Below are 72,089 nucleotides of genomic sequence, written 5' to 3'. Positions count from 1 at the left end.
TGATATATGACTTATAATTCAGATTCAAATGATATGTCGTATTGGAAACAATAAATTTCACCTTCACTGGACATGATATACTGATATGCGAACTGATCAATTTCCTAATTCTAAACCAAGTTGTAAACCATTAGAACATTGATGTAAAACAAAATAATTTGCACGATCCGATTTACAAATTATTATGGTGATCGATATATTAATAATTTTTTTTTTAACTGAATGACTTTTGACTTAAACAACAATGACCCCAACTAAACTTAATTCAATGTTCTATTTACAATCACTAATAAGTACAACCGTACTAAGAATATATATACTAATTAGTGGTTCAAAATAAAGATCCAATTGTCCATATAATCTTAATAAATGTTGTGTCCCTCTAAAATAGAACATTTAAGAGAAGATATCCGTCTCATACTAATTACAATATTTAGACTTTTAAACTATTTCATATACTATTTTTTACCATTTATATCTATACAAATATATTAAAAGGCGTGTGTGACAATGTATACACGTCATGTGTCACCTCTGGAACTCCACTAGAATTGTCCAATGTGTACATAAGTCATGTTGATTAACAAAAGTAAAATTAGCTTGCAACAAGATTTGAACCCGTGACCTCTTGCTATTATAACATGACACAATCAGCATCTCAACCAAATTTTAATCATGCTTTGAGTGTCCACAAGAAAAAGTTAAATTACCATCTAGGAAAAGACATAATACAATAAGAAGCTACCAGAGAATCAATCCTCTTGGTAAAAATAAACCCGGAGGCCATTGCTTTGCATTATGAAAAAAAGAAAACCTCACTTACAGAACTACAGAAGTAGAAGTAAGGATGTGTAAATCAATAAACATTAAAAGAAAAATCTAAAAATCTATTTAGCATGGAAACTCTCATGAAGATCCTGTTTCCCATTTTTGAAACTCGAGAGGACAATTTTTTTTTTGAAAGACCAACGAGTTTCCTGCCTCAATGATCTTCAGTCACAAAATGATATTTTCCCAACTAAAAATCTCTTAGCTAACTCTATAATCTATCCTTATTATATACATCTTTGTCGTATTAACAAAAACTACAACAGATTTCTATGCAACAATAGTTATTTAATCCTAAATTTTGGATTTCACGAGAAATGAACAAATGGGGTGTTCAAAGACTTTTTTGAGGCAACACAAATGTGCCAAGCACCCGAGCAATGTTACAAATCACATCAGATTTCCTAGGAATGTTTCGGGAGAAAATATGACCAGACCCGGAGAAGTCATAAAATGTCGCAAAAATAGCCAAAATTGAAAATTATATAATACACGCTTTCGGACTTTTCTGGGTTTTAAGCGCCGAACGCCGCAGGATGCCTCCTAGGGACCTGGGAAAGCATAGGAACGAAGTCATATGGCTTGTAACGAATATGTGGATGTCTTTATCTTCCTTTCGAGGTAATTTTGGGTTTCACGAGAAATGAACAAATGGGGTGTTCAGAGGCTTTTCGAGGCAATGCAAATAGTGCCAAGAACCCGCGCAACGTTACAAGTCACGTCGACACTCCTGGGAATGTTTCGGGAGAAAATATGACCAGGCCCGGAGTAGTAAAAAAATGTCCCGAAAACAGCCAAAAATTGAAGATAATTATACACGCTTTCGAACTTTTCCGAGGCTCGATATTCGAACGCCACAGGATGCCTCCCAGAGGCATGCTGAAAGGTCATTGGAAAGGAGTAATGTGGCTTGGATCGGATATGTGGATGCCTTTACATTCATTTCGAGGCAGTTTTAGGCTTCACGAGAAAAAAAAGAAATGGGGTGTTTAGAGGCTTTTCGAGACAACAAAAATGGTGTCAAGCACCTGTGCAACGTTACAAGTCACGTCGGCTTTCCTAGGAACGTTTCGGGACAAAAATATGACCAGACCCGGAGAAGTCCAAAAATGTTCCAAAAACAGCCAAAATTGAAGGTTATACTACACGCTTTCTGACTTTTTCGGGGTCCGAGCTCTTAACACCACATGATGCTTCCTAGGAACATGGTAGGTCATTGGAAAGGAGTCATGTGGCTTGGAACGAATATGTGGATGCCTTTACATTCATTTCGAGGCAATTTGGGTTTCACGAGAAATGAGCAAATGGGGTGTTAGAGGCTTTTCGAGGCAATGAAAATTGTTCCAATGACCCGTGCAATGTTACAAGTCACGTCTACGTACACTCCTAGGAATGTTTCGGGAGTAAATATGACCAGGTTCGGAGAAGTAAAAAAGTCCCAAAAACAGCCAATTAAATTGAAGGTTAATACACGCTTTCGAACTTTCTCGGGGAACGAGCTCCGAACGCCACAGGATGCCTCCTAGGGCCATGGGGGGTCATTGGAAGAGAGTCATGTGGCTTGGAACGAATTTATTGATGCCTTTACATTCATTTCGAAGCAATTTTAGGTTTCACGAGAAATAAACAAATGGGGTGTTTAGAGGCTTTTCGAGGCAACACAAATGGTGTCAAGAACCCGCGCAACATTACAAGTCACGTCGGCCATCTTAGGAACATTTTTGGAGACAATATGACCAGAACCGAAAAAGTCCAAAAATGTCCCAAAAAAGCAAAAATTGAAAGTTATAATACACGCTTTCGGACTTTCTCGGGGTCCGAGCTCCAAACACCACGGGATTTCTCCTAGGGATATGGTAGGCCATTGGAAAGGAGTCATGTGGATTGGAACGAATATGTGGATTCTTTTACGTTCATATCGAGGCAATTTGGGTTTCACGAGAAACGAACAAATGGGGTGTTAGAGGCTTTTTGAGGCAATGCAAATTGTGCCAAGGACCCAGCACAACGTTACAAGTCACGTCGACACTCCTAGGAATGTTTCAGGAGAAAATATGACCAGGCCTGGAGAAGTCAAAGAATTTTCCAGAAACAGCCAAAAATGAAGGTTATAAATACACGCTTTTGGAATTTCCTAGGGCCCGAGCTACGAACGCCACGGAATACCTCCTATTGCCATGGGAGGTCATTGGAAATGAGTTATGTAGCTTGGAACGAATATATGGATGCCTTTACGTTCATTTCGATGCAATTTTGGATTTCACGAGAAATGAACAAATAGGGTGTTCAGTGGCTTTTTGAGGCAATACAAATGGTGCCAAGCACAAGCACTCACTTCGGCACTCATAGGAGTTTCGGAAAAAAATATGACCAGGCCCGAAAAAGTTAAAAAATGTCGCAAAAACAGCCAAAATTGAAGGTTGTAATACACGATTTCGGACTTTTTCGGGGCCCGATCTCCGAACGTCACGGGATGACTCCTAGGGACATGGCCACATGGCCACATGGGAGGTCATTGAAAAGGAGTCATGTGGCTTGGAACAAATATATGGATGTCTTTACGTTCATTGCGTTGTAATTTTGAGTTTCACGAGAAATGAACAAATAGGGTGTTCAGAGGCTTTTCGGTGCAAAATAAATGGTGCCAAGCCTTCGCGCAACGTCACCAGTGAAATCGACTTTCCTAGGAAGGTTTCAGGAGAAAATATGACCAGGCAGATTCCCCAAAAAACAACCAAAATTGAAGGTTATATAAGTAGTAAAAATAAAAGGTGACCCAATCCGATTAAAACTTAGGCGAACTAATACTACCTCCGTTCTTTTTCTATTACAACAATGTGTTTGGACACAATTTTTAAGGATTTGGAACAAGTGAGTAGTTTTAGCATAAAAGTAACTCTTTAATTAACTAGAATAGGAGAGAAATCATCCTTAGAAAATAAAAGCAATTTTATAAGGCAAATTAAGTAATCAATGATGGTTTTAATAAGATAAAATAATGAAGAAAATAGATTATTTGAAATGGAGTGGCATTACCATAGGTAATTGACATGAAAATTATTTTACAAATTTACAATAAAATGTATTACCATTATCGCCATTTATGATCATCAACCAAACATGCCATATATGTTACAAAAACACTATCTTAGGTGTTTATAGGAGTTTTTAATCAGGCATTTCTCATCAAAATATCCAACCACACATGTTTAGGGGGTGGAGGGTTTTGATAATCTATATGCATCTTCATCCTCGTCCAGTCGTCATGTGCATGCATGCATATCAAAAATAAAGTTTCCAATGACTAAAATAGGAATATATTTCACCTCTATTAATGAACAATATACTAAACCTAATCAAAGTTCTCATTTTATCTCTTGAGAGAATCAGGTACCTTGACTAGGCCACAATTTTCCTATAAAAGGGTAGAATTAGGTCATGCGTAAAACCCAAGCCTCTCAAAGTCTCAAACTAACAACAAATAAAAGTTCAAACAGAACTCCCAAATTTGCAAGCATGCAGTGCCCTCCTCAGCAATGTTATCCTCCTCAGCATGCTGCTGCCCCATTTTTGCCAAGCCCCGGCTACGGAGGTCAGGTATACAATTCCGGCGGTAACGTAAATCATTCCGGCATGCAGACGAACGGCAGCATCGAAGTCGGAAACAGCCACGCAAAATCCGGTGGTGTTGACATTGGTACAATTGGTGGCAATCTTGGCAATCAAGGTGGCCAGCAAGTCACTGGAGATGTTACCTTAGGCAATATTGGTTGTGGACGTGGTCCATGCTAAAATTAATCAAAGCCAAGGCCTAATATATATAAGCATTAAATAAAACTTCTGCGAGTTTAATTTGCAGACATTTTTTTTTGGGTGCTACTTACTTGATTTGCAGATGTTATAAAAAAAAATCTGCTCACTTTTTAGTTTATTAACTATGTTGATGTGCTACAACTAGTTCGATGGTCAGCCATTGATTGTACTCACTACTCATAATGGGTTATTGGTTAATATATGACTGAATTGTTGACATAAATTCAAATGACATCTTATGTACGTCTTTTATGTGACAGCTGGTTCATAAGAATAATGATGGAAATCCCGTCAAAAAAAAATTATGGAAATTTGAGAATATATTAGTACATTTTTCGTTTTCACTAAACGTGATACGTGAAATGATCAAAATCCTAATTCTAATTCAACTTGTAAACCATTAGATCTTGATGTAAACAAAAAATTAGCTTGATCCAATTCACAAACTGTTATATAGTCAATATCTTGACAAAAACCTTACTCGAATTTTTTTTATAGAAACCAGAAGATGAAAATGATATATATAACCCTAAAAAAAACTAAATATGGAAATTTTAAGTAATAAATAAGTATTATTTACATTAATGGCAGATTTGACTCGTAACTATGTCATAAGTTCCTAAATAAATTAAATACTATTTTAGACAATATATTTAATGTTTATTTATAATACTAAGGACTACATTTATCAAAAATCCAAAGGTAAAACCAAAGACTTTTAATTTTAAATGTCAGGAACCCACCTCTAATTGGAATGTTCTATTTATAATCAATGATATCTAAGAATATATATTATTATTGGTTTCAATGATCCAATGGTCCCATATAATTAATCTCCACCAATGTTGTGCCCCTCAAAAATAAAAAAAAGGATATTTAGAAACTGTTCATGAGCATATACATTTAAGAACTTACTTCCTCGTTCATATTAAAGGTGATCAACTTGGGATGGGTTCGTCCCGAAAATTAGCGGGTTTTGGAAATATATTTCAACCGTGATTCTGGGCAAATTTCAGCTTAATTTCGGCCAGACCCAAAATTGGCATGAAAGCCCACTCGGCCTGGCCCGAATTAGCAGGCTTTGAGCAAATTTTCAGCTCGAGGCTTGGTCCGGCCCGGCTTGAAACATACCACTTTTTATCGGCCAAAGCCCGTCCCGATCCATAATCACCTCTATTTCGTATTAATCACAATATTTGGACTTTTACTCTATTCACATAATTTCCTTTGACCATCTATTACAATCTATACATAAGGATAAACATGGTCGTGTGGGATTTTTTAAGATTCAACTTAACATACATTTTTAAAATATCATCTTATTATAAGTTTACTTATTGTTGAGATGGAGAAATACTTGTTCTGATTATATTATCAACTCGATCACATGAATGATACCCCTAGATAACTTGATTATATCACGGGTTTATATAGGAAGCCATAATCTAAATATAAGTAAATAGGTCACTATAACATACTAGAACCCTAAACATACCCATAACTTTAACTTAATTCTGATACTTATTGATAATTTAAAATATTAATGGATAAAGGTAGGTGTCGGGAGAAATAAAACTTTACATATATACTATGTTGTCTATGTACAATTAATATAGAACGTAGGTACCCCTCAAAAAAAAAAAAAAATATAGAACGTAGGTATGTTGCAATTTTACCGAGACTCGGCTACCTTCGACTCTTTTAGTCCTCTAAGAAAAGGATAAAATCAACTCATTATCAATCAGGATCCCAACTCTATTGAATTAAGAATATATACTAGTATCGATCTTATGGTGATAATTATTTGTAAGTTCTATTGACTATCAATCGTAGAATAATAGCAAACAAATATAGAATGTCAAATAAGAAAGCAGGAAAATCACACCAGAAACTTTTTACGTGGAAACCCAAGAACTGGGAGAAAAACCACGAATCTGCACTAGGAATCAATGAATGTTTTTGATAGAGATTACAAAAGCACTCAAGAGCTCTCTCTAAAGCTTTCTCTCTCTCAAAATATGTGTTAAAGATGAAGAATTACATTAATCGCAATTAGGGCACCTATTTATACCCTCATTAATCGAAAACGGGAAAAACGCGTATTGCCCGATAGGTGCGGGCGCACCTACTATTGGTGCGGGCGCACCAGCTCGATGTGCGGGCGCACATCACTTTGGTGCGGGCGGACAGAAGCCTTCTGCCTCAACTGCAGGAATTCGACGATTCTGAAGTGCGGGCGCACACCAGTCCTGTGCGGGCGCACCTGGACTTGTGCGGGCGCACCACCAACTTGTGCGGGCGCACCACTCGTGCCGAGCCCCGATTTCAATTCCTTCTTCGTTTTCCATCTACGCAACCTTTCTCCACACCCCATACACCCCATTGAGCCTCATATGAACCCATATACCCAACAATCTCCCACTTGGAGATAGGTGTAAGTGAAGACAATTTCCATACCTTCATCATCTTCTCATTCATCTCAACTCCTAGTTCACCATCTTCGCCATCAATCAACGAAGACCAACTAAGGTCCTGCACAACCTTAGTTTATCACAACTCACACTCTTAGTGAGCATATCTGCTGGATTCTTAGCACCCAACACTTTCTCCAGACTCAACTCATTCTCTCCACTAAACTCCTGATATAGTGAAAACGCCTACGAATGTGTTTAGTCCTACAATGATACATGAGATTCTTAGCCAAATGCACTGCACTTTGACTATCACTATTGATAAGTCATATTTATATATAGTTTTTAGGTTCATTTAGGTTGCATTTTAGAGCATTTAGTTTCATATTTAGTTTCATTATTGCATTATATTCTTAAGTTATGTTTTCTATTTCTATTCGGTATGTTTTCTTGTTTTTGATGAATTTCAGGCATTGAGAACGTATTTGGATTATGATTAATTAAGCTTGAGGATTAGGAGCACTTGGAAGGAAGCTACAATGCATAAGGATCGTCATAGATATTTTATAGTACGAATTTGAGCGAAAACGAAGCGGAAAATCATTAGAAGAAATTTAAAAAAGGAGTCATGTCTACTCTTCTGATCATAACTTTTGATGTGATTCTTAGAATCGAGTAATTCCAGCATATTTGAAAACTAGACTTGAAGAGCTTTCCAACGATAGGTGGCGCGCCCCGAGGAGACTTTTAGTCAAGGAGTTATGGCTTTCGGAAGATTGCACTGATTCTGCTGGAATATGCCACGCGTACGCGCGGATCACTAATCCGCGTATTAATGATTTATTTAAGATTTTCCTTATCTTGTAAATTACTTTCCAAGTCATATTAGGTTATTGAATATTTATTTAGATAGGTTTTCATTCTTTCTCTCTCCTCCCTCCCTCTCACGTTATTTTCTAGGTTTAGGTTTTAGTTTTCTCCTTCTCTTTCTCTCTAGTTTTTAGTGTAAACCCTAGTTTTCATTCTTTTTCATTAATTCATGAATTTATTAGTTTCTTTCTTGATTTCTTTATTATGTTTTCTTTATAGTTTTAGATTTCATTATTTATTTCATGATAGAGTAGTTTCTTTTATCTATGGTTAAGTTAAACCCTAGTATGATTTAATTCATGATTGTTTCTTTAAATTCTCATATTAATTGTTAATTGTTCTTGCTTAATTGATTGTGCATATTCCAATACTAGATTAGGGATAACTAGTATTGTTATGATTCCATTGTCTTGATCACAACGGGAGTTGGATTTTGACGGATTTGAGTATTTCAATTAAGGCATGAAGTTCTCCACGGGAGTAGGTAGAATGGATTGTTAGGAAGTTAAAGTGCCGTGTTTAATGTCTTTAATTTGCATGATTCCACGGGAGTAGGCTTGAATGCATATTAGAGAAGCCATAGATACTCGGGAGAGGTTTATGGTACTTTATAGGGTGTACTTTTCCTTGTGAACATTTAATTTATTAGTTTGGGGTAGAAATTATTTTGTATTATTTCGTGCTAGTGGGGATACTTAACTGTAGAGTCTTTTATTTATATATTGATTAGTATACCATTATTCTTGATATTAACATCCTTTAGTCTTACCATTATTTAAGGGCTAATCATAGAACAACTTTCTCTCTGTGGGATCGACTCTGACTTACCCTACTACATAGTTAGGAGGATTAGTTAGGTTATTTATTTTTGTTAGGTGCGCGACACGCCTACAAATTTTGGCGCCGTTGCCGGGGAGACGGTTTTGTTTTAGTTAGTTTTTATTGTTGGTGAGACTAAATTATATATTTTTTTTTCCTTTTTGTGAATATTTTTTTATTTATTTATTTATTTTTTTTTTGTATCATGGAGTCATGCTATTTTGATGATGGGATAATTATTTTGCTAGGCAACATAGTAATAATTTTTGGAATTCTCATGTTTACAGTTTTGATGCATCATATCAAAATCCTCCCAATTTTTGCATGAGTTCTCTGAATTACCTCATATGTTATGTAATCCCATGTATATGCTAGTAATTCTAGAGCAATTTTTTTTTTCCTCAATATGAGAATGAATTGTTTTGGAAATACTATCACAGACTTGGTGATTTTATAGGTCCTAATCATGGAATTGAATTATGGGATATGTGCCTAGTGATTTATGAGGGGTTAAATGAAGAAACTAGGATGGTGGTAGAATCTATGTGTGATGGAGGATTTCTATTCCAATCGCCTGATTATTGTTGGGATTTAATTGAGTGGTTGGCTAGAGATACTTATGAGTGGGGAGATGTCTTCATCTGCTCTTTCACCCCAAACTTACATGTCACCACCCCTTATTGTTCTAATTGTCAGTTTACTTCTCATGATTTTTCTTCTTGTGATGTGACATTAATAGATGGTTTCGACCCCTCTTCCCAATTTGAATGTCAATCTGCTCAGAATTCTAGCCCCATCCGTTTATTTATGATGATAATGAGGGGTGGATAATAAATGAGAGCTATTGGATGATGAAAAGATTGAAAGAACGACTAATGTGATGGATGTTTTGCAGGAGGAAGAAGCATGGTTGAAATTTCCTCTTTGGAGGAAAGTCAAGTTGAGCGTGAGGTGATTTATGAGTCTTTATCGGTACCACTTACTGTTTTTGAGTCTCATGTTCCATTCTCTGAGAAACTTGATATTATATCTTCTTCCCCTATATTATATCCTCCATCGTTCTTTCTTTCTCCCCTTTTGAATGACTTTCATGATAATGTAAAAATGTACAATTCGTTTCTTTTCCTTCTTTTGAGTCATGTAAAAAGACTAACGATTTTTCTTTTTCTTCTTGTAAATATAACTTTTCGTTTGATTATTCTTTTTGTAGTTTTAATAATTTTTTAGGACTAATATTTTTCATTTTTCCTTTTCACTGTTATATAATATGCTCTGAGATGTTTGCAGGAACATATGATAAGCTTCTTCGAGCATTGAACTATTACGAGTGGTCTACTAATCTTAAACGGTCAAGCAAGACCTTAAAGTTGCGCTTCTCGGGAGGCAACCCGAGTTTTGACTTATTTTCTCTTCTCTTTTCTTTATTTTTTTTATTTTGATTTTTGACTTTGTTCCATCTTTGTTTCTAGTGTTTTTAACCACTTTGATGTGTTTTTTTTTAGGTGGAGCGAGTTTAAAAAAAAAAAAAAACAAATCAGAAAAACAAAAAAAAAAATCTGCCCCCACCACCACTGTCACCTTTTCCGTTCACCGGCGCCTACCATCACCATCGGCACCGAACTCCTTCGCCGGCCACCGCTGACCTGCACCCAGCACCACACTGCATCTCCTCTGCCTCGCTTACAGCGCCACCCGTTCTCCGCGTTTCTCGTCCAACCCGCTGCCAATCGCCACACCCCTGAACCCGACACCAACCTCACCACCTTCCCCACCATCAACCACTGCCGTTCATCATCTTCGCACAACCCGCGCCCTACCACCGGAATTATCGCCGGCGTCCACACCGCACACTACCTCCGCAGCATCGCCGGTAATCTCCATCCGTCCACCTGCGCACCACCTGCTCCGACGGCCTACCACCCTCCATACGGCCTACCTTCTCATGGCACTACCGCCCCTCCTTTCTTCCTTCTTTCTTTCATCGTCTTTTTCTGTTCTTCTGTATTCATCATTTAATCTGATTCTTTTTTTTCTTTTTTTCTTCTTTTCTTTTTCTTTTCAATTTTCTTTCATTTTTATTTTTATTTTTATTTTTCCCCCATGAGTTTCTAATTTATTTATTTTTTATCAATGATTGTTATAGGATTCTATTCAGAAGGCCCCAAATTGATTCAAGTTCACCTTCGTGAAGCATTACGACATAATTTTTGAGAATATTTGAGTCTTCCCCCAATTAATTGGGTCGTACGCATCTTTTCTCACCTATAATTGTTGTTAATGTTCATCTCAGATTTTTGCTTGGATTTTTTGTAGCCATCTTATTGAGAATCTTGTACATTAATTGATTATTAGTTTGCCATTTTCGAGTGTGTTGTGCTTTTGGTGGACGATTTCGGTGTTGGATGAGTGTCGGGGTTGGTTTTGGTTCCTTCTCTGAACTGGTTTATGCAGTGAGGACACTGCAAATTCTAGCTTGGGGGAGGAATATTCTATCTTTTATTGCTTTTTAGTGTAGATTTCATTGTTTTCGTAGGCTGTTGCACGGTTTGTACTACTTATTAGGAGTGGGAGTTTACGTGTAACCAAAAAAATTGTACTGCTTTCTTAGTTGCATTAGCATATTTCATCTCATATTAGATTTCATCTCATTTTAGTTGCATCTATGGGACTACTGTTAAGACTTTTTGAGAACTCTGTTGATATTTTACTACATCTGTTAAGTGTCACTTAACTTGTTCATGATACTTCATAGCACGATTGTTTCGCAACTGATTGTTTGTGGTAAGATTGATGGATCTCTCTCTGACTCGATTTAACATTACTATGCAGACACCACAGCCTAAGTGAGCTTTTGTGCCTATAAACTGACGTATCTGTGTCAGTTATGTTCTTTCATGTGTGATTAGTTCCTCGTTGTTGCATTGATCTTGACTTTGACTTGGTACTCCTTGATATTTGATAGTGCATATATTTTGATATGATTGAGGCGTTTCATTTGATGATCTTAGCTCCAGAGTTATTCTTGTTTTCATATTATCCTTCCTTTTACCCCTGCTGAGCCTTTTCTGACTTTGTTCGATTGTTACCTACATTACAAGCCTTGACCTCATTTGATTCTTGTCCCAAGCCTAGCTTGGGGGAGCGAGTATTAGTTTTGGTTTAGTTTGTATTGAATTAAAGTGCTCTATTTGTGGTTTAGAAGGATGGAAAAGTATGTTTGGTGAGCTTGGAAATTGAAATGAAAGTTTGAAAAAAAAAAAGAAACACAAAAAAAAGGTGAAAATGAAATGAAAAAGAAGTGAAAAAAAAGTTGTGAATAAAGTGAAATAAAAAGGGTTATGATTGAGTTTCTTAAGTGAGCAAGGTTGTTGATTAGATTTGGAGATCGTTGGTTGTTGCATGGAGTTGTTATGACCTTTTATGGTCATGTTTTCAGTTATATGATGCTCCCCCTTCTTGGTTTTTCCACCACAATTCCCAAATTATTCTCCATACCTTTAACCTCAGCCCCATTACAATCCTTAAAAGTCCTCTTGATCATTGTGTATTATATTGTTAAGTATTAAGTGAGTCAAAAAGTCAAAGTTAAAGAGTATTTGCTTCATCTGAGTCGATTGATTTAGGTTGAGAGTCATTATTTATTCCTTAAACACATGAGAGATTTGAGTGCACATAACTATAGTGAGGTCTGTCAGGTTTGGTTAAATCTAGCTTGGGAGAGATGGTTTGTGGTATGATTGGAAAGTCGATTGCGATACATGATATGCTATGCGGATTTTTTCGAGATTGTTTCGATGCTTGGTTCATGTAGTGATTATATCTCTTGTGTTTTCAATTGAGTGTTTAGCCCTGTTGTAGTCCTATATTGTAGGTTGTCTAACTTTTCCGATGTTCATGTCTTATTGCTTGAGGACAAGCAATGGTTTAGCTTGGGGGAGTTTGATAAGTCATATTTATATATAGTTTTTAGGTTCATTTAGGTTGCATTTTAGAGCATTTAGTTTCATATTTAGTTTCTTATTGCATTATATTCTTAAGTTATGTTTTCTATTTCTATTCGGTATGTTTTCTTGTTTTTGATGAATTTCAGGCATTGAGAACGTATTTGGATTATGATTAATTAAGCTTGAGGATTAGGAGCACTTGGAAGGAAGCTACAATGCATAAGGATCGTCATAGATATTTTATAGTACGAATTTGAGCGAAAACGAAGCGGAAAATCATTAGAAGAAATGTGAAAAAGGAGTCATGTCTACTCTTCTGATCATAACTTTTGATGTGATTCTTAGAATCGAGTAATTCCAGCATATTTGAAAACTAGACTTGAAGTGCTTTCCAACGATAGGTGGCGCGCCCCGAGGAGACTTTTAGTCAAGGAGTTATGGCTTTCGGAAGATTGCACTGATTCTGCTGGAATATGCCACGCGTACGCGCGGATCACTAATCCGCGTATTAATGATTTATTTAAGATTTTCCTTATCTTGTAAATTACTTTCCAAGTCATATTAGGTTATTGAATATTTATTTAGATAGGTTTTCATTCTTTCTCTCTCCTCCTCCCTCTCACGTTATTTTCTTAGGTTTAGGTTTTAGTTTTCTCCTTCTCTTTCTCTCTAGTTTTTAGTGTAAACCCTAGTTTTCATTCTTTTTCATTAATTCATGAATTTATTAGTTTCTTTCTTGATTTCTTTTATTATGTTTTCTTTTATAGTTTTAGATTTCATTATTTATTTCATGATAGAGTAGTTTCTTTTATCTATGGTTAAGTTAAACCCTAGTATGATTTAATTCATGATTGTTTCTTTAAATTCTCATATTAATTGTTAATTGTTCTTGCTTAATTGATTGTGCATATTCCAATACTAGATTAGGGATAACTAGTATTGTTATGATTCCATTGTCTTGATCACAACGGGAGTTGGATTTTGACGGATTTGAGTATTTCAATTAAGGGCATGAAGTTCTCCACGGGAGTAGGTAGAATGGATTGTTAGGAAGTTAAAGTGCCGTGTTTAATGTCTTTAATTTGCATGATTCCACGGGAGTAGGCTTGATTGCATATTAGAGAAGCCATAGATACTCGGGAGAGGTTTATGGTACTTTATAGGGTGTACTTTTCCTTGTGAACATTTAATTTATTAGTTTGGGGTAGAAATTATTTTGTATTATTTCGTGCTAGTGGGGATACTTAACTGTAGAGTCTTTTATTTATATATTGATTAGTATACCATTATTCTTGATATTAACATCCTTTAGTCTTACCATTATTTAAGGGCTAATCATAGAACAACTTTCTCTCTGTGGGATCGACTCTGACTTACCCTACTACATAGTTAGGAGGATTAGTTAGGTTATTTATTTTTGTTAGGTGCGCGACACGCCTACCAACTATAAAGTATCACCTTTTCCTGTTTAATTCCCATCTCCTCAAGAAAACCAATCAACCATACCATCTCCTTACCTGCCTCCGACATAGCCACATACTCAGACTCTGTAGTAGACAAAGAGATACACTTCTGTAACTTAGACATCCAACTCACTGCAGTACCCCCCACAGTAGAGACATATCCTGAAGTGCTTTTGCTTGTATCGATATCTCCACTGAGATCAGCATCAACATAACCCTCTAGCTTTACTCCTTTCTGCCAGAAACAAAGCCCCATACTTGAAGTACCCTTCAAATACCTTAGTAACCACTTTACAGCCTCCCAATGTTTTTCACCTGGATTTGAAACAAACCTACTAACAACTCCCACTGCAAAAGCAATGCCAGGTCGTGTGCACACCATGGCATACATCAAGCTTCCAACAGCTGAAGCATAGGGAACAGTGGCCATCCGCTCCTTTTCTGCTTCTGTAGTTGGTGAATGCTCCCTTGTCAACTTGAGATCACTAGGAAGTGGTGAATTTCTTGGTTTAGCATCACCTACATTAAACCTCTTCAGCACCTTAAGAATATAATCCTCCTGAGACAACTTCAACATACCAGTAGACTTGTCCCTGAAAATCTTCATGCCTAAGATTTGTGTAGATTCACCTAAGTCCTTCATCTCAAATACTTGTGACAGCTTTCCTTTCACTCCATTTATCACATCCATACTAGTACCAACAATCAGCATGTCATCAACATACAGAAGTAAATAAACATAGTCATTTTCATACCTCTGAAAGTAACAACAATGATCACTATCATCTCTCTTGAACCCACTGCTACACATGAATGTGTCAAACTTTATGTACCACTGCCTAGGAGCCTGCTTCAGTCCATATAAGCTCCTCTTGAGCTTGCACACCAAGTTCTCCTTTCCTTGAACTTGAAAACCATCTGGTTGCTTCATATAAATCTCCTCCTCCAGATCACCATGTAGAAACGCAGTCTTTACATCCATCTGTTCTAAGAACAAATTTTCAGCAGCAACAATAGCCAACAAGATACGAATAGTAGTTAACTTCACAACAGGAGCAAATATTTCATTATAATCTATACCCTCCTTTTGTAGGAACCCCTTACTACTTCTGCCTTATACCTGACACTTCCATCAGGTTCTTTCTTCAGTCTGAAGATCCACTTGTTGCTAAGTGCTCTCATACCTTTAGGTAATGCAGACAACTCCCATGTCTGATTTTTCCAGGGATTTCATCTCATCTTTCATGGCTAACTCCCACTTAGATGAATCTGTCGAATTTATTGTTCCTTGTATGATTTTGGTTCACCTGCATCAGTTAGTAACAAATAATACATAGAAGGTGAATATCGAACAGGTGTTTTGGACACCCTTGCGGATTTTCTCAAGTCAACTTGAGAGACATTCTTCCTGTACTAGAACTGGAGCCTCTTGGTTGTATGACAATTGTATCCTCTGAATTTCCAGGCTGTGAGATATCTGACTCCTCAGAATCAGACCCTGCAGGAGTGTGAACTTCATCTCTATGTTGCTCACCCAATTCTGGAACAGTAACATCCCTAACATCAATGCCACCTATCTCCACAATCTCCTTCTCCTGAACTCCCACTGCTTCAGTAATCTCAGATTTGTCACCAAATACATCCTTATACAGCTTAGTCTCATCAAATGTGACATCACAGTGTCTCAAAATCTTCCTCCCTTTTGGTTCCCAACATCGATATCCATACTTCTCAGAACCATACCCAATAAAATAACATTTAACGGCTTTTGGGTCTAACTTGTCACGTTTTTCAGATTGAACATATGCAACACAACAAATAGTTAAGAAAAGTAAGATTTACCTCCTTTCCTCCAAACCTCTTCTGGCAATTTGAATCCCAAGGTACAGATGGTCCTCTGGTTGATCAAATAAGCTGCTGTGCTAACTGAATCTGCCAGAAAGTCTTAGGTAGCCCTGCATGCAACCTCATACATCTAGCCCTCTCAGTCAATGTCCTGTTCATCCTCTCTGCAACTCCATTCTGTCGAGGTTTCCCTGGAACTGTCCTCTTCAGAATTATGCCTTCTCCTTACAGAGTTTTGTGTACTCTGTCAACTCATACTCACCTCCATTATCAGACTTAATGCACTTGATCTTCCTACAGTCTGATTTTCGACCTCAGCTTTCCACTTCTTGAAAGTTTCATGAAGTTCAGATTTCTTCATTGAAGTAGACCCACACTTTCCTACTGTAGTCATCAATGAAAGTAACAAAATACCGTGAGCCTCCAAGGGATCTGATGGGAGACCCCACAAGTCAGTGTGCACCAATTCTAGCTTCTCAGTTTTCAACTCCTTCTTGGCTTTTGTGAAAGTCACCTTTTTCTGCTTGCCATAGACACAGCTCTCACAAAATTCCATGTCAACTGATTTCAACCCTGACAACTTGCCACTTGAAGCCAAAATCTTCATCCCCTTCTCACCCATATGACCAAGTCTAGTATGCCATAACTTAGTCTCATCTACCGTAGCTGCACCAATCATGTCTGTACACCTGCAATAGTGTATAAGGTTCCCATCTTAGTACCTCTAGCCAAAATCATGGAACCTTTGGAAATCTTCCACTTTCCCTCACAGAACACAGTTTTGTAGCCACTTGAGTCCAGTTGACTCACAGAAATCAGATTCTTTGCTAGGCCTGGAATGTACCTAACATCATGCAGTTTTAAAGTTCCTCCATTCGTAGTCCTGACAATCACATCTCCTTCCCCATTATATCCAAGGTCTTATCATCAGCAAGATGGACCTTTCCTAACTTCTTTGCCTTGAAGTCCCGAAATAGCTCCTTCATGGTGAAGAATGAAATGATGCCCCGAATCTAGGATCCACGACTCTATAGAACTATCAACACTCAAAACCAGAGCATCCTCAATCTCATTCGATGCAGAAAATATCGATGAGTTATCACTATCCTCCTGTTTCTCATTATGATCAGATTTTCCACCCTTCTTCTTGGGATGTGGACAATCCCTCTTTGGATGACCCTTCTCACCACAATTCCAACAGGTAAAATTTGTTCTGCCCTTAGACTTACTTCGCCCCCTTGATTTTGATCTCCCTTGTGAATCTTCCCTTTTCCCTTTTGTTTTTCCCTCACTCTACCTCTGCACTGTAAGCTCCAGATGATTCTCCATCTCTTTCCTTCGAATGCTCTCACTCAAAATAAGATCACGGACAACATCATAAACCAATTTCTCTTTACCAGAGGAATTACTCACAGCAGTAACAACAGTTTCCCAAGCAGTAGGTAAAGAGGACAACAAAATTAAAGCTTTCACTTCATCCTCAAAAGCAATATTAACAGACGATAACTGACTTATTATAGAATTAAATTCATTAATATGTTCAGCAGCAAGAACTACCATTATTCATCTCTAAATCAAATAAACGGCGCATCAGATATACCTTGTTCATAGCCGAGGGCTTCTCATACATATCTGACAGAGCTTTGATCAGTCCAGCCGTTGTTTTGATATCCTTGACATTGAAAGCCACAGTCCGAGCCAATGTCAATCTCACCACCGCTAGTGCCTGTCTATCCAGTACCTTCCATTTAGCCTCTTCCATGTCAGCAGGCTTGTCAGTCAAAGGTTGATACAGATTCTTCTGATATAAGATGTCCTCTATCTGCATCTTCCAATATCCAAAATCTATCCCATCAAACTTCTCAATTCTAATCTTTGAATCCTCCATTGTTAATTATTCTAGATCTAGACAATAATCAAACCTAGCTCTTGATACCACTTGTAAGTTCTATTGACTATCAATCGTAGAATAATAGCAAACAAATATAGAATATCAAATAAGAAAGCAGGAAAATCACACCAGAAACTTTTTACGTGGAAACCCAAGAACTGGGAGAAAAACCACGAATCTGCACTAGGAATCAATGAATGTTTTTGATAGAGATTACAAAAGCACTCAAGAGCTCTCTCTAAAGCCTTCTCTCTCTCAAAATATGTGTTAAAGATGAAGAATTACATTAATCGCAATTAGGGCACCTATTTATACCCTCATTAATCGAAAACAAGAAAAACGCGTATTGCCCGATAGGTGCGGGCGCACCTACTATTGGTGCGGGCGCACCAGCTCGATGTCGGGCGCACATCACTTTGGTGCGGGCGGACAGAAGCCTTCTGCCTCAACTGCAGGAATTCGACGATTCTGAAGTGCGGGCGCACACCAGTCCTGTGCGGGCGCACCTGGACTTGTGCGGGCGCATCACCAACTTGTGCGAGCGCACCACTCGTGCCGAGCCCCGATTTCAATTCCTTCTTCGTTTTCCTTCTACGCAACCTTTCTCCACACCCCATACACCCCATTGAGCCTCATATGAACCCATATACCCAACATTATTCTTAATGACGGCAATATGAAAAAAGCACTAAAATAAAAGGAGAGCATCATGTAAAAGAATAAACTTAATTGTTTGACAAAGCGTGAATATTTGCCTTTGAATTGAACTACAGAAAATTGCAACCCAAAACTTTAGAAGGGTAGACTTGAATACGTGATATCAATCACAATTCACATGTATAGAGCAGCATAGACCCACCATCCATATAACAATTTGTAGCAAAAGATGCCCGTTTGAATCGTGCAAGGGAATAAAAGGAAATTTCTAAGATGCCCACCTAGACCTAGTTGTAAATCACTATTAGTGATAAAATTAAATAAACAAAATAATGTGTGATTTATAATTAAGAAATTAGGAACTTTCATATCAATTTCCTACATATTAGGGTCAAAAACCGGTTATAGACATTGAATATCAACTGAAATTAAGTTTGAAGGGTATAAAATCTCATATCTCGTTTGTTTGTACTATAATATGTGTTATTCATTATATTGTTATATCATTTATATAATATTCTGTTTTTCTTTCTATAAAAAGATGCTGAGTAAACTAGATGTAGAGAAGTACATTACCAGTTTACTACTATATATGCTATTTTCTGATTCTTTATAGAGTTAATCGTGTAATGAGAGTTAACTAATTTATGTATATATGTTATGTTCTCCCGATGCTTATGACGAATATTGGTACCACTCAAATTTTTAAATAGAAGCATACTCTGACAAGTGACAAACAAAATGAGTGCGGTAAATGCATCTTCGTCCTCGTCCATCCTCATGTGCATGCATGCATATCAAGAATAAAGTTTCGGATGATTTAGATAAGAATATATTTTACCACTATTAATGAACGACATATCACTCTATTTTCTTTTAATTATTACAATTTGACATTTTGCACTATTCACAAATTTTATTTTAATCATCGTTTATAATTTATATGTGAATAAAAAACATATATAGTTAGATTCATCTTAACAAGTAAGTATTTTATTAATATGTTTTTTTTTTGTAATTTTTACAAATACAAAACTAAAGGTATGTCAGTATTTTCTAAGAATGTCCTCAAAATTTTGCATAACATGCGTAAATAGTGTAAGTGTAACAATTAAAAGAAAACGGAAGGGTACGTATATAATAAGCCTGAATAGCACTGGGCTCGGCTCGAACTCGTTTAAAATTTCCCAGGCTCGGCTCGGCTCGGCTCGTGAGCTCGCCGAGCTTGGGAGAGCCGAGCTCGAGCTCGGCTCGTGATGAAAATTTGGGGCTCGAGCTCGGCTCGCGAGCTCGCTTAGGCTCGGCTCGCGAGCTCGCTTAGGCTCGGCTCGCGAGCTCGCTTAGGCTCGGCTCGCGAGCTCGCTTAGGCTCGACTAATGAGCTCGGCTTGGCTCGAAGTAGGTGAGCTTGTTCACTCACCATCATATACTTTTATAACTTGATTTCCCTCTTAGCATTGCTAAGATTTCAATGTGGGACTTCATGGTTTGTTAAAGAAAAACAAACTCACTATCCCATTTCAATGTGGAACTTATGTTTTGTTTAAGATAAACAAATCATTCTAATTGTTATAATAACTTGGAATCCCCTTAGCATTGCAAAATTTTAATGTGGGACTCCATGTTTTGTTAAGAGAAAAAACTCATTATACACCTTGTTTTGTTACATATGCTTTATAACTTGGAATCCCTCCTAGCATTGTTAAAATTTCAATGTGGGACTCCATGTTTTGCTAAAGAAAAATTATCAAATATTTTAAGTATTAAATAATCAACTATTTAAAATTATACTTTATTCCCTCTATGAAGAAAATAAAGTATAGTTTTTGTTTTTCAACCAAGGAGATACAAAATTAAACTTTAAGTTGAAATAAGGAATAGTAGCTATTTATAAAGAAAATAAGGTTGATCCTTGTTTTCTTAACCAATGTGGGACTTTAGTGCCTAGTGGAGTAGAGGTGAAGTTGGATCACATATTAAAATATATAATTTGTAATCTAAATTAAAACATAAATTAATATTAAATTTTTTTAATATAAAATATTTTTTTAATATAAATATTTTTTTAATATAAATATTTTTTTTGATATAAAATAATAAACGAGCTGCTCACGAGCTTTACGAGCCGAGCTTTGCCTAGCTTGGCTCGGCTCGTTTAAGTCTCGAGCCAAGCCCGAGCTCGAGCCGAGCTTCAACGAGCCGAGCTTTGACCGAGCTTTGACCGAGCCGAGCCCGAACTACTCGCGAGCTTGTCAGGCTCATTTACCCTAAGCCTAATCAACATTCTTCTCATTATCTTCTTAGAATCAGGTACCTTGGATGAGGGCTCAATTTCTCTATAAAAGGGTAGAATAAGGTTACCAATAAAACCCAAGCACTCTCAAAGTCTCAAAATAACACCAAACTAAGTTCAAACGAAACTCCCGAAATCTACAAGCATGCAGCAATATCCTCCTCAGTATGGAAGTCCAGCATTTTTGCCAAGCCCCGGGTACGGAGGTCAGGTATACAATTCCGGTGGTAACGTGAACCAGTCCGGCATCCAGACGAACGGCGGCGTCAAAGTCGGAAACAGCGAGGCGAAATCCGGTGGTGTTGACATTGATTCCATTGGTGGCAATCTTGGGAATCAAGGTGGTCAGCAAGTCACTGGACATGTTACCTTAGGCAACATTGGTTCATACTAAAATTATCAATACAAAGCCAAGGCCTAAATAGTAAATCCTAATATTTAAGCATTAAATAAAACTTCTGCAAGTTTATTGCAGACATTTTTTTTTTTGGGTGCTACTTGATTTGCACTTTTGCAGATGATATATTAAAAACATGCTCACTTTCACTTTTGGAATGTACTCATTGTGGGTTAATAAATAATATATGACTTATAATTCAGATTCAAATGATACGTCGTATTAGAAACAATAAATTTCACGTTCACTGGACATGATATAGTGATACGCGAGCTGATCAATTTCCTAATTCTAACCCAAGTTGTAAATCATTAGAACTTTGATGTAACCAAAAGAATTTGCACGATCCGATTCACAAATTATTATGGTTGATATATTAATAAAAAAAAATTTAAACTGAATGACTTTTGACTTAAACAACAATAATGACCCCAACTATTAGTTCTTCGGAATTCGCAATTCCAAAAGTATGAGACGGACTCCGAAACAATTTTTCAATAATTGGGGTCACAATGTCCGCAATTTTTCATTAAGTACTACAGTAATAACTAAGAATATATATACTAATTAGTTGTTCAAATGATCCAATTGTCCATACAATCTTAATAAATGTTGTACCCCTTTAAAATAAAACATTTAAGAGAAGTCCGTGTCATACTAATCACAATATTTAGACTTTTAAACTATTTCACATACTACTACCCTTTACAATCTAAACAAATATTGAAAGGCGTGTGTGATAATATATATATATATATATATATATATATATATATATATATATATATATATATATTATATATATATTATATATATATTATTATATATATATAATATATATATATAATAATAATATATATATATATATATATATATATCACGGGTCACCTCTGTTACTCCACTAGAATTATCCAATAATGTGTACATAAGTCATGTCGCTTAACAAAAGTAAAATTAGCTTGCAACAACCCGTGACCTCTTGCTATTATAACATGACACAATTACCATCTCAGCCAACTTTTAATCATGCTTTAAGTGTCTACAATAAAATTTCAAATTACCATATAGGAAAAGACATAATACAAATAAGAAGCCACTAGAGAATCAACCTTCTTGGTAGAAAAAACAACCCCCAAAGGCCATCGCTTTGCATTATGAAAAAAGAAAACCCTACTTACAGAACTACAGAAGTGGAAGTAAGGATGTGTAAATCAATAAACATTAAAAAAAATCTAAAAAAATCTATTTAGCATGGAAACCCTCATGAAGATCATGTTTTCCATTATCGAAACTCGAGAGGACAATTTTCTGTGAAAGACCAGCGAGTTTCCTGCCTCAATGATCTTCAATCACAAAATGATATTTTCCTTAGCTAAGACCATAATCTATTTTCTATTATATACATCTTTTGTCGATAATAAACAAAACTACAACAGACGATTTCTATGCAACAATAGTTATTTAATCCTAAATTTTGGATTTCACGAAATATGAACAAATGGGGTGTTCAGAGGCTTTTTCGAGGCAACACAAATGTGCCAAGCACCCACGCAATGTTACAAGTCACATCAGCTTTCCTAGGATTGTTTTGGGTGGAAAATATGACCTGGCCCGGAGAAGTCCAAAAATGTCCCAAAAACAGCCAAAATTAAAGGTTATTGTACACACTTTCGTACTTTCCCGTGGCCCGAGATCCGGACGGTACGAGGTGCCTTCTAGGGACATGGGATGTCAATTGGAATAATTCCTAGGGGCATGGGAGGTCATAGGAAAAGGAGTCCAGTGGCTTGGAACGAATATGTGGATGTCTTTACGTTCATTCGAGACAGTTTTCGGTTTCACGAGAAATGAACAAATAGGGTGTCTAAAAGCTTTTTCGAGGCAAGACTAATATGTTAAGCATCCGCGCAATGTTACAAGTCACTTCAACTTTCCTATGAACGTTTCGGGAGAAAATATGGCTAGGCCCGGAAAAGTACAAAAATGTCCGAAAACAACCAAAATTGAAGGATATAATACACGCTTTCGGAATTTCGCCGGGTCTGAGCTCCGAATGCCGTGCGATGCCTCCTAAGGACATGGGACGTCATTGGAAAGAAGTCATGTGGCTTGAAAAGAACATGTGGATCCCTTTACGTTCATTTTCAGGCAATTTTGGGTTTCACGAGAAATGATCAAATGCGGTATTCAGAGGCTTTTCAAGGCAAGGCGAATGGAGCGAAATACCAGAGCAACGTTACAAGTCACGTCGGCTTTCCTAGCAACATTTCGGGAGAAAATATGACCCGGCTTGAAAAAATCCAAAAAACACCAAAAATTGAAGGTTATAATACACGCTTTCGGAGTTTTCCAGGGCCCAATTTCTGAATACCACGAGATGCCTCCTAGGGACATGGGAGGTCATTGGAAATGAGTCATGTGGCTTGGAACAAATATGTGGATGCCTTTATGTTCATTTCAAGACGATTTTGGTTTTATCGAGAAATGAACAAATGCGGTGTTCATAGGCTTTTCAAGGCAATGCAAATGGTGCCAAGTACCCGCACTGCCGCACAATGTTACAAGTCACATCGGCTTTCCTAGAACGTTTCGAGAGAAAATATTACCAGGCCCGGAAAAGTTCTAAAATTTCCCAAAAACAGCCAAAATTGAAGGTTATAATACACGCTTTCATACTTTTCTGGGGCCCAAACTCTGAACGCCACGAGATGCCTCCTAGGGACATATGAGGTCATTGGAAAGGATTCATGTGGCTTGACCGAATATTTGGATGCCTTTATGTTCATTACATGATAATTTTCGGTTTCACGAAAAATAAACATATGGGGTGTTTAGAGGCTTTTCCAGGCAACACAAATGGTGCCAAACACCCGCGAAATGCTACAAGTCACGTCGGCTTTTCTTGGAACGTTTAGGGAGAAAATGAGACCAACCCCGTAGAAGTCCAAAATTGTCCCAAAAACAGCCAAAATTGAAGGATATAATACACGCTTTCGGATTTTCTCGGGGCTCGAGTTACGGACGCTATAGGATGCCTCCTGGGGCCATGGGAGGTTATTGGAAAAGAGTCATGTGGCTTGAAACGAATATATGGATGCATTTACGTTCATTTCGAGGTAATTTTAGGTTTCACGAGAAATGAACAAATAGGGTGTTTAGAGGCTTTTCGAGGCAACACAAATGGTGCCAAGCACAACGCAACATTGAAAGTACTCACGCCGGTCTTCCTAGGAATGTTTCAGGAGAAAATATGACCGGGGCCATAAATGTCCAAAAATAGACAACAAAAACTGAAGGTTAATACACGCTTTCGGACTTTCTTGGGGACCGAGTACCGAACGCCACGGGATGCCTCCTAGAGACATGGCAGGTCATTGAAAAGGAGGCATGTGGCTTGGAACAAATATGTGGATGCATTTACTATCATTTTGAGGCAATTTGGGTTTCACAAGAAATGAACAAATGGGGTGTTAGAGTCTTTTCGAGGCAATGCCAATCGTGCCAAGGACCTGTGCAACGTTACGATTCACGTCGGCACTCCTAGGAATATTTGGCCAGAAAATATGATCAGGCCCGGAGAAGTAAAAAATGTCCCAAAAACTGCCAAAAATGAAAGTTATAAATACACGTTTTCGGACTTTCTCGGGGCCCGAAATCTGAACGCCATCGGATGTCTCCTAGGACGATGGGAGGTCATTCGAAATTAGTCATGTGGCTTGGAACAAATATGTGGATGCCTTTATGTTCATTTCAAGACGATTTTGGTTTTATCGAGAAATGAACAAATGCGGTGTTCATAGGGCTTTTCAAAGGCAATGCAAATGGTGCCAAGTACCCGCACTGCCACACCAATTTACAAGTCACATCGGCTTTCCTAGAACGTTTCGAGAGAAAATATTACCAGGCCCGGAAAAGTTCTAAAATTTCCCAAAAACAACCAAAATTGAAGGTTATAATACACGCTTTCATACTTTTCTGGGGCCCAAACTCTGAACGCCACGAGATGCCTCCTAGGGACATATGAGGTCATTGGAAAGGATTCATGTGGCTTGACCGAATATTTGGATGCCTTTATGTTCATTACATGATAATTTTGTTTCACGAAAAATAAACATATGGGGTGTTTAGAGGCTTTTCCAGGCAACACAAATGGTGCCAAACACCCGCGAAATGCTACAAGTCACGTCGGCTTTTCTTGGAACGTTTAGGGAGAAAATGAGACCAACCCCGTAGAAGTCCAAAATTGTCCCAAAACAGCCAAAATTGAAGGATATAATACACGCTTTCGGATTTTCTCGGGCTCGAGTTACGGATGCTATAGGATGCCTCTGGGGCCATGGGAGGTCATTGGAAATGTGTCATGTAGCTTGAAACGAATATATGGATGCATTTACGTTCATTTCGAGGTAATTTTAGGTTTCACGAGAAATGAACAAATAGGGTGTTTAGAGGCTTTTCGAGGCAACACAAATGGTGCCAAGCACAACACAACATTGAAAGTACTCACGCCGGTCTTCCTAGGAATGTTTCAGGAGAAAATATGACCGGGGCCATAAATGTCCAAAAATAGACAACAAAAACTGAAGGTTAATACACGCTTTCGGACTTTCTTGGGGACCGAGTACCGAACGCCACGGGATGCCTCCTAGAGACATGGCAGGTCATTGAAAGGAGGCATGTGGCTTGGAACAAATATGTGGATGCATTTACTATCATTTTGAGGCAATTTGGGTTTCACAAGAAATGAACAAATGGGGTGTTAGAGTCTTTTCGAGGCAATGCCAATCGTGCCAAGGACCTGTGCAACGTTACGATTCACGTCGGCACTCCTAGGAATATTTGGCAAAATATGATCAGGCCCGGAGAAGAATAAAAAATGTCCAAAACTGCCAAAATGAAAGTTATAATACACGTTTTCGGACTTTCTCGGGGCCCGAAATCTGAACGCCATCGGATGTCTCCTAGGACGATGGGAGGTCATTCGAAATTAGTCATGTGGCTTGGAACAAATATATGGTTGCCTTTACGTTCATTTCGAGACAATTTTAGGTTTCACGAGAAATGAACAAATGGGGTGTTTAGAGGCTTTTCGAGGTAACAAGAATGGTGTCAAGCACCCGCGCAACGTTACAAGTCACGTCGGCCTTCCTAGGAACGTTTCGGGAGAAAATATGACTAGGTTCGGAAAAGTCTAAAAATGTGCCAAAAACAACTAAAATTGAAGGTTATAATACACGCTTTCGGACTTTCCCAAGGCCCGAGTTTCGAACGCCACATGATACCTCCTAGGGACATGGGAGGTCATTGGAAAGGAGTCTTGGCTTGGAACGAATATATGGATGCATTTACGTTCATTTCGAGGTAATTTAAGTTTCACAAGAAATGAACAAATGGGGTGTTAGATGCTTTTCGAGGCAAGGCAAATTGTGCCAAGGACCCGCGCAACGTTACATGTCACGTCGGCACTCCTAAGAATGTTTCGGGAGAAAATATGAGCAGGCCCGAAAAAGTAAAAAAAAAAGTCACAAAAACAGCTAAAATTGAAGGTCATAAATACACGATTCGGGACTTTCTCGGGGTTCGATCTCCGCCACATGATGCCTCCTAGGGCCATGAGAGGTCACTGGAAAGGAGTCATGTGGCTTGGAACGAATATATGGATGCCTTTACGTTTATTTCGAGGCAATTTTGGATTTCACGAGAAATGAACAAATGAGATGTTTAGAGGCTTTTCGAGGCAATGCAAATGATGCCAATTACACGCGCAACATTACAAGTCATGTCGGCACTCCTAGAAATATTTCGGGAGAAAATATTATCAGGCCCAGAAAAGTCCAAAAAGTCCTAAAAACAGCCAAAATTGAAGGTTATAATACACGCTTTCGGACTTTTCCGGGGCCCAAGCTTCGAACACCACAAGATTCCTCCTAGGGACATGGGAGGTCATTGGAAAGGAGTCATGTGGCTTGGAATGAATATATGGATGCCTTTACGTTCATTGAGTGGTAAGTTTAGGTATCACGAGAAATGAACATGCTTTTCGAGGCAACACAAATGGTGTTAGGAACTCGCGTAACGTCACAAGTGACGACGACGACTTTCCTAGGAATGTTTCTGGGGAAAATATGACCAAACCCAGAGAATTCCAAAAATGCCCCAAAAACAGCAAAAATTGAAGGTTGTAAGTAGTAAAAACTAAAGGTGACCCAATCCATTAAAATTTAATCGAACTAATACTACCTCCGTTCTTTTTCTATTACAACAATGTGTTTGGACACAATTTTTGAGGATTTGTAGTAAATGAGTAGTTTAGCATAAAAGTAACTCTTTAATTAACTAGAATAGGAGATAAATCATCCTTAGAAAATAAAAGAAATTTTATAAGGCAAAGTGAGTAATTAATGATGGTTATAATAAGATAAAGAATGGTAATATTGTCAATTAAAGTTGCTTTTTATACCAAAATTGGAATTGTTGCAATAGATGTGAAACTACCCAAAATAGTAATTATATATTGTAATATAAAACGAATGGAGGAAGTATATTGTAACCTCGTCTCATGTACAAATATATAATATATATGTAAACTTTTGTGTATTATAGCCTTATAGGAGCTTTAGTGCTTTACCATTTAATACTACCATACATCATCTATTCTAAAATAAGTAAGATGTTGATGGAGACTGTGGAATTAAAGAAAGCAAAGAGATAGAAACAAAAAAATTGTGACCTATGTGTAGAAATGGTCGGTCTTATAAGAGACCAGTTAATTTTAATTTAAAATTGAGTATTTTCTTTGGTAACATGAAGGAGACTCACTTTGGGGGGGAGATATGCATGGAAAATTACTCAAATGAGTCATATGAGTTTTAATCCCTATACCTCAGGGGTAACAAATGAAAAGCGATACCAATACTCCGCCACCTCAACCTCAATTAGGCTACTATTCAAGTTTAATATTAAGAGAGAACATACCACTGTTTGAATACAATGAATTGTTTAAGCTATGTCGATCAACAAAAGTAAAATTAGCTTGCAACAAGATTTGAACATGTGACCTCTTGCTATTATAACATGACATAGTTACCATATCAACCAACTTTTAATCATGCTTTAAATGTCCATATTATTATATTTGTATCTTTTAAATGTTTAGTTTTCCTTAATATATTTTAGTGGGAATGGATAAAAGTGCATATCAAGTTCGAAAACACAATAGCAACCTGGAACAACGCTCGGGCCCAAACACTAGTTTATTATCATATAGAGTTCAAATCTTTTGGGATTCAGTTTTTTGTAGCATTATATGTGCCACTCAATATTATTACTTAATATCATTAAACTGAAATGAAGTTCTTATTTAATAAATAAATAAATAAGATGAAGAATAATTGACCTCAACTACTCATATTGAGTGACATTTGCGTTGGTACAACTAAGTCGGACAAGAGATCCCCCCCTATATATAGCGTAAACATAATGATAAACACAGTCATGTAAAAGATGTTGTTAAATTCGTCTTAATATATATGAGCGAGAGATATGACAATAGTGGAGGAGATTTCGCACGTGTGAAAATTTTGTTGTACAATAAGATATGGTGTAATAATCCTCTAAGAAAAGGATAGAATAAGCTCATTATCAATCAACAGGATAGTCGATCTACCAAGCAAGCAAGGCTTGACCTAGTGGTAAAAGTTTGACCTTATGACTTTAAGGACATGGGATCAAACTCCACTATGGGGGGGTCTTTGGGGTTGACATTTTCCTTACAATTCCCCCTTCCTGTCAAGGAGTTTGACCTGCAAACTTGACTGATTAAACCTAAGCAAATTATCAATTTAATAGGATCATTCATCTTACCTATCTAAAAAAATAAAGATAGTTCCTCTATTGAATTAATAATACACACTATCGCTCTAGCTTTCCAAATGTTTCTTTCCCTGATGGAAAAAAGTTTCAAAATATTATTTTGAGCAAGATTATTTTCTAAGGTCCCCCAGTCCAAGAATATGTCACTATGTCCATGGTTTATTATTGTTGTATTTTTATTTTTTTTTTTGATTGGGAAATTAAGTCAACCCAAGGGCTAACCTCTACCAAGGCTACTAGCCTTGTAGGGACTACCAGCACATTGGCTGGTAAAGCATGCAAAGCATGCTAAGGAAATACCCCAACATAACGTTGGGGGTAAGGATCGAACCCCTGACCTCAGAGATTAGAGGGGAGTGCTCTACCACATGAGCTAGCTCCTCATTCTTATTGTTGTATCCTTTTGAATGTATGGTAGTGACATCAGACATGCATGGAGAATAAAAAAAAAAAAAAAAGCACCACATGGATAGAAGACAAGCTTTTATAGTTTTATGTATTTTAAGCAACTAGCTAGTGAGTGGCTCAAATTATACTCCGAATCCTAATGTGTTATGTGTAATACATTTACTTGCATTATCGGTGAAGAAAAACATTTGTGATAAATACTTACAAAAATTTAGGAAAAAAAAGTCAGAAGTAATATTGAGAAAGAAAAGCTATTAATTAAGTTGATTCAAAAGTATTTATAGATAACTCAGGAAAATTGTATAATTATTGTAATACACTATTTATATAATTGTACAGATATTTTTTGAAGCTTAAAAAGGAATCACAAGACTTTATATTTTTGTTATTGTAAAATTAAAGTTGTATGGATGTGTTGGAGTGGAATAAAAACTAAACTTTGCGTAATCTATGTCACGTGTTTGAAACTTGTGGTGATTATTATTTTTAATGACGATTGATATAAAAACACTAAAATTAATGGATCAAAGTGTGTCATATAAAAGAATAAACTTGTTATACAACGCGTGAACCTTTTAAGTTTTAACTTTGGACTACAGAAAATTGCAACCCAAAATTTTGAAAGTGTAGATTGTAGACGCACTAGAGCAGGATAGGTCCACCATCCATGTAATGATTTGTGTAAAAGATGCCCACTTGAACCATGCAATAGAATTAAAGGAGTTATTTCCTATACACTTTAATTGCAATAGTCGTAAACTTGTAAATCACTATTGGTGATAAAACTAGATAAATAAATAATTTTTGATTTGCATTTTTACAAAATAGGATATTTCTTATAAAAATCCTAAAAGTTATGGTCAAAATTGGGTTATAGATCGAAACATTGAATAAGTAAATATGATGATGGTTATGGAACTGCAAGATAAATTTGAAGGGTACGTAAAAAATCTTCTATTTCATTTTTTACAGCAATTTGTGTTACTAATTCTAACATATTGGTTTATATTAATCTTTTGAATTTATGAATTTTTTCTATAATATAGAATAAGTTGAGTTAAACTTGATGATAATATGAACTAGCAATATTGTATTGTAGATATAATGGTACCAAAAAAAAAGTGAGATGAGACAAGAGATTTGAACTCATATAGCATTGCCTTTTGTAAAATAACATTGTCTAGTGCAACAATTAGTTTTCACATTTTGGAGACTTTTTTTTTTGGGTTATTAATTCTATAAAGATGAGCATTTGTTTTCCAAATACACAAAGGAATGACTCAAATTGTCATCTATCAGGATTCAGCCTAATTCGTAATATCCTTCCACCTTTCTCCCACTGTTCAAGCTCTACATGAAAATCGAGAATCAAATTTAATTTTAAATCTCCTACTGGGTTGGCAACGTCTTTCCTAGAGGTCGTCCATACCCTAGCCAAGACGTCCAAAAAAGTCCAAGCATGACGTGGGCGTTCAAGAAAGACGTCTCCACCATGGCGTAAGAATCTTTCTTGGACGTCTTGGCCAAGGTTCATATGTGTTTCTTAGACATCTACTACTTTTATAAATATCCCACTAATACTATTTTGCAGGTACATTCTCATACACCAAAAATAGCTTATCTCTCTCTCTCTTCTTTCTCTCTTAAAATTCCTGTGTGCATGTGTTGAATTAAACGTCGGAGGGAGTTTCCTCGCATCCTCTCGAGGGTAATTTACGTTTCCTTTCTTTGCAGTTATTCACCAGCGAACGCTAACTCCATTATTTGGCGGATTCTTCTCTAGACCACCAACCCGTTCTACAATCGGAACAAGTTTCCAATGATGATTTGATATAGTAATGCATATCTTCTCTATAGTCTATATACATGCATGAACAATACTAATGTCTAATCAACGTTCTTTTTATCTCCTGAGAATCAGGTACCTTTCAGACCATTACTTCAAAAAAAAAAAAAGGTACTTTTCAGACCATATTTTCTCTATAAAAGGCGAAAATTTGGTCATCTAAGTAAGCCAAGCTCTTTCAAAGTCTCAAACAAATTTACAAAAGAAATCTCGAAATTTACCTAGCATCAGCATGCAATATGTTCCTACTCCAATGCAAGGATATCCTCAGTTTGGTTATCCTCCATTTGTAGTCCCAGGTAGCCAGGTATACAACTCCGGTGGTAACGTGAATCATTCCGGCATACAGAAGAATGGCGGCGTCAAAGTCGGAAATAGCAAGGCCAAATCTGGTGGTGTTGATATTGGTTCCATTGGTGGCAATATTAGCAATGTAGGTGGCCAGCAAAAAACTGGAGATGTTACCTTAGGCAATATTGGTTGTTCATCCTAAACATATCAATATATTATACTCAAGGCCTAATATTTAAACACTGCTATGTGATTAATAAAACTTCTGCGCTGGTTTGCAGACTGTGCTTTTTTTTTTTGGGGGTGCTAGCTACTTTGTTGGTGTAGTATTTGATGTCGATATAGTGTGTTACTATGTTATTAGCTACTACTTGCACTCATGGTGTGTAATTAAAATGATATAAATACTTTAGATTGTTGGAATTCAGGGGAAAACTATACACTCAGAAGTCAGAATCCAACTTAATTAACCTTTTCAACGACGTCAAATTACTATATTAACGTTTTACGGTTGTCGTTTTTTCTATTTCTTTAGAAGTTTTGTTTTGTTTTTTTTTTTTTTTTGACATCAAGAAAATGTGCATTGATTAAATAACAAAGTACAACATATAGCTAATACAACCACACGAAAACAAAAGGAAATCTAAAAGAGCTTTATGAGCTCTTACATATCCTAAAAAACATAAAGAAGCAAAGCTGATTAAGAGTCGCCAAAGAAAGATTGCGCCGCTAGTCGATGAATGCACTGGTGGAAGCAAAACTCGGATGACTAATGGATGTGATAGGAGAAGCAAATATCGATCACGATCTGGACAATGAACCAAAGGCAAGATTTGCATCTCGCCGCATGAGCAATCCCAACGAACGTCTGACGCGTGGGATTCTGGGCTCATGAACTGTGAAAGATTCACATTCCTAAGTGACTCAGGACTCTCTCGCAAGAGTACCGTGTGTTTCTCCTTAGAATAGGAGAAACTGGGCGCGCTGAAATCCACCAGATGAAACTGGGGTGCCGCCTGCAGATTTTGATTTTTCAAGGCAAAGATCGTTAAGATCATTGCCAAGCGAAAAGGAGAGCTAAACATGATGAGCTCTCGAACACACCACCGGTTTGAGAAACCGGAAAACTGATCGTCCAACCATGAATAACGAACATCGCCTCGACCAAACTCACAATTGTCAGCCATGTGATGTACCCATTCCTTCAAACATTTCAAGGAAACTACAAATATAACTACTACAACCTTACACCACCATCCCTTAATCAACTGGCAATTATTTTTTTGAAACCAGAACCAACAACCTAGATTTTGATCAATTCGGACTACACGCCTACCACCCACTAAACAACTAATTCGACATACAGAGAAAAACATCTCTAAAATCAGCACTAACATAGCTATGGGGGGAGGGGAAAGGGAAGCCCAACTACTGGGGGGAAGGGAAGGGGATGCCCGTACACAACCAAACAACAACAGGGGAAGGGGGAGGCGACCGAACACTCGCACAAGGGATGGGGTTACACTGAACCACTCAAACATAGGGGGGGAAGGGGAAGGGGAAGCCCGACCTAAAACAGGGGAAGGGAAAGGGAAAAACGACGAAAGAACGTAGTAGGGAGAAGGAACGGCCGGCGAAAGGGGAGTGCTAACTGGCGGCGACATGAGCCGACAAGCGGCGGCGACGAACGGTAGATGCGAAGAGATCCAAATCGCAAGCAAAGAACCGGCGACGAAGGAACCCGGTAACCCGACGTTACAACTAACCGACGAAGAGCCTACAAAGAACCTAAGAAGACAAAGACGACAAGCAGCAGGCTCACCGGCGACTTGCGGCCACCAGCGAGCCTGCTGCGGCGAGGTTTTTTTGTGGGGGCTAGGGTTTCGTATTAGGGGGCAGAGAGAAAAGAGAGACTAGGTTCTAATGGGTTCTTCTATTTGTTATGCAAGTTGCTGATTCTTTAGAAGTTTTGACACGCACGTATTGCATCCATCTTTTTTTATTTCCTGCTTATTATGGTTGCCGGCCATTACTCTCTTTGGTACATAATAAAAATACATGAAATATTATTGAACCCATATACACTGTGTACATTGGAGAAAAAAAAGAGAAAATGATATTATTTATATATAAGGTATAGAAAATATTCTTACTATTGCCAATTGATTTTAGTATATGTGAATCGAACTCTCCTAATTACTAGATTATCAAGCCCTTTTTTACCTCACCTTGGTTCAATATTAATAGTCAATAAGAAGTACTTTTTGTGAGGCTATGAGAAAGGAGCAATATTATGCATTGCATAGTGGGCTAAATTAAATTAGTCAAAATCTACCATTCCGAGAGTGTTTTTTTTCCCAAACTTTACTTTTTTTTTCTCCCCGAAATGTAAAAATAGGCTTATGAATGAATGGGAGAATAAAAAACTTATCAAACCACACAACAGTAGGAATATATGGACATTTTTATTTATTAAGAAAGACAATTAATCCAAAGATCAACTCTTGCTAGCTTAGGCTACTAGCATGCCGAACACACCAGCTGATCAAAGGTTGTGTACTAAGCTAAATAATCCAAAAGACAACAGATCCAAAAGCTCATTATCACTACAAGTGAATGTCCCTGATATATTATTGAAATAAGGATTTGAACCTTGAACAATGTCTTAAAATTTAGGCTGACACACCACTAAGGGAGAGATGCGTACGCGTCAACTCAAGTATTTATCATAGGTGTATCTAGAATATAATTTATGGCCATGATTGGTAGGAATATATATTTCATCAAGCACTAGTGGCGTGCATAAAGTAGTAATTTTTTCTCCATTACTATCAAAGTTGTACATACCTAACCATATGGATGGATACCAAATATTCCTTTCCATCTTTTTGTACCAACATATGTGTTATTTGTATCAATATAATGATGACTAAATCATGAACGGAGCCTTGACAATCATATAGTATATCATAAAAATAAGTTTTTTTTTAATTAGGAAAGATAATTGGTCTGAATACCAACTCTTACTAGACAATTAGCATGTAGGGCATCTCACTTTAAAGGCCAGATACAAAGTTAAACAGCTCAAAAGGCTGGAAATAAGGTTAAACAGTTTAAAAAAAAAAAAAATTCCGACATATTGTTGGGATAATGAGGATTCGAACCCACTGAAATTCAGAGTGGCACTCCATTAAACCGCTAGAGCTGCCTCGGCGCTCATGCGCGGTGGCCATCGAGCCCCCTTCTCCTTCTCTTTCTTATTACTTATTCATTGTCTGTGTTTAGTTCTTGAACATGCCACCAAACTTCTGCCGGGAAACTTGTTGACTTAATGGCCAATGCATTAAAACACAGGACCTCGCCGCCGAAGTTGACGCCGCAACCTTCCATTGTGGCGGCGGAAAATCCGACATCAGCATCGACGCCGTTAAAGATGGCTACGCGATAATAGAATGCCTTCTTTGCATAGTCACCACACCTGATGTGAAATTATTGATGCAGATTCATCACCCGACAATTTTTTTTGATGAAAACAAGATCATGTCACGTTGGTGTAGCGGTTGAAAACAAGTCTTGGCGTTCCAGTTTTCTGGACAAGTATCTCAACATGTTTGTCCTTCCGTTAGTTTAATTAATGAAAGTGTGGAAGTGGAAGGCCATTGTCTATTGGTAATAATGGTTGGTTATTTAATTTGCTTATTCTATAGTTGAGGTATGAGTGTGTTGTTTTTCTTTCTAAGTTACTGCGTTGTAATGCTAATTGTCGGAGGAGGTAGTTTAATTTATTTCAAGTTGTTTTTCCTAGTTGGTTATGGAATTTGGGAAATGAGTGTTTGGGAAGAGTATTATGGTTGTCCAACTTGGCAAGTATAGAATGTGTAGGCTTCTTGGAGTGTTCACTGAAGGTGAAGTTGAGTTAAGGGGACGAGGAATCCTTTGTTAGGTATAATCAATTTGCCATTCCAATTTCTAGAGTTAGATCGTTCAAAGAAATTAAAGTGGGCTGCTATACCTTGATTTTGAGTTAAAAAGAATCTCAATTTTGAGGGTGACTAAAGGAAATGATTCTAGCGTATTAGACAAAACGACCTTAATAACTTACAACCTGAAAAAATGGAAGTTGCAAGTGGGGAACCAAAATTTAGGGATCCTTTAGGTGTCTATGCAAAAATATGTGAGCGTGAGCGTGGAGGGTAAAGGTTTTCATGGTTGAGGTGTGTGTTCTCCGATTTTATAAATCGGAAGTTTGTTCGAGAGCTAATTTTTCTTAGCTCTCCTTTTAGTTTGGCAATGATCTTAGCGATCTTTGCCTTGAAAAAATAAATCTAAAGCAGCACCCAAGTTAAATCTAGTGGTTTTTAGCGCGTCAAATAAAATATGATTGCTACCAAAAGAAGAAACCCAAAATAATCTCTTCTGGGAGTAAAGAGTCACAAAGGAACGTGACTCTTCAAGAAATCATGAGCCAAGAATTTTAAGAGACAACAGGTCTCTGGGATGATTTCTCATGCAACAAGATGCAAATCTCGTACTTGTTTGTTCGTCATCCAACTCATCAAAGAAATCCACTCTCACCACTTCCATTAGGTATTACATGCATACATGTCGTCTCCTCTAATAAGCTACAATGTATCGCCACTATAAACAAGCGATTATTGACCACAACCATCAGAGTAAGGACTCATGTCATATATCACGTTCAGCGAACAATAAATGTCTCCATATCATGCAGTTTCTACGAGTTTAATTTGTTTTTCCGTTATATATATGGTTTGTAACTGTTATAAAAGCTCAATTTAGTGTACGTTCATGTTTTGTTTTTCGTTTGTGTGTTGTTTCCCTACTTTGTAATTTAGCTAATAATTAAGAGGGAGGGGAGATATATTTTAGGAATAATTAAGGTTCTAATTTACAATATTTGTTGAAGCGATTTTTTTAAGCGGGTAATACCTAATCAAGCTGCAAAATGTTGGTTGAGGCAGACAAAGTTTGGCCCCTCGTACTTATTCATATTTTTGTTGACCACATGTTCTTTCTCGCAAGTATCAAGACGGGCCAAAGTCTCATGCACCTAAAGATGATATCTAGCTCTCAATGCAAGACAGCAAGAATGGCCAAGTACATATGCCAATGCAACGCTCTTTTTAAGCTAATGCAACATTATTTTATAATGTCATATTCTAATGCAACACTTTTTTGCAACTAAAAGTAATAATGCAAATATGCAATGCTTATTGCAATGTTACCATATAGTAATAGGGGTGTTGTTTTAGGCGCTAAAATGAGGTATGATCTTAGTAATAGAAGCATTGTAATAGCTATATGATGGTCTTGCAATATATATGGAGGAATTGTAATATATGCCAAATTGGAACATGATAGATATCAGAGGCGTTGCAATAGTGTTATCGGATGCGTCGCATTAGATATAGAGGCGTTGCAATAGTTATCGGATGCGTCGCATTAGATATAGAGGCGTTGCATGCAATAAGCTATTTACGTCTATTGCAACGACTTTATGATAGTCGTTGTGGTAGGCCTAAGAAGTAAAAACCATTGCATTATGATTATTGCAATAACTTTTGGCTCGATTGCAACAGTTTTCAAGGGTTGCAATAGTTCAATAAGAACCACAAACCTCACTTCTACGATGAAAAAAATAATTATAAATTGTGTAATGTCTTCAATACATTTTTCACAAATAATCATGTATCAGTAAATAAATAACTTGTGAAATCAGCTAATATAATAAATTATCAATTACCAGTTAATAACGAATGTGACCCGTTAACAAGTTATCATATTATATTATTTTGTTTTAAGTGATATATTTGCTTATATAGTTATATCTAAACATGGTCAATTTGTCGTACTTTTTGAATAGTATAGGAAAAGCTAGTATGATCAGGTTTTTTTATAACAAATTTAATAATATAAGAGTTGTTGCATTAGCATTTAGTGTGTTCTTAAAACTTAGTTGTTAAAATCAAATCTAAAATAATCGGTATTCTGTAAAACTAACTAGCTTTTAAATTGGTAAAACAGAAACTAACGCAACAAAAACCAATTAAATTTTGTCTTCAAATATTACTCAAAAAGTTATTTCTATCACTAAAAGTTAATTTTATTCAACTCTTTTACAACAATATTTCAACCACTAGAAATTACTACATCTGGTCTTTATTAGTTTGTTCATATTTTATTTTGGAATGTCCTTTATTAGTTTACTCATGTTTTTTCTATTTTTGGAATGGGATCACTAACTTTCCACCACACATACATTCAACTTTAACATAAAATAATAGTTTTTTCTTTCCTTCTATGTTCCACAATATTATTTCTCTTAAAACTTTTTTTTTTAAAGAGAAATTTCATTAATTGAAGGCCAAATAGCATCTACAATAGATATTAAAGAAAAACAAGATACAATTGACCAAGGTTAAATCAAATTCGTCTTCGAAGAAAAATATAATGAACAAGATTCAGCAATACAATGCATCCCCCTTGTACTTGCTGAATCAAATAGCTATTGATGAGGAAGTCTATCATTCTGACATAGTTTCGGAATAGCATTCTTGATCGAGCCATGTGAATCACATCCTAGATTATAATACCTTCATGTTGAGTCTCGAACATCAACCAATAAGAACAATTTCTCATACCTGAAGACAAAAAAAAACCACACTCACAATTCCCATAAAGAAGAAGGAGATAATCTCCACAACAGAGACTAAAAACCCCATAATAGAGTTTGAAGAAATCTCATAAAGAAATACTAATTTATTAAATTAAAAAAAAAAAAAACAAGAAAATGAACTAAAAACTGAAAATAAAAGGGAAAAAGGGGCTTACCATGGATGAAATCATCCATGGAATCCCCTAACTGATGAAGAAAGGCAGGTTAGGGTTTTAGAGAGAGTGGGAGGCTATTTCTCCTAAAATTTTGTGCAAAAGAAACGGGTAAACTACTAAAGACCGGAGGGAATATTTCAGAGAATACAATATTATTTCACCATACACAATTGGGCCTTGATATTTTGAACTTATTTTGAGTTTATAATTTAGTTAAGCTCAACCCATCTATTTAGACCCTGTTTTTTTGGACTTACTTTCTATTTATTTCAGTTTAGCTTACTAAAATTAAGTTAAGTTTAGATAGTTTAGTTCATCTCACTTTAATTCAAGTCAGTTTAGTTCATCTTAGTTCATTTCACCTTAATATCACTATTATAATTTTTTTTGTATTATTATTATTAATAATACTATTATTATTATTTTATCTTCATTATTATATTTACGAATATTAATTTTTTTATATTAATAATACTAATTATTTTTAATTTTATTATTATTGTTATATTTATTATTATAATTATTATTATTATTATTAATTTTTTTTATTATTATTGTTATTATTTTATTTTTTTAATTGTTATTATTATTATTATGATCTTATTATTTTTATTTATAATATTTTTATTTTATTTATATTATTTTTAATATTATTGTTATTATTACTATTATTATTACTTCACTTCAATTCAGTTTCAAATCATCCAAAAAGACGGAACCTTAGTTGATACCTAACTTAGGCATACTATGAATGATACTTTAAAATCATTGGCTCATTGCTTGCACAACAAACCCCTTTCCGCCCTTTAATGTTTGTTCTTGTCATTAATTAGTGGAATTTTAACTTGGGCATAACCTGTATTCGAAAAGGCACTTTTTGTAGTGTTGGAGGAAATTATTGGAAACAAAGACTATTTTTGATTACTTTTTTGAGCATAAACAGTTCTAATTAATTATCTTCCCAATCATGACTTGAACCAAGTTTAAAAGGCAGTTTTTTTACAATTGGTTCGTTTGATTGATTGAAAAGAATCACTATTGAGTTCTGAATACGTGAAGTGACACTTTGCTTAACCCACCTCATATCACTCCCTTTATTTCTAATTACTTACTTGCCACATTTTTATAGGCACAAGTATTGACAAATATTTAGAAGTTACTACTAAGAAGCTCACAAAAATTCCCTTGAAAAAAAAAAAGCTCACGCAATTAAGGGAAATATTGTATTAGTAATTTTGGTAGTTTATGATTGCTATATAAATAAATATAGCAATAAGTAAAAAGAGTTAAAGAGACCTTCATATATAGATAATGTAGCAAGTAAAAAAAATAAAAGCAACAAAGGACATAATTGTAATTTACAGTATGAAATTTCATTAAAAGAAGTATTGGAATGCAAAAGTACTTGAAAAAAAGAATGTGGTCGGTTTGGGTCCATTTCATTCAAAGTAAAAAAAAAAAAAAAGCTTATTTATGAACAACCTAAAAAATAATACAAATTTTTTTATTTGAGGTCTGAAAACTAAATAATTTATAATACATAATAACATTAAACTAGAAATATATAGTATGTAGATTTATTTATTTTTCTTTTATGATTTTGGGTTAAAACTTTCGAATTCCATTCTCCTACAAGATAAGGGACATATACTTGATTGTAGTTTGATTGTAGAAGGCTTTTTTCATGAGCATTGAGAGCGCCACATAATTAAGCAAACACCCAATTTCGACCAATGAGCGAGATCGATGATAAATAAAACTCTTTTTTTCCACTTTATTTATTTGTGTTTGATTTAAAACTTCATAATTCACTTTGATATATGATTTAAGACATCATCCAAACCAATAACGAATTAAATATCTAAAAGTTAAATGATCAAATAAAGAGTTAAGAGTGTCAAGCGACGTTTATACTCCTATATAATTACTCTATATGAAGACCACTACACTAGTCCTTGCCACTTTCTTTCTTCAATCGAATCAATATCAAAACATATTTATCGTGCGGCATATTAGTATGTGGATGGGCTTTAATCTTTAAAAAAGAGTTCGTTTTTTCAGCTCTTGTCTCCTGATTGAGCTTCACCATGGTATTTTTTATAATTTGAAACTACCACTTGAATGGAAAATATGACCCTATAGGCACCAAAATCCCTACTTATTCCCACAATCTAAACCGTTACTTAGCTTAGAGAATAAAGTGTCCATCCAATGGTTTTCTCCCACGAAAGCAATTATTTCTTTCACATCTTTACATATGCAACCAATAATCTTGAACATGTTCAATGTAAAAACTATACTACTTTACCAAATAGAATCCGGTACCAAATAAGAATATCTGCGTGCATTTGCTTTCTCTATAAGATGAGTGAAAACCTACTTATAATACCTCATCATTCATCAACCAAGCTAGCTAAATTATCAACACAAGTTCAAGTTAAAATGCAGTACGGTTTTGGTCAAACTCATCAACGTTATAATCCTCATTATCGCAGTACTAGGCAACCTCGTGAATTTTATTATCCTCCTCCTCCTACCACTAACTACTACCCTACTCATAACCTTGGTTATCCTTCAGCTTATTATCCTCCGGGAGCGAATTCGAACTTTTATTATTACAATCCTTTTCCCATGGGGCAGCACACGTACAATTCTGGTGGTAATTGGTATGATGGGAATGGTATACAGAGAAATGGAGATGTTAAACTCAACAATGGAAATGCTAAGCGGAAAAATCGCAAGACCACTGTTATTGGTGGATGTCATGGGAATCAAGGTGGTCATCAGGTGACGGGGGATGTTATCTTAGGTGACATTCACTAGAAAAAAGTACTTCAAGCTTGCAAGTTTAATTTGTTGTGTGTTTGTATAATAAAGGATCAACCTACTAGAGTGTTGCCGTAAGTTCAATTCCACTAGTACTGGTGATCGGTTATATTATACATTGTTGTATAATATGAATTTCCTTTGTAAGCTAGCTATTAGTTCAAGATTTGGCTTAAGGTAATAATAGCATTTCCAACATATTCAGAATTGAACTAATACTATGAGAATAACTTATATGGTATACTTGTATACAGTCTAGTTGTACTATTATCAAATGCTATGAGTATAACTTGTAATAGTACTATAAATATGAGGGACATAATAGCATCGCCATCTATTAGCCTATTAGGTGTACTATTACTATGCCATCTCTTAAGGGGGTGGTACTTAGTAGCCTAATCCGCCCTAAAAGATACTCGTCCTCGGCATCAATAAACGTGTCCTGGATGGTGAGACGACATATAGCACAACTAGGTAAAACCTTTCAGTATTGTAGCATCCACAAGATGGCTAGCTAGGGATCAAGTCCAACAAGCACATACCGTCAAAATGTTGTGGTGTTGGGTGCATGCCACAAATCTTAGCTACTACAAGTTAGTCCTTGTGTCCTACAAGCTCTTTGAAGACCCTTGACCTCCAAGGCTTGTGAAGATCCTTAATTGGCCTTCAAGGATTATGATAATACTTGGTCTCCTAGACCTAGGTTTATGATTACTTGTAGTGTATTTTAAATACTCATTATACTCCTCTTGTTTTGATACACACAAGACACATAAAACTCATTACTACACACTATAAGCTCATAGAGAGAATACCATCTCTAACTTCTAAGTGAGTTTGTTGGCTCTCTTTGAGAATTAGATCCAATATAACTTAGAGAGTCATACCATTATCCTTTTTTCCTTTAGGGTTTTACTCTCGTACCATTTTATATATTGGATAAATAGTGCTCGTCATTTGTGAGTTGTTTACCTCTTTTGAGGGTTTTTCCCTTGTTGAATTGTGTATTCTTATTACTACTTATCTTGTCTATCTTTTACCTATTTTTTTTCTCATTATTAATATTTGCTTTCGCTTGCGCTCTTAATACCAGCAAGTATTATCAGAGCCAAACATTTTGTTATAGCGTTTTTTATATTTTTAAGATGTCTTCAGTGATAAAATTTGATATTGAGAAGTTTGGTAGCATGATCAGCTTTAGCATTTGGAAAGTCCATATGAAGGTCATTCTCACTTAGAGCATATTGAAAAAGGCATTAGATAGAAAATCGAAAAAACCATCTAATATGACCGATGAGCAATGGGAAGATCGAGTTAGATGAGAAAGCCTTGTCAGCTCTTCAACTTTGTTTATCTAAGGACATGAAGTCATTCACAAGAAATCAGTCCTAAGTTTATATGGTTGTAGCTTGAGTTATTATACATGACCAAGAGCTTTGCAAACAAATTGCACCTCAAAGAGCAACTGTACACAATTTGCATGTCAAAAGGTACTTCTATCAAATTCGTTGTGACCCACTTCTTCTTGATATTGATTATTGCCCTTATTTCACTCATTCTCCACTGGGTTTCTTGTATAAATATGAAACTTAACTAATAAAGCAATTCGTTACAGATTAATTGATCTTTCATCAATTTCTTTCACATTAGCAATTTGGTTTAGGGTTTATTAATTTGGGGCAGTTGCAATAAAATTCCAAAAGAAGACATTAGAGCCCTCCAATTAGGGTTGTTGCTTTCAATTAAAGAGAATTGGTACAGCTTTAAAATATTGAATTTTCCAGTTGTAATTTAAGTTTATGAAGGGGGTAATAAATTACTATACATTTCATTTTTATTTTTTGGGATAAGGACGGAGAAACATTAACAATTTGGGGGGGGGGGTTAAAAGGAATTCCAATCTGTCAATGATGAAAATCGATCGATATCAAAATCTCTTGAGATTAAGGAGATGTTCTAACCACTAAGATATCTCTCACTTTTACTCTCTTGTAATAAAGACATGTGCGTAGGTACTTATATTTTACTAAGGACCCCAAGTCTAAAAATTTAATGTCGATGTGGTATGTTTTAGCCTCCTGCATGTTAAAATCAACAAAGAATCCAATAAGGTTGTGTTTGGAAACATGGATTTCGTTTCAATTCTAGAATTGCAAATCCCCACATTCAAATCCAAATAATTTGTTTGGGAGAAATTAGGAATTTCAAATCCATAATTTTACAACCATTTATTTCACCAATATGCTAATCTAACAGTAAAATCATCAATCTTGTATATCTACTAACAATAACCAACATAAATTCATAAATAAAGTTATGCCGCATGAACTCCATTCTTTTTTCTCTCTAAGTTTCAGCAAAATGATAATTTCTCTCTTTCTTATAATTGTATTTTAATTCGTCAACCTCCTATGAGGAAAAAAAAATATTGAAGAACCCCCCAAAATCAATCTCACAAAACTTGCACCCAAATTCTTTCTCACTTAAAGAAGCGCTGAGGAAACATGACTTCTTTAATTTATCCAAATTTTAGGTGAGTGACGAGAAGCTTCTTGACTGGCAAAAGGGTGTGGTTGCCGATTTGAATAGACACTAAAGCTCTTAATTATGGACCTTTTACCATAATTAGGCCTCTTAGATGAAATCTTTCAGTCCATATAACACAATAAAGTAATGGTAACCTTTCTACAGATAAATGTTGTTAAACTCATCAATCACCTTTTACTGATGGTAATCAAGCAAAACAAAAGAAGTCATTAATAAAAAAAAGTTGGGCAAAGGTCATTTAAGTAAAGAATTAGTTTTAAAACATAGAGGTATCATATGAAATATGAAAAAAAATATTGAGTCGTTCAAAACACAACAATCACATGTATAAATTTAAAAACTTTTTGAAAAAAAAAAGCTCAATATTTTTCATTAATAAGAGGGAGTAATATTTTTTCTGTAATCAATCAAAATAAAAGGAGCCTTTTATATCAGCACACGCGTTTATCGGAATAATTTACCAAATAAAACATATCTTTCATATGTGCATGATAATTAGGAATATTATTTTTCATAAAGAACAACCGTTCTTAAACTATAATTTAACCAAGAATCAGGTGCTCAATGCTCCCTATGTCAATTGCTCTATATATTAAAGTCATTAAGTCATACATTAGCTCATTTTTCAGCAAGACAAGCTCAACACATAGAAAAAGTTTATTTTTTCCTTAACAAGTAATTAAGCCTTCCCAAGTTAAGCAAGCATGCAGCAATATAATTATCCTCATCATGCATACATTTCAACATGGATTTCCTCAAGAACCTCAACCCTACAATAATAATAGTAATAATAATAATAATGCTCCTCTTAGACCTACAACTAGTTATTATTCACCTCCACCTCCCAACAATTATTCTTATGGCTATCCTCCACCTTATATATAGTTACCCTTTACAATCTCCAAACTTTCTAAACCTTCATAATATTCCAACTGTAGGAACTAGGAAGCTTCTTCAATTCGGGCGGCAACTCCAATGGATCAGGCACCCAGACAAATGGAGGTGTCAAGGTTGGAAATGCAAAGGAAAAATCTGGAGTGGAACGTGGAAATCATGATAATCAAGGTGGGCAACAATTAGTTACTGGGAATATCAATGCAGGCAATACTGGGTGTTAATTACATTATTATTGTGTATCATCCATGGCCTATTAGTTAATTACTACTATTAATTATATCAATTGGGGTTGGCGTGAGTGGTTAAGGACTTCTCGCTCCTTAACCAAGGTCTTGGATTCGAGCTTTGGGTATAGAAAAACTCCCAGCTGGAAGGGATGATGCCCAGTATCCATGCAAACTCCGTAGGAGGACAAAAAAATACTACTACTAATTATTAAATGTAACAATACTGTTCAAATAAAGCTTCTTCAGGCGTTATTGTAACATGTAACGTAAAATACAATTACTAGTGTGATTAAATTAAATATGAAGATGTTGTACAATTAGTTCGCCTACAGCAGGGACTAATTTGCACTCATTATGTATTTCACCTTGTATAAGTATATACTACATGCATCCATATTGTGAGTAGTAAATAACGTATCTTGTTATGTTTTCAGTTTTTTTTACTAGTTCTTGTTATGTTTTCAGTTTTTTTACTAGTTCTTGTTACGTTTTCAGTTTTGTAACCTTCCCATCCTTTCTCTATGCCCTTTTGTGTCTAGCCAACTACAATTTGACAATTTCTCATCTAACCTTCTGTGAAAACTTTTTCAAATTATTATCAAATTATTTTGAGATAGCACTTCCTAGTTGAAATTATGATATTTATTATCAAATTCAAAGAGTATTGTGAAATTATCCTGCTGCAAGCCTGCAAGAAGAAAAAAAAAACATATTGTCAAGTATTTAAAGCTAGGTTTCTGAGATAAAAGGTCCAAAGTCACAAATAGATTAGTGCCATACCCTTACACTGTTACACAAATAGTAAGATAGAAGATTCGATTTCTACTGTAGTTGAGGTGATGGAAGAACATGAACCTTGAAAAACTACAACTATACTCTTTCAATAGTTTTTAATCTTAATTATATGTTTGCTTTTGCAAAGTCTTCTTTGCATATATTTGACCGTTAGTTTTTTTTTTAATTTGGTATTGGTAATGATCCAAAATAATCATATATAACTCCAATAAAGTTTCACGCACACGACGATATTTTTTTTGATTTATATTAATAATGAACTATGATCAAAGTATTTTAAATTTGATTAAAATATTCCAAATGAGTAGATTGGAACTTAGGGGTGTGCAATCTGCATAAATATCCAATCTAGTTGACCTGATTCATGATCTAGTTTTCTTAGTGTAAAAATATTTCGGATCCTATGTTCAGAAATTTTTAAATCGTATACATATCGAAATTTTTCATTTTCGAATATCCCAAATTAAAATAAATGAAGCATGAAAATTCAATCTGACATTTCGGATGAAGAAGACCAGAATGAGAAATCTAGACGTAAAGGCTCTCCCTTCTCTTTAGAATTCTTTAACAGCCTCCCACCGTCCAAAAGTCAGCCCCTCCGCCGCCTTTCCCCCGATCTGCTCTCGTTTCGCAGTCTAAATCGTAGCGATATCCATTCTCAACCAGAGTGAGGAGCCTCATCTCCCGCCGATCAGAGAACCATCAAATCACCACATCGTCACTTCTCTTGTCGGTTAAGAGGTTGATGATTTGATTGTTCATCCCATCGTAAAGCACATCTGCATCAGTCGATGCTTCGTCGTCGTCATCATCTAAGTCGACAGCCGCCCTGCCTTTGTTTCTTGCTTCACCGGTGTTGGGATCACCTTGCCAATTTTGCACCATTCACCAGCAATCCCTGTCGCCCGAGGATGAGTGCCTACCCCGGTGGATGTTTTGTTGTTGTTGTAATCGACTTTGACCGCCTCTGATGGCCTTCTTATGTTCCACCACCATGCATGGGCCTAACACCGGACCCATACGGAGTCAATTTTATCGTCACTAACTCACCAACGTGCATTTGGAGCCAACAACTATTCTCAATAACAACACAAGTTCTTACGATGCATTTTGTCCTTACTCAAATGCATACTCCTAGAAACTTTCCATGAGTCACCCATCCCCAAACTACTCCCAGCCAAGCACACTTAACTATGGAGTAAGTTAGGATATGAGCTCCCTAAAATAAAGATGCATCGTCTTGTTAGAATGAGTAGCCTACTAAATCTATTTAAAGCAATTATGAGGGATATTATAGTAGGTCTTGCTATACTCTGCCACCATTGGTAGCTAGCTCTATTTTTTTTTTGCTTCTTCATGAAGCCTCAAGATTTTATATCTATGTTTTTTTAGGTTATAGCTTTCTCTTTTATGGTTGTTTTTTTCTCTTGTACTTTGGGTTTCTAGTGGTCCCTTTCTAAGCCAGGGAATCTATGACTCATCCATGTATCTCCTTAAATAAAAGAATTAGATATTTCGAATCAGGTAATTAAATGGATATTTTTTGATCATATACAGATCAATATTTTTTTTCGGGTTTTCAGAAATATCTGAAGCATGGAGATTCAATCGGATATTTTATCCAGAAATATCCGGTGATCCAAAACTTATTTTTTTGAACTTCTCTTTGAAATATCAATATATACTTTTTAGTCACTGGATATTCAACCGGCCCAATCCGAAAAATCCTGATACCCAAAAGTTGGATTTTAAAAAAAATGGATCGAATCTGGATCGAGATTTGGTCGACCCGAAATTTTTAGATATTCAAAAATTCGGATCGAATTGAATAATCCGACTGAACACCCCTTTGGAATGATAAAAGTACCGGTTTGTGTTGTGTCACATTATTATTTCTTCAAGAACCAACACATCATATTCTTCATATTGAACACATGGGACTTTAGGGAATTAAGATTTAATTAAGAACTTTAATATCAAGAAATGGACCTCGTGATCAATTATTTCTAACACTTCCACAGTTGCACGTTTATGAGAATAAGCTATAAAGTGTCTATTATACAGAAACACTGTATATGGAACAGGAAAACGTTTTCATTTCATGACGTAATAGCATTTTGCGCATGCTTACATAGTTGCATAATTCATCAGGTATCATTATAGGAATCGGGTCTTCAGTCTTGACTTCTCTTGTGTCTAGCCTTTTTAGGTAGTTGAGTCACTCCAAGAGAAATTGTTTACTACTTTATTTTGCAAAGAGAATCAGGTACCAAATTACCAATATTATTTACTGTATGTACTTGCGTCTGCATGCCTCCTCTATAAATAGCGGAAGAACTTAATAATAATACCTCATCAAAGCAGAAAACATTAACCAACATATACTATATAACTCATATCAAGGTACTCAAATATCGAATTGAAGCAATGCAGTACCCTTTTTCTCAAAGGCAACAAGGATACCCTTATGTTCCTCCGAATAATCCTCCTACTAATTACAATTACAACATTGGTTATCCTCTAGTTAATTACCCTCTTGAAACTAACTCAAACTTTTATAACAAACCTTTTCTGAGGCACTCAATTAATACTGGTAATAACTGGCATGATGGATATGGTATACAAAAAAATGGAGACGTCAAACTCGGAAATAGAAATGATAATACAAATAATGTTAAGCACAAAAGCCGCAAGACCACCATTATTGGTGGATGCCACGGCAATCAAGGTGGTCATCAGGTATACGGAGATGTTATCTTAGGTGACATTAAGTAACAAACTGGGTTACTATTATCATATTCATATACAATAACACTCATATATAATAATGTGTGATTTCAATTTTCTTTATGCTTATGTTGAGGCTTTTGTCACCATAATGGTGATATGTGTACCATGCGCAAAAATACGATTATTGTGTTTTCTTTTAGTGAAAAATGATTGTATTGAACATGTATCCCATACTATTAATGAAGCCCTTGTACTCTAGTAGTAAGTAGTAGTAGTACTAAATGTGACGTGACTAACGTCGTCTAAATAAAGCTCTCCAAGGATCATATCTGCTGTAGTAACTTGTAACATATATCTCAAAATGTACTTAACGGCCTGAAACTATGTAAAGGTGCTATAACTAGTTCGCTTACATGATGAGCGACTTATTGCACTAATCATGTATTCTTACCTTATAAATATATCGTTTCTTCTGTTCAGATAGCAACTATTATATGGAGTATATAATTAACTTGCTTAGCTTATGTATAGGTGGATGATCATTGATTGATCGGTTGGCTAATGTTGGTATCTTAAACTACTTGTAACATCCTAATTCTCTTAACTAACCTAGTTAAATTGTGTTTGTTAAAGTTTGTTTTGGTGTAGATCGAGTAGACACATAAAATTCTATATAATGTACGCCTATCAACATCTATAACCAAAAGACATACTTCATCTATTCTTAAATAAGTGTTACATTGATCACTTTTTCACGTAATTCAATACGCTTCTTTGATCATTTAATTGCGCACAAGTAAAAAATATGAAAAGTTGAAACTTTAAAAGTATACATTGAGAAATATTTAACAAGATCCTACTTGACTATTTCTCTGTATATAGTAGCGAAATAATTGAATCAAAGTTAGTTGATAACAACTATCAATTTACTCAATGTAGCACTTATTTACGAAGTAGGAACAGAGGAAGAGTCAAAGATCCCACTTGATTATATATTTGTTTGGTAATTAGCAGGTACTCCCTTTGTATTTTTTTATCTTTTCTACTTGACTTTGCACGTTTGTCAATGCACTTATTTTATATTAAATATCTTTCATTACATAATAGTAAAAATTATAATAATTGAATATTAATAAAGTATTCATTGAGACGAATCAAACAAGACCCCCACATGACTATATTTTTTCTTATATATTGAGAAAAAATCTAAAAGATTCTCTCTAATTATGAATAGTGTCAAGATTCTAAGTGAAGATAAAAAAAAATACATAGGGAGTAGTTGTTAGCTATTACCTGATTATATTAGTTTATTTGACTAATTGATTGTATTAGCTGTTTGTACAAAGGTGTTTGGTAAGTAGCGAATAGCTTTCTTACATCATTGTGTAAAATGACCATAAGTACATTTGCATAATCTATTGTTGTATTTTTTATTGTGTATTGTTGTAATTTTCAAAAAAAAAAAAGAGATCAATGCAATATTCCTAAACCTATATAATGTCAAAAAGTTCCTCCTGCAACTTTCCAAAAAGAGCTTTTTGGGCCCAATCAACTAATTGAAACCTCTCTTTACCAAACAATCAATTAAATAATTGACTAGTCAAATCATCTAATATAAGTTCGAACTTCTAATTTTTAATCTCCAAACTTCTATTTACCAAATATGTCCATATCTAGTTAGTTTAATTGCCATCAAAGAAAAACAAAAAAGAAAGAGCTAGGTCTTAACTGGTCCTTGCAGTATATCAGAAAATTCTAGCTATAGCCAGGTAATATTCTATCAATATTTATAACCAAAAGACATAAATCTGGCTAACTTGCCATAATTTTTAAATAACACATAACAACTTATGCTAGTATATAAAACATTCTAAGATTTATTTTCATGTATATTATTAACATGTTAACTCTTATAATTTTTATTAATAGATTATCGGAGAATATTTATAGTACACCTGGGTGTACCATGCTCATGGTACACCCAAGACTATTTTCTCCAAATGAGCAAAATGAACAAATGAGCAAATGAGAAAACATTTCTACTCATTTAAGGAAATTAGCAAACACTTTTATACAAAATGAGCAAATGAGTAAATGATGAGCAAAATGCCATAGAGCAAATTTGGTGTCAAATGAGCACCTAAAATTCTAATTTATTACAAAAATACCTTGGGTGTACCATGCTCATGGTACACCCGGGTGTACTATGAGTGAACTCAGATTATCAGATATATATGTCAATAGTCAAAGTTGTGCAATGACAAGTATGTCTGTCAATAATAGCGGAGCCACGTTGTAATAAGCGGTAGCACTTGCTACCCCGATTTTTAAAAAAAAATTGATACTTTTTATTTAGACAAAACACCGAAAGAAAATCCTAGTGCATCATTCTCTCTCTCCCGCTTCTCTCTATCTCCAATCTCTTCCTCCCCCTCACCCTCCCTCACCCTCTCTCCTGATTTGAAAGTTTTAACTAATTTTTCGATTCACAAAACAAGTGCTATGATACTTATACTAACGATACAACTAGAGTTCATTGTACGTCCAGATTTCTACATAAACAAACAACTTGATTTCAGTTACTAAAACAAAGAAAATGTCTTAACCATCACATTACACATCCCAAAATAAAGTTTCAATATTCACGCAAAAAAAATTCTTAACCACCACCAAAACAAAAAAAAAAGAAAATGGAATAATAACAACCCTAAAATCGAAAAACAAAAGAAGAATAAAATGTGAAAATGTAACAAGAATAGAAAACGAAAGAAGAAAAAAGAAAAGTAGAAGCAAAAGTAGAAAATAGAAAAAGATTTGGATTCAAAATGGCAAGAACTTACTGTAATAGGGAGTAAAAATGAGAGAGTTAACTGAACAAATGACTAGCTTCTAGAAATGAGAGTTGGTAAAGGAGAGGGGCATAGGAGACAGAAATGAGGGTTGAAGAGAGAGAAAATATAAATTGAGGAAAAATGTAATGGTTTTACTAGCATTACTAATATGTACAAGCGCTAAACTAATTCCGATCCATTATTAGCATTACAACAATTGTTTCATGTTAACACTAACGTGAGACCATCGTTTTCAATAATTTGTGTTGTTCAATAGAAACAATATAACTTATGCTTCATATTGAACATATGGGACTCTAACAAGAAATGGACCTCGTGACCAATTATTTCTATGAGAATAAATTATAAAGTGCCTATTACACAGCAACACTGTATATGGAACAGGAAATTGCTGTCATTTCATACGTAATAGCATTTTGCGCATGCTTACATATATCATCAGGTACCAACGTTGGCATATAGAATCACGTCTTCACTCTTCAGTCTTGAGTCAAGGTAGATCACTGTTTACTCCAAGAGAAACTGTTACTAATTTATTTTCCAAGTAGAATCAGGTACCAATTAGGCAATTACAGTATATAACATTATTTACTGTATGTACTTGTGAGTTGTGTCTGCATGCCTCCTCTATAAATAGCGGTAAAACTTGAATAATAATACTTCATCAAAGCAGAAAACACAAACCTACATGCATACTGCATAATAACTCATATTAAGGTACTCAAATTTCGAATAGAAGCAATGCAATACACTTTTCCTCAAAGGTAGCAAGGATACCCTTATTTTCGTGGTGAATTTTCTCATCCTCCCAATCCTCCTACTGGTTACTATAATAACCATGGTTATGCTTTAGTTGATTTTCCTTCTAAAACTAATTCAAACTTTTATTACAAGCCTTTTCCGGGGTACTTAATTAATGCTGGTAATAACCACCATGATGGATATGGCATACAAAAAAATGGAGATATCAAACTTGGAAATAGAAATGATGTTAACAAGTTCAATAATGCAAATGTTAAGCACAAAAGTCGCAAGACCACTATTATTGGTGGATGTCACGGCAATCAAGGTGGTCATCAGGTATCCGGAGATATCATCTTAAGCGACATTAAATGATCAGTTAGACTACTACTATATATTATCATATTCTAATACAATAACACTAATATATGATAATAATTAATAATGTGTAATTTCAATTTTCTTTATGCTTATATTGAGGCTTTTGTCACCATAATGGAATGGTGTTATGGTAGCATTCAAAAAATACAATTATTAATGTTTCCTTTTAGGGAAAATTAATTGTATTAAACGTTTATCCCATACTATTACTGTCTTACTGAAGCCCTTGTACTCTATAGTAGTAACTAGTAAGTAGTACTACCACTTACTGTGACGTGGCTGACGTCGTTTAAATAAGGATAGTAGCTGCTTTATTAAGTTGTAACATATAGCAAAAAAATGTACTTAACGTGCTGAAACAATGAAAAGGTGCTATAGTTAATTCGCCTACATGAGCGACTTAATGCACTAATCATGTATTATAACCTTATTATAATTTAATAAATATAAAGTTTCTTCTGTGCTAGCAACTATTATATGGACCTTTCAAAAAAAAAACTATACATGGAGTATTCAAATAAACTTGCTTAGCGTATATATAGGCGGAAAATGATCGATTGATTGGCAAAATTTGTTCTCGTAAACTACTCGTAACATTCTAATTCTCGTTAAACTGTGTTTGTTAAAGTTTGTTTTGGTGTAGAGTAGACCCGTAAAATTCTATGTAATGTACTTCTATCAACATCTACAACCAAAAGACATACTTCATTTGTTCTTAGTTAATTAAGTGTATACATCCATTTTTTCATGTAACTCAATAAATTTCTTATATCATTAATATCTTTAATTGCACACGAGTAAAAATTATGATAAATTAAAACTTTGAAAATATACATTGAGACAGATTTTAAAATATCCCACTTAACTATTTCTCTATATATAATAGCGAGAAAATATAGTCAAACTTAGTTGATAAATTAAATTACGGTTATTTCACCAAATACCCCCGAGAAATCAAAAAATTCACAATATACCCTCAATGTTTCAACAATTCACCATATACCTCTAACTTTTCATTTTTGTGCACCAAATACCCTTTTTTAAACTGTCGTTAAGTCCCCGTTATCTTTATTTACCATTTTGCCACAATTAACTCCTAACCCTAAAATCTAAACCTAATCCCTAACCCTAATCTAATTACTAACCCTAAAATCTAAACCCTAACCCTTAATCCTAAGCCCAACCCAGCCCAACCTAACCCCCTCCCCCTCCACCATCCCTCCACCATCCCTCCACCATCCCCCACCCACCCTCCCTCTGCCGCAACCTACACCCCTCCCCCCGCCGCAGCCCCCAACCCCTCCCCTCCCTCCGTCGCAACTCCCACCCCCCTCTCCCTCCTCCAATCGCTACCTCCCACCCCCTCCCCCTCCCTCTGCCGCAACTCCCACCCCCTCCCCTCCCTCTGCCGCAACTCCCACCTCCTCCCCCTCCCCCTCCCTCTGCCGCAACCCCACCCCCTCCCTCTGCCGCAACCACCCACCCCTCCCCCTCCCTTCCCTCTCCCCCGCGAAGGGTTTTCGAACACCAAACCCCCACCCCTCCTTTCACTCTCCCCCTCCCTCTCCCCCTCCCTCTGTCCTCTGTTTTCGAACACCAAACGCAGTCGGAGCTCTGCTTGCCGGGTCGCAGTTAACACCAAACACGAAGTTTTCTCTCTCCTCTGCTTGCCGGAGCTGCAGTCGCGTTTTTCACTCCCTCCTTTGTCGCGTTTTTCTCTCTGTCTCTCCGGTGTTCGAAGGGGAGGGGTGGGGGCTTGGTGTTCGAAAGGGAGGGTGAAGGGTGGTTGTTGTTCGAAGAGGAAGGGGGTGGGGAGGCCGGCGGTGACGGAGGCACAGGGAATAGGGAAGGCCGACGGTGGGGGAGAGGGGAAGGGTAGGGGCTGGGGAAGGCCGGCGGTGGGGGAGGGGGAAGGGTAGGGGCTGGGGTGGGGTGGAAGGGAGGGGGTGGGGCTGCCAAAGAGTTAGGGTTAGGGTTTGGGTTTGGGTTTAGGGGAAGGATTAGGGTTGGATTAGGATTAGGGTTAGGTTAGATTAGGGTTAGGGTTTAATGATGGCAAAATCGTAAATAAATCTAACTGTGACTTAACGGAAGTTAAGAAAAGGGTATCTGGTGCACGTTTTCGAAAATTGAAGGGTATACAGTGAATTGTTGAAACATTGAGGGTATATTGTGAATTTTTTGATTTGTCGCGGGTATTTGGTGAAAAAACCGATTAAATTATGTCAATTTACTCAACGTAATACTTATTTCGAAAGGAATGGAGGAAAAATCAAATATCCCACTTCACTATTTCCTTGTTTGATAAGTATCGGATAAGTGTTAGCTATTACCTGATTGTATTAGTTGATTTGACTAATTGATTGTATTATTTGCTTGTACAAAGGTGTTTGCACGACAAAATAATAAATGGGTCATTTGGTGGTATTCTGGGGCAATTCAGACGGCGCGAAGCACCCGGGATGCACTATAAGTCGTGTCGCACCCTATAGAAAGGTTTTCAACTAAAAATCTGACCGGGGACCGGAGGAGCTCAAAAGCGGTCAAAATTGAATGTTAGAAGTCACGCTTTTAGACGTCCACGATACCGTGCGCCGAATGTCGTCGGAAGCCTCGAGGGGACATGGTATGTATTAAGAACTTCCATGACTTTGAACGGGCATAAGAATAGCTTTTACGACCATTTCGGGGTCATTTCGTCGTTGCACGACAATATCATAAAAGGGTGGTTTGATCGCATTCTGGCGCAATTCAGATGATGCGGATCACCTGTGATGAATGATAAGTCATGCCGCTCCCCATAGATAGGTTTTCGACGAAAAATATGACCGGGACCGGAGGAGCTCTAAAACGGGCAAAAATTGAAGACTACAAGTCATGCTTTTAGACGTCCACGGGACCCGTACACCGAATATCGTGGGATGGCTCGAGGGGACATAGGTCGGTATATTAAGAATTGCCACGACTTTGAACGGGCATAAGAACATCTTGTACAACCGATTCGGGGTCATTCCGTCGTTGCACGACAAAATAAATGGGTCATTTGGTGGCATTTTGGGGAAATTCAGACGGCGCAAAGCACCCGAGATACACTATAAGTCGTGTAGCACCCCATAGAAAGGTTTTCAGCTAAAAATCTGACCGTGCCCGGAGGAGCTCTAAAACGGTCAAAATTGAAGGCTATAAGTCACGCTTTTAGACGTCCACGGAGCTCGTGCACCGAATGTCGTGGGGTAGCTCGAGGGGACAGGGGGTTCTATATTAAGAACTCAAACGACTTTGAACAGGCATAAGAATACCTTTTACGACAGATTAGGGGACAGTTCGTGGCTGCACCACAATATCAAAAATGGGAGGTTTTATTACATTCTAGAGCAATTCAGATGGTGGAAAGACCAGGGATGCATTATAAGTTGTGCCGCACCCCATACGAAGGTTTTCGGTGAATAATATAACGGGGGCCGGAGGAGCCCTAAAAGGTCAAAATTTAAGGCTCTAAGTCACGCTTTTAGACGTCCTCGGGACCCATGCACCGAATGTCGTGGGATGCCTCGAGGGGACATTAGATGATATATTAAGGACTTTCATGACTTTGAACGGATATAAGAACAGCTTTTACGACTATGTTGGGGTCATTCTGTTGTTGCACCACAAAATCAAAAATGGGAGGTTTTATTACATTCTAAAGCAATTCAGATGGTTCGAACGACCAAGGATAGATTATAAGTTGTGCCGCACCCCATAGGAAACTTTTCGGCGAATAATATGACCGGTCCCGGAGGAGCCCTAAAACGGTCAAAATTGAAGGCTATGTATCACGCTTTTAGACGTCCCCGGGACCCATGCACCGAATATCATGGGATGCATCGAAGGGACATTGGATGATATATTAAGAAATTCCATGACTTCGAACGGGCATAAGAACCACTTTTACGACCGGTTCGGGGTCATTCCGTTGTTGCACGACAAAATTACAAATGGGTCGTTTGGTGGCATTCTAGGCATTTTAGATAACGCGAAGCACTTGGGATGCATTAAAAGTTGTGCCGCACCCTATAGGAAGGTTATCGGTGAACAATAAGACCGGATCTAGAGTAGCCCTAAAACGACCAATATTGAAGGCTATAAGTCACGCTTTTAGACGTCCACGACACCCGTGCACCGAATAATGTGGGATGCCACGAGAGGACATGGGATAGTATACTAAGAACTCACAGTGATTTGAACGGGTATAAAAATAGTTTTTACAACCGTTTCGGGGTCATTCCATGGCTACACGACAAAATAATAAATGGGTCGTTTGGTGGCATTCTTGGGTAGTCTAGATGGCGCGAAGCATCCGGGATGCATTATAAGTCGTACTACACCTCATATGAAGGTTTTCGGCAAAAAATATGATCGGGCCCGAAAGAGCCCTAAAACGTGCAAAATTGAAGGTTATAAGTCACGCTTTTAGACGTCCACGAGACCTGAGCATCGAATGTCGTGGGATAGCTAGAGGGGACATGGGATGTTATAGTAGGTCTCCCACGGCTTTGAACGGGAATAAGAACAACTTTTACGACCGTTTCGGGGTCTTTCCGTTGCTCCACGACAAAATAATAAATGGATCGTTTGGTGGCATTCTGGAAAATTCAGATGGTACAAAGCACCCGGGATGCATTATAAGTCGTGCCACACCCAATATGAAGGTTTTCGACGAAAAATATGGCCGGGTCCATAGTAGTCCTAAAACGGTCAAAATTGAAGGCTATAAGTCACGCTTTTAGACATCCACGATACCTGTGCACCAAATATCGTTGGATGCCTCAAGGGGACATGGAATGGTATATTTAGGACTTTCAAGGCTTTGAACGGGTATTAGAACAGTTTTTACGATCGTTTCGGGGTCATTCCGTGGGCACGATAAAATAATAAATGGCTCGTTTGGTGGCATTCTAGGGTAATTCATATGGATTGAATCACCCGGGATGCATTATAAGTCGTGCCGGACCTCATAGGATGTTTTTTGGCGAAAAATATAACCGGGCCCGAAGGAGCCCTGAAACAGTCAAAATTGAAGGTTATAAGTCACGCTTTTAGACGTCCACGAGACCCGTGAACCGAATATCATGCGATGGCTCGAGGGGACATGGGATTATATATTAAGAATTCCCGCGGCTTTGAACGGGCATAAGAATAACTTTTACGATCATTTTTTAGTCATTCCTTGGTTGCACCACAAAAAAATAAGTGGGTCGTTTGGTGGCATAGAGGTTAATTTAGATTGTACGAATCACCTGGGATGCATTATAAGTCGTGTCGCACCCGATTGGAAGGTTTTCGGCAAAAATTATGGTCGGGCCCGAAGGAGTCTGAAAACGGTCTGAATTCAAGGCTATAAGTCACACTTTTAGACATCCACGATACCCGTGCACCAAATATTTTTGGATGCCTCAAGGGGAAACGGGATGTATATTAGGTCTCCCACGGCTTTGAACGGGCATAAGAACAACTTTTACGATCGTTTCGGGGTCATTTCGTGGCTGCACGACAAAATAATAAATGGGTCGTTTGGTGGCATTCTGGGACAATTCATTTGGTGTTAATCACCCGGAATGCATTGTAAGTCGTGTCACACCCCATAGGAAGGTTTCCGGCGAAAAATATAACCGGGCCTGAAGGGACCCTGAAACAGTCAAAATTGAAGGCTATAAGTCACGCTTTTGGACGACCATGATACCCATGCACCGAATACCGTGGGATGCCTTAAGGGGACATGGGATGGTATATTTAGGACTCCCAAGGCTTTGCACGGGCTTAAGAACATATTTTACGACCGTTTCGGGTCATTCCATGGTTGCACTACAATATAATAAATGGGTCGTTTGGTGGCATGGGGTAATTCAGATGGTTTGAATCATCCGGGATGCATTACAAGTTGTTCTGCACCCCATAGGAAGGTTTTCAGCGAAAAATATGGTTGGGCCCGGAAGAGTCCTAAAACGGTCAAAATTGAAGGATATAAGTCACGCTTTTAGCTGTCCACGATACCCGATGATCAGTATTTTTTTCGAATCAGATAAATGGATATTTTTTGATCGTATACAGATCAGTATTTTTTTTCGGGTTTTCGAAAGTATCTGAAGCATGGAAATTCAATCGGATATTTTATCCAGAAATATCCGATGATCCAAAACTTATTTTTTTTGAACTTCTCTTTGAAATATCAATATATACTTTTTAGTCACTGAATATCCAACCGGCCCAATCCGAAAAATCCCGATACCCAAAAATTTGATTTTTTTAAAAAAAAAGATCGAATCTGGATCGCAATTTGGTCGGCCCGAAATTTTCAGATATTCAAAAATTTGGATCGGATTGGATAATCCGGCTGAACACCCCTTTGGAGTGATAGAAGTACCGGTTTGTGTCGTGTCACATTATTTCTTCAAGAACCAATATATCATATTCTTCATCTTGAACACATGAGACTTTAGGGAATTAAGATTTAATTAAGAACTTTAACATCAAGAAATGAACCTCGTGATCAATTATTTCTAACACTTCCACAGTTGCACGTTTATGAGAATAAGCTATAAAGTGTCTATTATACAGAAACACTGTATATGGAACAGGAAAACGTTTTTCATTTCATGACGTAATAGCATTTTGCGCATGCTTACATTAGCTGCATAATTCATCAGGTATCATTATAGGAATCGGGTCTTCAGTCTTGACTTCTCTTGTGTCTAGCCTTATAGGTAGTTTAGTAACTCCAAGAGAAATTGTTTACTGCTTTATTTTGCAAAGAGAATCAGGTACCAAATTACCAATATTATTTACTGTATGTACTTGTGTCTGCATGCCTCTTCTATAAATAGCGGAAGAACTTAATAATAATACCTCATCAAAGCAGAAAACATTAACCAACATATTACATATACTATATAACTCATATCAAGGTACTCAAATATCGAATTGAAGAAATGCAGTACCCTTTTTCTCAAAGGCAACAAGGATACCCTTATCTTCCTCCGAATAATCCTCCTACTAATTACAATTACAACATTGGTTATCCTCTAGTTAATTACCCTCTTGAAACTAACTCAAACTTTTATTACAAGCCTTTTCTGGGACACTCAATTAATACTGGTAATAACTGGCATGATGGATATGGCATACAAAAAAATGGAGACGTCAAACTCGGAAATAGAAATGATAATACAAATGTTAAGCACAAAAGTCGCAAGAACACCATTATTGGTGGATGCCACGGCAATCAAGGTGGTCATCAGGTATACGGAGATGTTATCTTAGGTGACATTAAGTAATAAACTGGGTTACTATTATCATATTCATATACAATAACACTCATATGTAATAATGTGTGATTTCAATTTTATTTATGCTTATATTGAGGCTTTTGTCACCATAATGGTGTTGTGGGTACCATGCGCAAATTACGATTATTATGTTTTCTTTTAGTGGAAATGATTGTATTGAACATGTATCCCATACTATTAATGAAGCCCTTGTACTCTAGTAGTAAGTAGTAGTACTAATTGTGAGTTTGTGACGTGACTGACCGTCGTCTAAATAAAGCTCTCCAAGGATTATAGCTGCTGTAGTAACTTGTAACATATAGCTCAAAACGTACTTAACGTGCTGATATGTAAAGGTGCTATAACTAGTTCGCTTACATGCATGAGCGACTTATCGCACTAATCATGTATTCTTATTTCTTACCTTATAAATACTTCCTCCGTTTCTTTTTACTTGCAACGGTTTGACTTTTACACTATTCACCAACTCTACTTAGTTTATGTTTGGTGATATATAGTTAAGGAAAAACATATTCATGTGGGATCTTGTTAGATCCGTCTGAATGTATATTTTCCGAATATATACTTTTTATAATTTTTATTTATCGGTAATTAAACTTATTAACGGTTGAAATTATGCATTGGCAAGCGTGAAAGTCAAACTGTTGCAAGTAAAAAGAAACAGAGGAAGTATAACGTTTCTTCTGTTCAGATAGCAACTATTGTATAGGTGGAAGATCATTGATTGATCGGTTGGCTAATGTTGGTATCTTAAACTACTTGTAACATCCTAAGTCTTTAACTAACCTAGTTAAATTGTGTTTGTTAAAGTTTGTTTTGGTGTAGAGTAGACACATAAAATTCTATATAATGTACGCCTATCAACATCTATAACCAAAAGACATACTTCATCTGTTCTTAAATAAGTGTTAAATTGATCACTTTTTCACGTAATTCGATACGATTCTTTGATCAGTTGATTGCGCACAAGTAAAAAAATATGAAAAGTTGAAACTTTAAAAGTATACATTAAGAAAGATTCAACAAGATCCTACTTGACTATTTCTCTGTATATAGTAGCGAAATAATTGAGTCAAAGTTAGTTGATAACAACTATCAATTTACTCAATGTAGCACTTATTTACGAAGTAGGAACAAAGGAAGAGTCAAAGATCCCACTTGACTATTTATTTGTTTGGTAATTAGCAGCTACTCCCTCTGTATTTTTTTATCTTTTCTACTTTAACTTTACACGTTTGTCAATGCACTTATTTTATATTAAATATATTTCATTACATATTAGTAAAAATTATAATAATTGAATATTAATAAAGTATTCATTGAGACGAATCAAACAAGACCCTACATGACTATATTTTTTCTTATATATTGAGAAAAATCTAAAAGATTCTCTCTAATTATGAATAATGTCAAGATTCTAAGTGAGAAAGATAAAAAAAATTACAGAGAGAGTAGCTGTTAGCTATTACCTGATTATATTAGTTGATTTGACTAATTGATTGTATTAGTTGTTTGTACAAAGGTGTTTGGTAAGTAGTGAATAGCTTTCTTACATCATTGTGTAAAATGACCATAAGTACATTTGCATAATCTATTGTTGTATTTTTTATTGTTTATTATTGTAATTTTCAAAAAAAAAAAAAAGAGATCAATGTAATATTCCTAAACCTATATAATGTCAAAAAGTTCCTCCTGCAACTTTTCCAAAAAGAGCTTTTTGGACCCAATCAACTAATTGAAACCTCTCTTTACCAAACAATCAATTAGATAATTGACTAGTCAAATCATCTAATATATATAAGTTCGAACTTCTAATTTTTCATCTCCAAACTTCTCTTTACCAAATATGTCCATATCTAGTTAGTTAGTTTAATTGCCATCAAAGAAAAACAAAAAAGAAAGAGTTGGGTCTAAACTGGTCCTTGCAGTATATCAGAAAATTCTAGCTATAGCCAGGTAATATTCTATCAATCTCTATTATATAATGGAAGGGGGGAGCAATGGTGTCCTCTTTTGAAATGCCTATTTTGCCCCCCCCCCCTCCCATTCTAAATTACAATTTCACTTACAAATTAAAGAGGGCTTCAAACAAAAATACCAAAAATTATAATTATAACAATCACTTACAAGTCAACTAAAATCATAAAATTGCATAATTTACGTTATGCAAATCACTAAAATGAGAAAACTTTATAAAAATTTAAAAATTTCACTTACAAACTACAAGCTATGAAAAAATTGACTTGAAATCAAAGTGTCCGCTTTCTTTACGATTTATGAAGTACTGTACTTAATTCAAAAATCAACTAAAAATTATAATATTAGAAATCATAAATAAATTCAATAAAATTTCTATTTTGTTCATAGAATTTAACTTTGAAAAGTAAAAAAAAACAAAAAGAATGGTGAGAGACTTAAGTGACAGAAACTAAACCAATCAAATTTTGCAACTAATAAAAATAATTATACTTTGAAAGTCTAATGTTCTAATGCCGAATAAAATCGAGTTTCTGTTTCGAAAAAAATTCAAGCACGCATCGCGTGCAAAAAATTCTAGTATTTATAACCAAAAGACATAAATCTGGCTAACTTGCCATAATTTTTAAATAACACATAACAACTTATGCTAGTATATAAAACATTCTAAGATTTATTTTCATGTATATTATTAACATGTTAACTCTTATAATTTTTATTAATAGATTATCATATATATATGTCAATAGTCAAAGTTGTGCAATGACAAGTATGTATGTCAATAATAGCGGAGCCACGTTGTAATAAGAGGTAGCACTTGCTACCCCGATTTTCAAAAAAAAATTGATACTTTTTATTTAGAAAAAACACCGAAAGAAAACCCTAATGCATCGTTCTCTCTCTCCCTCTTCTCTCTATCTCCAATCTCTTCCTCCCCCTCACCCTCCCTCACCCTCCCTCACCCTCTCTCGTGATTTGAAAGTGTTAACTAATTTTTCGATTCACAAAACAAGTGCTATGATACTTATACTAACGATACAAGTAGAGTTCACCGTACGTCCATATTTCTACATAAACAAACAACTTGATTTCAGTCACTAAAACAAAGAAAATGTCTTAACCATCACATTACACATCCCAAAATAAAGTTTCAATATTCACGCAAAAAATTCCTAACCACCACCAAAACAAAAAAAAAGAAAATGGAATGATATATAACAACCCTATAATCGAAAAACAAAAGAAGAATAAAATATGAAAATGGAACAAGAACAGAAAATGAAAGAAGAAAAAAGAAAAGTAGAAGCAAAAGTAGAAAATAGAAAAAGATTTGGATTGAAAATGGCAAGAACTTACTGTAATAGGGAGTAAAAATGAGAGAGTTAACTAAACAAATAACCAGCTTCTAGAAATGAGAGTTGGTAAGGGAGAGGGGCATAGGAGACAGAAATGAGGGTTGAGGAGAGAGAAAATATAAATTGAGGAAAAATGTGATGGTTTTACTAGCATTACTAATATGTCCAAGCGCTAAACTAATTCCGATCCATCATTAGCATTACAACAATTGTCTCATGTTAACACTAACGTGAGACCATCGTTTTCAATAATTTGTGTTGTTCAATAGAAACAATATAACTTATGCTTCATATTGAACATATGGGACTCTAACAAGAAATGGACCTCGTGACCAATTATTTCTATGAGAATAAATTATAAAGTGCCTATTACACAGCAACATACACTGTATATGGAACAGGAAATTGCTTTCATTTCATACGTAATACTGTACGTAATAGCATTTTGCGCATGCTTACATATATCATCAGGTACCAACGTTGGCATATAGAATCACGTCTTCACTCTTCAGTCTTGAGTCAAGGTAGATCACTGTTTACTCCAAGAGAAACTGTTACTAATTTATTTTCCAAGTAGAATCAGGTACCAATTAGGCAATTACAGTATATAACTACATTATTTACTGTATGTACTTGTGAGTTGTGTCTGCATGCCTCCTCTATAAATAGCGGTAAAACTTAATAATAATACCTCACCAAAGCAGAAAACACAAACCAACATACTGTATAACTCATATTAAGGTACTCAAATTTCGAATAGAAGCAATGCAGTACACTTTTCCTCAAAGGCAACAAGGATACCCTTATTTCCGTGGTGAATTTTCTCATCCTCCCAATCCTTACTATAATAATCATGGTTATCCTTTAGTTGATTTTCCTTCTAAAACTAATTCAAACTTTTATTACAAGCCTTTTATTAATGCTGGTAATAACCACCATGATGGATATGGCATACAAAAAAATGGAGATATCAAACTTGGAAATAGAAATGATGTTAACAAGTTCAATAATGCAAATGTTAAGCACAAAAGTCGCAAGACCACTATTATTGGTGGATGTCACGGCAATCAAGGTGGTCATCAGGTATCCGGAGATATCATCTTAAGCGACATTAAATGATCAGTTAGACTACTACTATATATTATCATATTCTAATACAATAACACTAATATATGATAATAATGTGTAATTTCAATTTTCTTTATGCTTATATTGAGGCTTTTGTCACCATAATGGTGTTATGGTAGCATTCAAAAAATACAATTATTAATGTTTCCTTTTAGGGAAAATTAATTGTATTAAACGTTTATCCCATACTATTACTGTCTTACTGAAGCCCTTGTACTCTATAGTAGTACTACCACTTACTGTGACGTGGCTGACGTCGTTTAAATAAGGATAGTAGCTGCTTTATTAAGTTGTAACATATAGCAAAAAAATGTACTTAACGTGCTGAAACAATGAAAAGGTGCTATAGTTAATTCGCCTACATGAGCGACTTATTGCACTAATCATGTATTATAACCTTATTATAATTTAATAAATATAAAGTTTCTTCTGTGCTAGCAACTATTATATGGACCTTTCAAAAGAAAAAAAAACTATATATGGAGTATTCAAATAAACTTGCTTAGCGTATATATAGGCGGAAAATGATCGATTGATTGGCAAAATTTGTTCTCGTAAACTACTCGTAACATTCTAATTCTCGTTAACCTGTGTTTGTTAAAGTTTGTTTTGGTGTAGAGTAGACCCGTAAAATTCTATGTAATGTACTTCTATCAACATCTACAACCAAAAGACATACTTCATTTGTTCTTAGTTAATTAAGTGTATACATCCATTTTTTCATGTAACTCAATAAATTTCTTAGATCATTAATATCTTTAATTGCACACGAGTAAAAATTATGATAAATTAAAACTTTGAAAATATACATTGAGACAGATTTAAAAATATCCCACTTAACTATTTCTCTATATATAATAGCGAGAAAATATAGTCAAAGTTAGTTGATAAATTATGTCAATTTACTCAACGTAATACTTATTTCGAAAGTAGGAATGGAGGAAAAATCAAATATCCCACTTGACTATTTTCCTGTTTGGTAAGTATCGGATAAGTGTTAGCTATTACCTTATTGTATTAGTTGATTTGACTAATTGATTGTATTATTTGTTTGTACAAAAATGTTTGCACGACAAAATAATAAATGGGTCATTTGGTGGTATTCTGGGGTAATTCAGACGGCGCGAAGCACCCGGGATGCACTATAAGTCGTGTCGCACCCTATAGAAAGGTTTTCAACTAAAAATCTGATCGGGACCGGAGGAGCTCTAAAACGGGCATGGTATGGTATATTAAGAACTTCCATGACTTTGAACGGGGATAAGAATAGCTTTTACGACCATTTCGGGGTCATTTCGTCGTTGCACGACAATATCATAAAAGGGTGGTTTGATCGCATTCTGGCGCAATTCAGATGATGCAGATCACCTGTGATGAATGATAAGTCGTGCCGCTCCCCATAGATAGGTTTTCGGCGAAAAATATGACCGGGACCGGAGGAGCTCTAAAACGGACAAAATTGAAGACTATAAGTCACGCTTTTAGACGTTCACGGGACCCGTACACCGAATATCGTGGGATGGCTCAAGGGGGCATGGGTCGGTATATTAGGAATTGCCACGACTTTGAACGGGCATAAGAACATCTTGTACAACCGATTCAGGGTCATTCCGTCGTTGCACGACAAAATAATAAATGGGTCATTTGATGGCATTTTGGGGAAATTCAGACAGCGCAAAGCACCCGAGATACACTATAAGTCGTGCAGCACCCCATAGAAAGGTTTTTAGCTAAAAATCTGACCGTGCCCGGAGGAGCTCTAAAACGGTCAAAATTGAAGGCTAAGTCACGCTTTTAGACGTCCACGGAGCTCGTGCACCGAATATCGTGGGGTAGCTCGAGGGGACAGGGGACTCTATATTAAGAACTCAAACGACTTTGAACAGGCATAAGAATACCTTTTACGACAGATTAGGGGACAGTTCGTGGCTGCACCACAATATCAAAAATGGGAGGTTTTATTACATTCTAGAGCAATTCAGATGGTGGAAAGACCAGGGATGCATTATAAGTTGTGCCGCACCCCATAAGAAGGTTTTCGGCGAATAATATAACGGGGCCCGGAGGAGCCCTAAAAGGTCAAAATTTAAGGCTCTAAGTCACGCTTTTAGACGTCCTCGGGACCCATGCACCGAATGTCGTGGGATGCCTCGAGGGGACATAAGATGATATATTAAGGACTTTCATGACTTTGAACGGATATAAGAACAGCTTTTACGACTGTTTTGGGGTCATTCTGTTGTTGCACCACAAAATGAAAAAATGGGAGGTTTTATTACATTCTAAAGCAATTCAGATGGTGCGAAAGACCAAGGATACATTATAAGTTGTGTCGCACCCCATAGGAAGGTTTTCGGTGAATAATATGACCGGTCCCGGAGGAGCCCTAAAACGGTCAAAATTGAAGGCTATGTGTCACGCTTTTAGACGTCCCCGGGACCCATGCACCGAATATCATGGGATGCATCGAAGGGACATTGGATGATATATTAAGAAATTCCATGACTTCGAACGGGCATAAGAACAACTTTTACGATCGGTTCGGGGTCATTCCGTTGTTGAACGACAAAATAATAAATGGGTCGTGTGGTGGCATTCTAGGCATTTTAGATAACGCGAAGCACTCGGGATGCATTAAAAGTTGTGTCGCACCCTATAGGAAGGTTTTCGGTGAACAATAAGACCGGGTCTAGAGTAGCCCTAAAACGGCCAATATTGAAGGCTATAAGTCACGCTTTTAGACGTCCACGACACCCGTGCACCGAATAATGTGGGATGCCACGAGAGGACATGGGATAGTATACTAAGAACTCACAGTGATTTGAACGGGTATAAAAATAGTTTTTACAACCGTTTCGGGGTCATTCCATGGCTACACGACAAAATAATAAATGGGTCGTTTGGTGGCATTCTTGGGTAGTCTAGATGGCGCGAAGCATCCGGGATGCATTATAAGTCGTACTACACCTCATATGAAGGTTTTCGGCAAAAAATATGATCGGGCCCGAAAGAGCCCTAAAACGGGCAAAATTGAAGGTTATAAGTCACGCTTTTAGACGTCTACGGGACCTGAGCACCGAATGTCGTGGGATAGCTAGAGGGGACATGGGATGTTATAGTAGGTCTCCCACGGCTTTGAACGGGCATAAGAACAACTTTTACGACCGTTTTGGGGTCTTTCCGTTGCTCCACGACAAAATAATAAATGGATTGTTTGGTGGCATTCTGGAAAATTCAGATGGTACAAAGCACCCGGGATGCATTATAAGTCGTGCCACACCCAATAGGAAGGTTTTCGACGAAAAATATGGCCGGGTCCAGAGTAGTCCTAAAACGGTCAAAATTGAAGGCTATAAGTCACGCTTTTAGACATCCACGAAACCCGTGCACCAAATATCGTTGGATGCCTCAAGGGGACATGGGATGGTATATTTAGGACTTTCAAGGCTTTGAACGGGTATTAGAACAGTTTTTACGATCGTTTCGGGGTCATTCCGTGGGCACGATAAAATAATAAATGGGTCGTTTGGTGGCATTCGAGGGTAATTCAGATGGATTGAATCACCCGGGATGCATTATAAGTCGTGCTGGACCCCATAGGAAGTTTTTCGGCGAAAAATATAACCGGACCCGAAGGAGCCCTGAAACAGTCAAAATTGAAGGTTATAAGTCACGCTTTTAGACGTCCACGGGACCCGTGAACCGAATGTCATGCGATGGCTCGAGGGGACATGGGATTATATATTAAGAATTCCCGCGGCTTTGAACGGGCATAAGAACAACTTTTACGATCATTTTTGAGTCATTCCTTGGTTGCACCACAAAAAAATAAGTGGGTCGTTTGGTGGCATAGAGGTTAATTTAGATGGTACGAATCACCCGGGATGCATTATAAGTCGTGCCGCACCCGATAGGAAGGTTTTCGGCGAAAATTATGGTCGGGCCCGGAGGAGTCTGAAGACAGTCTAAATTCAAGGCTATAAGTCACACTTTTAGACATCCACGATACCCGTGCACCAAATATTGTTGGATGCCTCAAGGGGAAACGGGATGGTATATTTAGGTCTCCCACGGCTTTGAACGGGCATAAGAACAGCTTTTACGATCGTTTCGGGGTCATTTCGTGGCTGCACGACAAAATAATAAATGGGTCGTTTGGTGGCATTCTGGGGCAATTCAGATGATGTGAATCACCCGGAATGCATTGTAAGTCGTGTCACACCCCATAGGAAGGTTTCCGGCGAAAAATATAACCGGGCCTGAAGGGGCCCTGAAACAGTCAAAATTGAAGGCTATAAGTCACGCTTTTGGACGACCACGATACCCGTGCACCGAATACCGTGGGATGCCTCAAGGGGACATGGGATGGTATATTTAGGACTCCCAAGGCTTTGCACGGGCTTAAGAACATATTTTACGACCGTTTCGGATCATTCCGTGGTTGCGCTACAATATAATAAATGGGTCGTTGGTGGCATTATGGGGTAATTCAGATGGTTTGAATCATCCGGGATGCATTACAAGTCGTTCCGCACCCCATAGGAAGGTTTTCAACGAAAAATATGGTTGGACCCGGAAGAGTCCTAAAACGGTCAAAATTGAAGGCTATAAGTATCACGCATGTCAATGTAAAATCTTGACTCTTGAGAATTAATATTTCTAGTTATGTATCACAAAAATTATAAAATGCGAATATTTGAAAAATATATATCGAGACAAATCAAACAAGATATCATATGACTATATATTTGCACAGTACAAATGAGGATGAAAGTGATCAATATAAAGAGTATCAATATTCAAAATTAAACTATATATTTATTTTTTTGGTCCTACTACGAGGAGGTTCCCACCGCCTTGGTTGAGTGGACTAATTTTTAGCGGAAGTTTGCATGGGTACCTCAAAGGGCAGCATCCCTTCCAATTGGGATTTTTCCAATACCTAAGACTCGAACCCAAGACCTTGGTTAAGGAGCGAGAGGTCCTTAACCAATAACCACTCACGCCGACCCCAATTATTATTAAACTATATATTGATGTGAAACGTATGGATGGGGTATAATTACAAGTGTTATTAAGAATAAAGTGCCCTGTGTAGTGGAACAGGAAATCAAATCTTTAATTTCATAAACTAATGAATTCCTGCACGCGTATACATGTATGACCACTAATCTTGAGCAAGTTCAACGAAAGTTATAGTATTTTAGTTAACAGAATCAGGTACCCTTTATATTGTTTGAATTGCCTCCTCTATAAATTGGCCACAAACTTACTAATACCTCATTAACCAAGCTAAACTACAATATTAGTCAACTAAAATCCTACAAAACTCAAATTTACACAATGCAGTACACTATACCTCAAGCTCATCAACGCCATGCTCATATTCGCAATCCTAATCAACATTGCGAATATTATTATCCTCCTACTACTACTACTACTAATTACTATGCTCCTATAAACCAGGGTTATCCTTCAGCTTATTATCCTTCAGGAAGTAGTTCAAACTATAGTTATTACAATCCTTTTCCTGGGCATATATATAATTCTGGTGGTAACAGATATGATGGACATGGCATACAAAGAAATGGAGATGTTAAAATTGGAAATACACATGATGGTAAACTCAGCAATGGAAATGGTAAGCGGAAAAATCGAAAAACCACCATTATTGGTGGATGTCATGGCAATCAAGGTGGCCATCAGGTATCTGGGGATATTATCTTAGGTGACATTCATTAGATGCTATCAATATAAAAAGTGTGAATTTTGTTTATGGAAGGTAAAAAGTGTGATTCTTTTGTACGCCATTATTTCATAGTGCGTCATTGTATTTGAATTGAATAATCATTTTGGTATAAATTCCATCAAAAGTTTTTATCAGGAACAGCAAAAGTATGAATTCGATTTGTATTTGTATAGAATTTCATTGATAATAATAATCATGAAAATCATTATTATTCTACGAAAAAAATCAACTTCCATGGAAATGGAACTCACATATGGAGGTGAGGTTTTACATGAATCTTCTTCATGTAGGCAGATATAGGATCTATAGGACAAGTACTTATAAGTACATTTTGTGCAACAGTCTTTCCTATCTGATAGAAAAAGAGCTCATGATCCTAAACCGATCTTACATGGTTTGCAAATCCTAAATTTGTCTATGAAGAACGGATCGAATTGTATTATTGTCTAAGTGTCTATAATGGATTTCTTCTGTGTAATACTAATCAATAGGGCCTCGTTGATAAGTGCTACAAGTAACCTGACAAGGTCATTAGGTAGTGTTTTGCTCAAATTATAAGCAGCACAAAATAAGATCAGATTATTATGAGATCCAAAAAATTATAAGTTCAAAATAAGTTCCAAAAAATAACCAGAACAAAGTATTATGAGACCAGAAAATGAAACCACATAGCAAGCAACCATTGTAAACGAACCTTGTGGAATCGAAGATGAAAAGTTCGGTACAAAAGTATACACAGGGTTTAGATCTTAAAATGTCAAGGAAAACGTTTTGAGCAATTTCCATTTCGTGTAGACAGATGAAGATTCAGAACATTTTAGTCTACTGTATAACTTAACAAGGTGCAACTATTTTCTTCTTTTTTCTTCGGTTCAACTCAAAATAAGAACCTGCTCTTGCATTTTGATGGTACAGCCAAAGTGTTCAAATTCTGTATTCTATCAACACTGAGACAGTGAACTGTAAAGTGACATAATCACAAGATCAACCCCTCAGTGAATACTTCTTCCCTTGAAAAGCCTGAAACTTTGACTCTTCTTTCTGAGGCTCTTCTTTCTTTTCTTTGGCGGGTTCCTGAAAATTCATGCACCGGTAGTAATCAACAGATGTAAACAACTAGCTCAAGGGTAGTCCAATTCAACAGGTTAAGCAGTAAAACCTAACAGTAATCCGGAGTTTGCAGGAAGCAAAGTTAAGTGTACCTTTTGCGTCTCAGGAGTACGATTGGCGTTTGAACCAAAAACAAGTTTTCCTTGTGACTGGCGACTCGTGCTTTGGGAACTAGACCCTGCAGCAGACTGCCCAGGCCTAGAGGCAGGAGAAGGCTGCTTATCTTTGGTTACCGAAGTAGAAGCAGGAGAAGATGAAGGTTGTGCAGCCTTCCCATCCAAGCGTCTTCCAACACCAGTAAAGGGATTAAATTTCGGCTCTATTTCAACAGGAGTCTCTTCAGCTGCATGAATACGAACATACTTACAAAATTATGCATTTGACAAACAGTACTAGTCTACCAAGTTATTATGGAGTTTCACATAGTTGACATAGCATATTTTTATACCCCTCACGTCAATAAGATGCTTTTCTTTCCAAGAGGACGAGAAGAAAACACAATTTGCAGTTGCCGAAATTTACTTGCCCAGACCCAAGAGACAAAATCACACTCTCCCCCTGCGCACACCCACACCCCCACCCCACCGATAAGCATCAAGTTTAGAACTTCAGTACACTCTAATACTAGTTGACAAGTTTCTGCCGTCCTACCAAATATTTGGGATTTAAAGACCCAAGTAATTTAACATTATATCAACCAAGATGTCAAGGTTTTTCAGTCTGCGTTGTCATTTTGAAAACACCATATTAATATTTGAAAGTGATGCAATGTGAAAATAAAAAGCTTCTAGAGCACATATGCAAATTTTTAGTCTTCAATCCCATTATAAAATCTTCAAAGTAGGGAATAACAAAAACACAATCACAAAAGTACTCGTTGTTTGGAGACTTATTGATTGACTAGCGCCACTAATGTGAACTGAGGAAGGTTGCTAAAAAACAACTTCAAT

At 36.4% G+C, this 72,089-nt stretch overlaps 1 protein-coding gene across 1 annotated transcript in view; it reads right to left on the bottom strand.

The window, feature by feature from the left end:
* Positions 1-70,711: 70,711 nt before the first annotated feature.
* The window catches only part of LOC104904247 (uncharacterized), a 6,006-nt gene continuing 4,628 nt past the window's right edge, over positions 70,712-72,089 (bottom strand). Inside the window, exons 9-10 of the mRNA XM_010692448.4 lie at positions 71,232-71,482; positions 70,712-71,103 (exon numbers count right to left, since the gene is read on the bottom strand). Coding sequence (XP_010690750.1) covers positions 71,014-71,103; positions 71,232-71,482 — 341 coding nt within the window. The 3' untranslated portion in view covers positions 70,712-71,013. The remainder of the gene's footprint in view (positions 71,104-71,231; positions 71,483-72,089) is intronic.

The sequence above is a fragment of the Beta vulgaris genome, chromosome 9, assembly GCF_026745355.1.
Source record: "Beta vulgaris subsp. vulgaris cultivar EL10 chromosome 9, EL10.2, whole genome shotgun sequence".
NCBI classification, from domain to species: domain Eukaryota; kingdom Viridiplantae; phylum Streptophyta; class Magnoliopsida; order Caryophyllales; family Amaranthaceae; genus Beta; species Beta vulgaris.
Note: the sequence above shows the minus strand (reverse complement) of the source record. Positions and strands in the feature narration are given on the sequence as shown.